Here is a 72,089-nt window from a genome sequence, read left to right as displayed (position 1 = left end):
AAGGGAATACCAAAATTGAGAGACACAGGGTAAAAAAAAGACAAACAACTACAATAGCAATACTTGCAAAACTGTTTGGTGTAAGTGAACTGAACACCTCAGGGGGGGAAAGGGGAAGGGGAAGGGGGGAGTGGAGTATGAGGGACAAGGCAACAAACAGTACAAGAAATGTATCCAATGCCTAACGTATGAAACTGTAACCTCTCTGTACATCATTGATAATAAAAATTTGAAAAAACAAAACTAAATAAATAAATAAATAAATGTGTGTGTGTGTGTGTGTGTGTGTGTGTGTGTGTGTGTGTGTACTTCCTACAAGGAAAATCTCAAACTAGCCAACACCTTGTTTTTGTTTTTTTTGCCTTATGAGGCCCAGAATAAGAATTAGTGGAGGTGGGCCACCTAGACTTCTTACCTAAAGAGAACAATGAGGCGATAAACTTGTATTCTTTTTTGCCAGTCCTGGGTCTTGAACTCACGTCCTGAGCACTGTCCCTGAGCTTCTTTTGCTCAAGGTTAGCACTCTACCACTTGAGCCACAGCGCCACTTCCAGCTTTTCCTGTTTATGTGTTACTGAGGACTCGAACCCAGGGCTTCATACATGCTAGACAAGCACTCTACCTCTAAGTCACATTCCCAGTTGTGTTTTTTTTTTTTCCCAGTCGTGTTTTTAACTTCTAAATTTGTGGTAGTTTTTTAGACAGCAATATAACAGTATCATTTAAAATAATGTTACTGCCAAGGTAGTTTTGTGCTCTTAGCCCCTCGGAAGAACAATTTGTGTAACATTGACTTTGATTATTGAATGCAAACCATAAGTTGAGGGACAAGTTTAGGTGGTTGATTTACTCTTAGAACACAGCCTGACTGTTGATTTGCCAGAGAGGAGCTAGGATAGCAGTGACTTAGATAATGTTCCTTTCCACATAATCTTCAAACAAAGCAAGACATGCTGGTAAATGTAAGAAATTACATCTGGCCATCCGTACGGTGAAAATATAATGCAGAATGATGACTATTGCAATCAAATAATTGAAATGAAATGCATGAATTGGGGGAAGAGACTTCTTTATCAGCAAGATGGTTCTCTCTTGTAAATAGACTTCCAAGAACAGCAGTGACTTTTAAACAATTTATCTTGCTCCTTGCCAATGAATGTTATGCTAAGCAGGTGAGCAAATCCCCAGCCTTTATGGCCCTCTCAATTGCTCAGCATCAAACTTCCAGCTCCAGCCAAGGGTCCCATTAGAAATCACCTGCATTCTAGAATCACAGCATGATCTTTTAAAGAGCTTCCTTCTAGGCACATTTTATTTACTCCAACTACAGAAACTAACTCTGCTTACGTTAAGCAGAAAATCAATTTATTGCAGTTTTTTGAGTAGCTCATAGAATTGACAAAGGTCGGAGAATTGGCTCTGAAAATGGCAGCAAGCAAAGGAAGCACAGCAATTGCATGTATTGCTAAAATTACATCATAGGAAGTCTATTAAAGAAGCCATATCTGAGCCATGAACCCACCTCTGGATGTTGGGTAACATAAATAACATTACCAAGAATTCTGTTCCCTATTACTGTCTCCAGATCCCAAATCCTAAGCAAAAGGATATAAGTTTTTCTGAGCTTAAATTATATACATACGCACAAAATTCATCACTAGATTATGGGGAAAATGGCATATTTTAATGTACTGTTTGAAAGCAGGATCCCTTTCCTCTGAGTTGTACACTGGGGACCATTCCCCAGACATACAAAGCAATGCAGGGTTTCCAAAATTCTGCACCCCTTTTTGCTACTTGACCTCCCTGAACTCACTTCTTCTTATGAAAACTACTCTATTTACAAAGGAAATATCGGTATATCACCAGTTATTTCTCCTAATCCCTTACCCAAAGTATCTGAACCAGCAGCACTCTATATATGCAATTGTAGGAAGCACAGAGAATGTGAAAGCAGGAAGTGGAGCTGTGGCTCAAAGTGGTAGAACGCTAGCCTTGAGCAAAAAGTGCTCAGGGACAGTACCCAGTCCCTGAGTTCAAGTCCCACAACTGACAAAAAAAAACAATGAAAGAAAGTGAAAGCACTTAAAATATGTAATTATGTACATGGTATTGCACGGAATAAACGCAGATCAGAGCCTTTAAAAGGCTTTTATCTCTGCTTCTAGCAGTGAGACATTTCTACTTTCCCTTTTTACCCAGTCCATGTTCCACTTACCTTCAAGTTCAACTATACTGATAAATGTTTATGAACCAGTTGCAATGGGTTGAAATATTTTATAGATGCAAAGAATTTTAGCATATAGTTTGTAACTACTATATACATTCAATGTTCTTTTCTATAAATTTCATAAGCCAATTGATTGTCAAAGATTACTTTGGTTGACTTAATTTCCCTAACCCATGGTGGCAATTCAACCATGATTTGATAAAATCAAACTATAAAGTCCTCCTTACTATACCAGTTGGGCCAAGAAGATAATCAAGAGCGGCTCTCATGTGAAAATTAAACTTCTTTGAATTAACGTGAGGTTAAAAAATTGAAGATACATGATAGAACACCATTTGTCCATCAGTGATATGACATACTGCTTCACAGAACCAAGCAACTTTTCAAATAGTAGAAGAATATTTTCTCAAGTTTCATGCCACCCACAATGTGATGACTATAGATCCAATCCAATTTTAAGCTTAATCTGCCCTGCTACCATTATCTCCACCATATTCTTAGGTCTACACAATCAACAAAACAGATAATTGCCTTGGTTTGTTTTAAAAATAAATAAACTAGGTCCTAGCTAACTTTAATAAATTTTATAGTTCGTTGAAGTTGGATTTCCATATCTCAGTCTATAGAATTTTATGATAATAGGGTACAAACGAATGTGTAAAAATAATATACCATATTTTTCAGTATATATATAAAATGATATCAAATAGAATTTTTTCTTATTTTTTACCAACTTTATTGAAATATTGGCATTTTAAACTGCATATATTTAAGGCATAAAATGCAAGGCTTTGATACCAATATATAATGTGGGATGATTGTCACAATCAAGCTTATTAATGTATAATTGACTCACAATTCTATCTATAGAATCTTACATTTCATCTCTGTGTTAAAAATATCCTTCTAAATTGAATTATACAGTTATTATTTATATCCAATTGACCAAAATAGTGTAAATACAAACTCTGATAAATAATCGTTAAACATTAAAAGCAAACCTAGTTTAAGAATGTGGTTTAGTGGTAGAGTGTTTGACTAGCATGCATGAAGCCCTGGGTTCAATTCCTCAGCACCGCATAAACAGAAAAAGCCAAAAATGGCACTGTGGCTCAAATGGGAGAGTGCTAGCCTTGAGCAAAAGAAGCTCAGGGACAGTGCCCAGGCCCTGAGTTCAAGCCCCAGGACTGCCAAAAAAAGAAAAAAGAAAATCTAATTGAAAGTGTTTTCTAAATACTATGGATGGTACTAATTTTATTAAATCAATGTATGTATATATGAGTGGATATGATTTATAAGTAGAATGGGAAAGAGTTCTGCAGCAATTCATTTATTCCTGTTTTTCTTTATTAAAGCTCTAAGCATCAGGAAACTTGTTCACATAAATAAGTATGCAGGAATGGAGCAATTTTGCTATACCAATGTCACTCAGTTTGTTGAATTTTCTCCAAGTAGATGCTGAACATTACATGGTGATATATTGACAAAGATTATTTAAATGATATATCAGTTTCCAGCTCATAGGATTTTTAGATTCTTGAAAGCAATGAATTACAACTATATGTCTTGGAAAATAAATTGTCCTCTGTTTTTTGCATCATTTATTTTCTTCATTTCCAACAGTACAACAAAAGCATTACTTTCCACACAACTATTTTACTATTTTTCTTTCTCCCAAGTATCTTATTTAGCCTAATATATTTAATTAGCAAATACTTGTCCATATTTGTCACTATAACATTATTTATACTTTTATTTCCGTGCATATTTATATTATGTTTTCATCCAACGTTTGGAACTTCTGAAGCTTTAGCCTGTTCAAGTTATGGGAAACATCTGCCATTCAGAGTATATGGAAAAGCCAGTCCTCGGTTTCAAACCACTGTAGTCCATTTAGACTTGTCCCCCCGTTCCTGTGTCCTCTGTAGAGCTTCTCCATGTGACTTAGACTTCTCAGTATTGTGGTCTCAGGTAGTTACTCTTCTTAGGATGGCTGCTTTTCAAGATTCAAGAAAGGATTACACATAGAACTTGCTTGATGTCTCTTCTGTCCTGGCTTATTGATCAGAGTAATCACAGACCCCACCTAGATTGAAATGAGTGAAGAAATCGATGCAAAGTCACTTGCACTGCATTTTAGGATGTTCCAGTAATAGTGAGGAACTAAGGAAACATCCCCTAAAGATGTATGTTGTTTCCTTTTTTCCAGTGGACATTTCCTATGATAAACCCTAGCTCTTCACAGTGGACCATCAAGGATGATGTGTAGAAAGAGAATCCAAGAAGCACTAGGGAACCCTTTGCAGGGTTGTTTCTTCAAGCACGCATCCTCTCCTCCATCTACTTACATTGAAGAATAACTCTTGTAGTCATTGTAATCAGGTTCACCTGCAACCAAAAGCCCAATGTTCCAAGAAAGCCATTTTGGTTATCTCTCTTAGAAATGTAGGCATTTCAGCCTAGTGTTGGGGCTCTATGAGCCTAGAATCCTATTAACACAAAGCTTCCATCTTGCTATGCCAGATGCCCACTCCTGATCTAGCCATGAGGTTTGCATTGCATTCAGAGGAAAAGGAAAAAAAAGAAGATCTCTCCCTTGCAGAATGCTTACCAGGAACTATCAATGCCGCTCTTGCCTAATAAATTTCACCAGAATTTAGCCAGGCCAACAGAAAGCAGCAAGAAGAGTAGCCATGCAGCCAGATAGACTTCAAATTGGTTTAGTTAATTAATTACTTGGTATTTATGTTTAAGTAGATGAACAAAAGTATTTCAATTCAGCATGTCAGTGTGTGAGCACAATGCTTCTTCATCAGTGTCACCCCTTTCATTCATTCTCCCCCATCTCTCCCAAACCCACCCATTACTGGGGATTGAACTCAGGCTCTCCCACTAAAGCCATGTCCCTAGCCCTTTTCTTTTAGTTTTGTCTGTCGATATATAGTTTTGCTCTTTTATGGGGAGAAAGGACCTTTCTCCGACTGCAATACTTCTATCTCTACCTCCCAAGTAGCTGGGATTCCCTGTTCCATGTTCCCATCTCCCCCCCATATCACTGAGGCATTTTATATACTCAAAAAGAATTGATTGCCACCTTTGACCTCAGAGCTTCCCAGAACATCAGCGAATGTTCTACTCAACCACATTTCCATTACTGATGGTTTCCTTTCCCAAATCCTTTTTGATGCTATTACCTCATTTGCCATTTTCACTGCAGAGATTAGCAGGCTACCCAATCATTACTATTGATCATACATTATGTTCAAGTCCCTCTCCCCGCCCCTCTCTCTCCACTCACCCCTTTCTCTTTCCATCAATTTATTCAAGGATGCTTTCATATTGAACTGATATTTAAACCTCAACTCGTGGACAGCTTTGCAAATGACTTAGACAAAGGAGAAGAAAGGACAGCCTGGGATGCGTTGGTGCCATGAGATTTAACCATGTGGATATTTTATTGAAGCATTAAAAAATACCTAATAGATGAAACATACTGTTTCTACAGGCAAGAGGCATTTGGACCTGATGAACTGTGTTGCTAGCGATATAGCTATTTAAAAACTAAAACAAACATTTATAGTGATTATAATTTTGTATATTGATTGTTATGGAGAGCCAGTAACCACATAATGTTCTTAGCAAAAATCAAACATGTATGTCTCCCTAGATTTATCTCTAAAATGATGATATTAAATTTAATTTTGGAGCTGTTTATGATGGTACATGCCTTTAATCCCAGCAAGTCCAGAGGGGGAGATCAGGAGGATCATAGTTCAAGGCCAGCCTGGGCAAAAAGTAATGAGACCTCATCTTAAGCCAGTTGTGGTTATATGCATCTGTAGTCCCAGTACACAGGAGACATAAATAGGAAGAAGATGGCCCAAGACTAGCCCTCGGCAAAACCTGAGATCTTACATGAAAAATAAAGCAGAAAAGATCTGGCCATATATCTCAAATGGTAGAATGTCTGTCTAGAAAACACAAGATCCAGTGTTCAAATGCCAAAACAGTAAACAAGAAAATGTAATTGGGAAAATATGCAGGAGGAAAATTCATAATATAACATTAGGTGACATAGGATACACTATACAATTTCTGGTTTTGAAATTGTCCACATCCTCGGAACTATTTCAGAGTGGACACTTGTAGGAAGAAAAGAAACCAAATATGCTACTTCCCTATCCAGCAGCTGTGATGCATCTCAGTAAGCTATTTTAGAAGGAAAAATAGGAGGAATGATTCACTTTGACTCCTTTCCTGAATTCAAGTATATAAAATGTTCCTGATGTATATTTAGCTAGTTTCATCTTGAATACAATTATGTATTCTATAACATGTGTGTCTCACTGTGTCTGTCTTGCATTCTTTACCTGAAATACTTCCTGGCCTGCAAGGTGCATTTTGCCTGCCCCATGCAACAACAGGTAGCCCTCAATCAAAGGAATGGAGTTAGTGCAAAAACAGCTCAGCTCCCTGGCTCTTGCTTACCTGGAATCTGAGATGGTGTTCTCTTCAGACTCCCAGAGCTTCCCACTCTGCCACATGTAGCTTCAGTGTCCTCTTAAGTGGCTCAGTAGCGTCTTTCTCTGCCTCGTTTCACCTTCCCTGTCCCATGCTGATATTTCTTCCCAGTTCAAAGAAGCTACCGTGACCTGAATCCTAATCTCAATGTCTGCAGCTGTGAAAAGCAAACTAAGGAGCTACAGCATAGAACTGCTCTGGACTTTGGCCTAAATCTTCTGATTTAGATAAGGGAAATTGAACTATGGGAGCTATTTAAGTGTAAAGGATTTGAACTATGACTTTGATGACTAGATATATCAGCTAATTTTCCATTATTGTTTGCTTGTTTTTTCTTCAAAACTGGTCTTCATGTAGTTATTGGATATAGCCCTCATGGTAGCCTTTGGACATACTCAAATTTGGGACAAAAATGTCTAGTGGAGCGTTAGGAAAGCTCAGTAATCTGTTATCTAATGACTGGCCCTGAGGTTGGGCCAGGGCTCATGGCCTACTGAGGTGGCTAGAGGTCACATGGTGTTAACACGCAGAGCCATTCTTAGGGTTCTCTGCTCTCCATGGTGTAGCTAAGGCTGATAAATACTAGCTTAAAGCAGGTGGAGGGCCAGCCACACAGGGCTGCTCCATGTTAACCTCACTTCAGTAGAGTGAGTAAATAAAAGATTAAGGACAGGCTGGTGCCTGAGTCACCCCGGGGCAGTTCCAGGTCACATGCACACCCAGACTATGTGACATTTAGATGTCCCGGGTCACCCCAAGCCAGATGATCCTCTAGTCCTCTCTTGGCTTCTCCACCTGTATTCGGAAGCTCTTGGACATCCTCTTTACCCTTCAGAATAAAATAGATGATGAGTGTTCAATTGTGCATAAGGCAGATAGGTTTTCATTGCTCAGCTGGACCAAAGAGAAGCCACCAAACCTTTAGTCACCAGCCAAAGGGCTGGCCCTATGGCCAAATCACCCTCCCTTCCTCTCTTCTCTCCTCTTCCTTTTTCCCTCTTACACACACTTTTTCCTTTACAATCTCATGCAGTATGAAAACACTACAGTTTAATAAGCAGATCCTGCTAGGCAGCAATGGCTCACATCTGTAATCAGTATCTGACGATCTGGATCTGAGGATCGTGGTTTGAAGTCAGCCTGGGTAAGAAAGTCCGTGAGACTCTTATCTTCAACTAGTCACAGGAAAAGCCAGAAGTGGAGCTGTGGCTAAGTCCTAGAATGCTAGCCTTGTGCAAAAAGAGCTCAAGGACAGTGCCCAGGCCAAGTTCAAGCCCTAAGATGGGCAAAAAAGCAGATGCTTTGCCTTATCTTTCTTGAGGTAAAGTCATATGACACCAAGCTGTTTCCTGTCCCCCCAATCCCACCCTCACTCCAGTCACTGTTGTTTCCACTGCCCCAAGACCCTCCCACCTTATGTTTGGCTACTGTAGAGTCCTAGTCCACTAATAATCAGACATAAGCCTCAGGCCTCATGATGAAGTGTTTGTTGTCCTTAAAATCAGATTCCCAGCACCATGTCAAGTGAATTAAACTTATTTTGTGAGATCAAAACTTGGCAAATAACCATAATACTCAAAAACCCAAAGACTGTTATATAATCATCCTTTGGCGGAGACAATGAGGTCACATGTTTTTTCTGGCTAAGCGTTGATCAGGGATGTGTTTGATTGTAGATAATGTGTTCACTGGCCCACAACTTCCTTACAGAGTGTCTGAATCAACAAAGCTTTCAGATGTAGGTCTTGCCTAATGGTGCATCTGTTAGAGATTATTGCTTCTCTTCGGCCTCTAAAGGAAAGGTCTGGGGGATTCAATGTGCCATTGGCAGCACTGTTCTCAATGACAGCATTGAAAAATATATCAGTTCCCACGGTTTGTTTTCTAGGCAGCAAAAGGCTTTATTCTTTGGTATCTGGGGCCAAATGGAACCCGTGAGTCTAGAATGGCAGATATTGGTAAAGCCTCTGATGGAAGCTTGCTCTCAGAGAAAACTAGTGCTACTCACCAGAGGACGCAATCCCTTTCCAAAGCTGTGTACAGTCTCTTGGTTAGGATCCTTGCTGTAGACCAAAGGATAACTACAGAGTTTGAAGTCCAGAGGGTTCCAGAGGGTTCTCTCAGAAAGAGCCATTTCTCCTGATTAGTTCCTCCTCCAAAGTTTCCTACTCTGTGTGTGTGTGTGTGTGTGTGTGTGTGTGTGTGTGTGTGTGTCCCCTAATGGAGTTCCTACTTCCTCCCTCCTGGGTCACCATTAAGTATCATAGATATGATGCCTGGCAATGAAATCAAGATTTGAAAAAAGAAATAAGTTTGGAGGGTAGTGAGGTGTGTGTGTGTGTGTGTGTGTGTGTGTGTGTGTGTGTGTGTGTATGTGTGTGTGTCCACATTTTGTTTGTAATTTATCACTGAGATAGCTATATTGTTTCATGCTTTTTAAATTGAAAATAAGAATGAACGTAACATGCAACTGAGATCTGAGGAGCAAAGCTGGAAGCTAGCCTTGGCAGAAGAGATTCCATCTCCAAATAAGGAGCAAAATGCTGGACTAGAGGTATAGCTCAAGTGGTAGAGCACCAGACATAAGCAAAAAAAAAACTGAGCAAGAATGTAAAACCCTTAGGTAAAGCCCCAGTACAAGCACAAAAATTACAATAAGGTGGCTCTGATCAAGATACATTGTATACATAAATGGGCATAAAATGAAGCCTCCTTGTACAACTAATTGATGCTTTTTTATTAATTTTTTTCTTTATTGTCAAAGTGTGGTACAGAGTGGTTACAGATTCATATGTAAGGCAGTGAGTACATTTCTTGTTCAACTTGTTACCTCTTCCCTCATTTCCCCCCCCCTTGTTCTCTCCCCCCAAGAGTTGTTCAGTTGATTTACACCAAATGGTTTTGTAAGTATTGCTTTTGGAATGATTTGTCTTCTTGTCCTTTGTCTCTCAATTTTGTTATTCCCTTTCCCTTCCCCAGTTCTAATACCCCTATAAACAGTATCCAGGGTATTTGGATGAGATATAGTGGTAGCAGGGGTACAACCACAGGAAGGGAATACAAGAGAAACAAAACTAAAAAAAAAAAAAACAGACAAGAAAAAAAATACAAAAGGGGGCTGGGAATATGGCCTAGTGGCAAGAGCGCTTGCCTCTTACACATGAAGCTCTTGGTTCGATTCCCCAGCACCACATATATGGAAAACGGCCAGCAGGGGCGCTGTGGCTCAGGTGGCAGAGTGCTTGCTAGCCTTGAGCAAAAAGAAGCCAGGGACAGTGCTCAGGCCCTGAGTCCAAGGCCCAGGACTGGCAAAAAAAAAAAAAAATACAAAAGGTACAGTTTCACATGGCATGTTGATAATAATTTCAACAATGGTATAACTCTTGTTTCCATAAGAAGGAATGACACTGCCCCATTCGTAAGGAAAACAAGAGCTTTTTTTTTGCCAGTCCTGGTGCCTGAGACTCAGGGCCTGAGCACTGTCCCTGGGTTCTTTTTGCTCAAGGCTAGCACTCTGCCACTTGAGCCACAGCGCCACGTCTGGCTTTTTCTATATATGTGGTGCTGAGGAATCGAACCCAGGGCTTCATGTATGGGAGGCAAGCACTCTACCACTAAGCCACATTCCCAGCCTTGATGCTTATTTTTAAAAGACAGAAAAAAAAAGAAAATAAAGTGAAATGTGCATAAATGAGTTTAGAACAAACACTAAGCAAACACCTGTTTTCTGAGCACAGATTCCCAGGCTTTGATGAATGTTTAGTCTCCTACAAGCTGAAATGTCTCTTGATTTTTGATGCTCACTGATCGCACTAAATTTGGGGAAACTCACCCCAACGGGTGAAGACAGACTGAGCCTAAGCATCTTTGTGTGTGGCCACAGCCTAAAGACATGATATCAAATAAAGCAAAACAAAGTCATAAATCAAGAACAAAGCCTTCTCTGTTTGGTTTTTTTGTTTGTTTGTTTGTTTTGCCTAAAGCTTGCCATTAGCGAGAAAGCAGCCATGCTTGTGCTGGTGGTTCAATTGCACTTTGGTGGGTTCCAAAATGCTTGTGAAATGAAATTTCTCCAGGACCCTGTCTTGTCTAATCCACCATAGCTAGCTCCCTTTTTTTTTATTCCAAGAGCTGGTTGGCCACCCACACATTGAGGCAAAACCTGTTTGTAACTCCTGTGTTCATCTTACCTCACAACTGGCAATCAGATTTGCAAATTCAATTTCAGAGTGCAGAGCTGTGTTCGCTGTGCAGCTCCTCATCTGCCGGCACTTAAAGCCCAAGGGAAAATCTCCTTCCCTCTGGAATCTGCATATTAATGTATCTTTCCTGAACTAGGAAAGAGCTGCTCAGATAAAAATAAAATAAAATTTTAAGCCTTGTTATCTGATAGTATGATTACTCCTAGTCAGTGCTCTCAATGATTTGGCTCTGGAAAAGTCAAATGTTAAAGGATTGATTTTTCTCCTTTAATAAACAAGCATAGAGGTGAAGGATGGGAGGCCAAGAGCATCTCAGAATCTGAAAATGATTGTTTAATTGAGGCTGTTTTTCTTTCTCTGAAGAACACCTTTAGGTGGTGATGTTGTTAAGGCTGAAATCTTATTTTATGGTTGAATCCCCTCTTTTATAATCAGCATATATATGTTTTTGACAATGTGATTTGCCTTCTGTGCAAGATCTACACCAGTTTTGTCATTTGCTTAGAAAGAAAATGAACTCAATACACGAGCTCTAAGGGTTTGCTTAGCCTGGCAGCAAGCTTGATGGATTGCTGTCTCCCTCAGTGAATATACTATGTGTTGCTTGTTGAACGAATATGTCATCAAGTTATAATATACCCTCTCCCTTTGAAGTAGTACAGAAATTTCATTAATGGTATGTGAAACAAAAAAAACTAGCAATGGGCCACATTGCTACATACATTCAGCATCAGGTTAAAGTCCCAAGCGAACATCAATTACCACATTAAATGCAGTTTCTACTTCAAGCTAGATTGCAAAGCAATAAGATAATGCCACAAGCCTTCAAAGGGAATGCATTTTAATTGATCAACCTGTAGTCCTTGAATCCAAATGAGCCCTTTTTTCATCCCCAATGGGGAAACCCTAATTTTAGGTCAGCCCAAGAATGTAGGAGAGGGGATTTCACAGGATGACACAAATTAGTAGTGTTCCTTACTGGGCCTAATCATAATGGAAGGCTTTTTGTAAATCTCTTAACTGCTCCAGTTAAAAATGAGGTGTTCACTGGGTAATTATCATTCCCCATGCCCTGGGCCCAACTTCTAGAGATACTACTGTGCCATTCAGCTACTCAGTAAGTAATCTTGGAAACAAAGATAATTACCTTCCAATTTGTGCTCTCAAAATGTAAAGATCATGCCAAAAAAAGTGGCTAGGATGCCTCATTTCTGGTGGCTTCTACTCTAAAGAAAGAAGCTTTCCAAGTGTCCCACACAATCCTAGAGCCAGAGGCGCCTTTTCCTTTCACTGTCTTAAGCATAGCATCCGAAGATCCCATGGGGTGAGGTAAGCCCAATGGGGAGTTGGTTTCGGCCAGATGAATTTGCTGTGTTTCTCCCAGCCCTTGCCATACTTCCTGGGGTGTAGTAGAAATCCAGGGATTTTGAACAGAGTAAATATTGTACTCAGATAACTTAAAGTATAGTAGTACTGGTACTCCTTATAGCATTCACACAAAAAATCTCAGTTGGTTACCTTTCACTTATTCAAGACACTATTGTGTCTAGTTTTATTTTCCTCTCCCAGTGAATGTTCAACTACTTGACCCTTATTTCTCCTCCAGGGAGAGCTTTCCTGGTTGACTAGTTGTTTACAAACCCATATGACAAATAAACCTACTTCAACATGATGTATATGTTGGTTTTATTGTTGTTTTTGAGATAAGTGTTTCATTGTATTCCGAAGACTGTTTTCCAATCCTGGATTCTAATGATCCTCTTACCTCAGCCTCGTGAGTAGAGGGACTACAGGTGCAAGACACCATGCCAGGGTTCTGTATGGGGTAATTAGGGTTTTGTTTGTTTGTTTGTTCAGTGTGTTGGGTCCAACACAAGGCCTTATGTACAATGGGCAAGCACTCTACCACTGAGCTATATCTTTAGCCCACAATGAATGGATTTTTAAGTGTGAAATGTGTGAATTTGGGGGATTATAACTTCATCAAAATTTAAGACACTTCATATATTACATTATATGTACTGTCCAGTGAATGATAAGAATGTGGAACTTCTTAAATCTTATACATAGTGAATTTGAGCTTTAATACAATAAAATTCATATTGCATTTAAAGCTCTCAAAAATCCATTGAATTTGTACCCTGACTTTGGTCTGTATTACACTTCAAATGTACCTTGAGAGACTTATTAAAATATGAAGACAATTCTTATAACATTAAACCAGATCTTAATTTTGAAACTGAACACTGATAATTTAAACAAAGTGAACACTGAGGTAGATATTTTTTGTCAGTCACAGGATTTAAACTCGGGCCCTGCGCTCTTTTGCTTGAGGCTAGTGCTCTACCACTTTAAGCCACAGCACCACTTCCAGTTTTCTGGTGGTTAATTGGAGATAAGAGTCTCATGGACTTTCCTTCAAGGGCTGGCTTTGAACCATGAGCCTCATATCTCAGCTTCCTGAGTAGCTAGGATTACAGATGTGAGCCACCAGCACTCAGCTGAAGTAGATCTTATAACACTATACAAGTTAGGAAGGAATGAGACAGCTAGAGGAAATCTGGTGCTAAGTTATTTAGAGACCCCCATTTGTTTTGAGAGTATATGTTAGTATGGTTTGGCCCAATTGGTGGTTTCTTTCCCATAAGTATGTATTAGACATAGATGACCAGGATCGACCATGGACTGGAACCTACAAGCAGATGGGCCTCCCTTTAGGAAGTCATTGATTCACTAGGCATCACCAAGTCTGTGTGCAGTCACATGTGAGAGTAACTGTCTTCATTCTAGAAACCAACCTCTATAAAATAGAAAAATGAGAGCATTATCTACACTTGAGATATTCAAAAAATACAGTGGATTTGTTTTATTTAGTCCCAGAAACAGTAGAGAGGTCTCTTCATACTAAACAGGGAAAATGCTAGCTTTTCAAACAGGGTGGTCTTTGGTAATCTGGTCCCTCATGCCTTCATGATGCATACATGATGATTCTTCTGGGTTCATGATAGCATTGGACATTGATTGGGTTGACCTAGAGAATCTCCATCTTAAGAGGAGGCAGACTTCATTTTCCATTGCCCAGATAACATATGCTCAACCTATTTTCTTCTAATCTCTCAGCTTTACTTTATTGTGTCTTATAAAGAACTCTATTCCATCTGGGTAAAGAGAATTTCTGAGCCTTCTGTGGAAGTAAAGTGCACTAACCATAAAGGTCATCCTTGGAGAGAGAATACCAGCAATACCCAACTCCCAGACAATATTTAAGTTCATAAGCAATGATCAGTCAGCCATAGTGTTCATCATGGTGCCCCATAATTCAGAATGAAAAGCTCTCTCTTAGGACAATATAAAATTTGCCTCTTACATCTTATTTCTCTCTATCTTCGAGAATATGTAGCTCTCTAAAGATATGAAAATCAATTTAGTCTAGATTCATATTTTACATTTCCTCAAATATTTATTTGAACTCATAAAAAGTTTATTGACACAATTTGAAAGGTGAAGAACTAAAATATATTCCAAATATTGACCAAGAAAACCATGGGAAGTCGCTCAGACAACTTTTCAGAAAAATCGCTGTTTTGTACATTTGTCATATCCTCCTGTAAACAAAAAAAATCAGATCCCTCCTCAAAACCACACTCTTCGGGTGGTGAACTTGTGGACTCGTTTTCTCTACTAGGTGCCAAATATGAAGATAAATTGATAAATGCAGCCAACTAGAAGAAAGAGATATAAATGCACAAACAGGTCATTTCCACTAGAGTCTCGGGGAATTCAAGAGCTTCATACAAATATATAAAAATTTTAGTGAGCTGTATTCATCTGAATCCATTCTCTTCTGCCTTAATTCTTCACATAAAGCCTGCAAAAGAGAAAGCAAAGAAACCATCAATTTTTCTCCCTAGTTTTATTAAGGTATGACTAACAAAAATGGTATATATTTATCATGTACAGTGTGATGTTTTGATATATGCATGCATCGTGAAATGATTCAATCAAGTAAATTAGCATATCTATCAACTCACATACTTTTTGTAGCTAGAACATTTCAGATGTTCTCTCTTAGCAATTTTCTTGTTTACAATACATTATTATTAACTACAGACACTGTGCTTTACAGTAGAGCCCCAGAATGTATTCCTCATATCTCACGGAAATTCTGTTCCCAATGACCATTCTTTCCCCATTCCCACAGCTGCTAGCAACCACCATTTACTCTCTGCTTCTGTAAATTCAATGCCATTACATTTCACAAACAAGTGAGATCATACTGCAGTAGTCTTTCCGCACTTAATCCAATGTCCTCTAAGTTCCTCACTAGCTTAGGCTCCTCTTTTTCTATAGTACTCAAGTTTGAACTCAAGACCTTGTGATTGCTAGATAGGTGCTATACCATTTGATCTAGGCCTCCAGCCCATAGTTTTCCTAAGATAGTTTTAGGGACAATTTACATATGTCAATATGATTTATACGGGCAAATGGGAGTATGAGACCCCATTTTTATTCACAAAGTTACTTGATTTCATGAATGTAAAGTGAACTATGAGTACAGGTGTAGCCATCAACTTTGGGTCTAGTGATTTAAGTAACTGCAAACTAAGTCAGGAAGGGCTTAACAGTGAAGGACTAAAGGATAATGTCAAACTTTCTCTGAGATAAATGTGCATCCAGGGCTCCAATCAACCCTTCTCTATGTCCATTCCCACTGCCACATAACTGTAATTTCTTACTAGTGTCAGGATGAGGTATAATTTCCTGACTTCGGCCACGTGACTTGCTTCAGCCAACCGAAAGAGGCCAGAGTGATAGTGTGCCTGTCCTGAGCCCATACCTTAAGAAGTATTACCTGCTTTTGCTTGCCTGCCTGTACCTCTGTCGTTGCTATAACAAGATCATGCCGAGGCTACCCGTCTAATCCCAGAAGAACCTTGAGAAACATGGAATAGAACATCTCATCAAGTTGCTTCTACCAGGGCCACTCTAGTGCAAAGCTTCCAGTTGAGCTGAAAACTCATAAGTGAGCCTAGCCGAGATAAGCTAAGCACAAAAAAATACAACATAACCTGACCTGGGACTGTGGCTTAGTGGTAGAGTGTTTGCCTAGCATGCATAAAGCCCTGGGTTCAGTTCCTCAGCACCACATACACAGAAAGAGCCAGAAGTAGCGCTGTGGCTCAAGTGGTAGAGTGCTAGCTTTGAGCAAAAAAGAAGCTCAGCGACAGTGCCCTGAGGCCCTGAGCTCCAGCCCCTGAACTTCCAAAAAACCCCTATAATTTAAAAAGAAGTGTGTGTGTGTGTGTGTGTGTGTGTGTGTGTGTGTGTGTGTGTGTGTGTGAAGTATTTGATTTGGGGGGTAGTTTGTCATGCAGCAATAACTAACCGACATAGTGCCATTTATTTTCAAAACTCTTGTAATGGAGGGATTTTTTAAAAAACATTATTGACACATTTTGTGTTCCTCTTTTTGTGTTTTTCCTTAGGTGGTTTGGTTGAATCTTTTCTAAGAAATAGTGCACTTATATTGTTTCATTACCAATGGCTGGGGGAGGGGACACACAGACAAGCGTCCTCCCCCTACTGGGATAGAAACTGTGGATAAGTACCCTCTGCAACACTTGGTTTTCGCTACTTCAAAGGCTAGTGAATCAAATATTCTATTTCTCAGTCTCTCTTATAGCTAGCATGAGCCACGGGACCCAGGTCTGGCCAGTGAGCCCTGAGGAAAAGCCTACAGCAGAGATGTTTTAGAAAGCTTTGCTTTCCTGAAATTTTCTGTAGAGATTTCTGGAAAGATCACAAAACTCCATGTATCATTGAACATTTATAGCATTACTGTGCTGCCAGCAGTGTTGTGAGATGAAATCCACAGAGGTTGCAAAAGCAACTTATACAAAGCTGCTAAGTGGAAACGTTGGGATTTTTAACCCAAGTTTCTGACTCAGGTTCTTTGCAATCTACCAACAAGGACAGTCTGTGTGGTTCTTGAACCAAAAGGAAACATAGAAAAGTATTAATGATTACAAAACAGAATGTTGTCAGTGATAGTCAACATAGCCTCTTGAGCTACTCTAGCATTTCATTTCATTTTGTCTTGTTTTCTTGTAGTAAGGGCATATGAGATCTACTCAGTTAACATATTTTTAAGTATACTATATATCATTGTTGATCTTAGGTGTTTCACTTTACAAGATGTGCTGCAGGTTCTTCCCTCTTGTCACATGGTACAGAATGTCTATCCTTTCCAAGGCTGAATAGTATTGTGCTGTCCATTTGTATCACAGGTTCTTTATCCATTCAAGTGTTGGTGGATATTAAAGAGTTTCTCCATAGTTTAAAGAAATTATTTTTTTTTTGGGGGGGGGGGGTCAATACCAATTCCCAACAAGTACGATACCACCTCATCCCCAGCCCAGGGATTCTAGGTGAGATGAGTACCATTGACTAGCAATGTAATCGCCTTGTCCTGATTCACAATGCCAGTACCATCTCTTACCATTCTCTCTCATGGATCTGCTCTCTCAGTTTATTGGACCAGATATTTAACTGCTTTTGTAACATGACAAGAATGTCACACCCCACCTCCTTTTGCTTATAACTTTTGATTGAAATCCCACCTTTCCATGACACTCCATATAATGCACTGAATCATTATTATTTGTAGTGTGCATCATCTCTCTCCTCTCGTGTTTCTCCTCATGTTTCCTGCTGTATCTCTCGACCAGTAGTCTGTAACCTTATGTAGGATAGGAACATGTCCCATTCATTTTTACATCCCATCGCCTATCACAGCACAAGACACATAGCCAGGAACTAGAGAATGATGAGTTAAACCCCTGTAGATAGGTGAACTGGAGTTGAAAATATATACAAACTCACATTCTTTCATGTGAAGCAGGAGGAATGAGTGAGAGCTGCAGTAAACCCAGAATGTTGGTTTTGTTTTCTGTCTTCTCTGTGCTGTCACCTGTATCCTAGGCCCTAGCTGCAGCCCCATAATGGCCAGGTTATGCTCTATTCATCTTACTGCTGTGATCACTGTGCTGGGTGACAAATATGGCCTGTCTCTCTGGCTAAGTAAGAGGACCATGACAAGTTGCCCTTGAAGCTGAGACATTCCTTGGGCTTCTCTGAGTGGCATGAAAGGGGTGATGATCCATAGCAAATTGTCACTGAAGCATATTCTGTGAAGTGTGATTTCTGCCTGAGAAATATCCAGACTATGAAGCACCATCTGCAACCCAGAAATGGGCACCATTTATATGACAGGCTTGATGTGGACTTTGATCACCATACATCTGTCCAACATAGGTGAAATTGTGGCTCTAGTAGGAATTATTATGTAGACAACACTGACCATAGAGGAACTGTGCTCTGCCCCTTCACCAGCTGTACCTAAGAGCCAAAGAAGCCTGGAGAACTCTAGCCAAAAGGAGGCTGGAGTAATAACATCAGTGTGCAGTGGGGGCAGGGAAAAAACTGATAGTTATTGCACCAGTGTTTTTGTTTTGTTTTGAGGTTTTTGTTGTTAGTCTTTTGTATTTTTGCTTCCAGTATTGGGGATTGAATTTAGTACTTGGGTGCTGTTGCTTAGCTTTTTTACTTAAGTCTAAAGCATTCTACCAGCTTCACAGCTACACAGCTTCACATGTAGCTTTTTGGTGGTTAATTGGAAATGAGTCTCATGGAATTTCCTGCCCACATTGGCTTCAAGCTGAGATCCCCAGATCTCAGCCTCCTGAGTAGCTAGGATTACAGACATGAGCCACTGGTTCCCAGCTTAGTTTTGTGCCAGGCAAAACACTGTGGATTCTGTACAGTTAGCCCAATCTACAAAGTGAGCCTGGTTCTTTCTTCTTTGTACGAGTTGGGCAGGAAGCATCACCAAGGAATGGAGGAAACATGGTAGCTGTCCTGTAGATCACCCTGTCTCCCCAGTTGCTTCTCTCCCTCCCAGGTTCCAATAGCCTAGAAAGCCTGGACATGGAACTTTGCTCATGAATATGGTCAGATTCGAGCCTCTGTGGTGTACAAAACCCTAGAGGTTCAAAGTCTCTGTCTCTGATCTCACAGGATTCACTGTGTACTGAAAATACCTAAATGATACCATAAATTAAAAAATCATGCCCCCAGAGTCTTGGGCTCCCTGCTGTGTGTCAGACATCAAATTTAGAAATAGGAATCAATGGGAAGAAATCCAGAGCTAAAATTGCCTGTGTTGTAAAGCACACTTGTTTGTCAGGGTGTTGGAATGCAAGTGTGTTGGGCAGTCTCCAGGGCCACACCGCATTACCACCTAGAGAACAACTCTCAGCTATTCTCCTGTGTCCTACACTCCTATAGGGGGCATTTGTAAGAATAAAGAGAAAGGTGAGGCACCTGACTGAAGTCACTTGCCAGCTACCCCATACATTTTGTACTGAAACTTTTAAAAATTGAAAGGCCAACTTCTAGTTTACTTTGGGCAATACACACTTTGGCTGGTGCAGGGATGAGAACACCACATATCTCTCTTGTGTCACCCTAAGTCCAGGCTGCAGAGCATGTGATGTTTACGCCTTGCCACGACCCATTTATAGCTGTGTTACTCATAGTCACCATGGCCCCACATACATCATGTGGGAAATAAAGTCCACTCAACACTTGTCTGCCTTGGGTCCTTTAACCAGACACTCAGGAGGTGGTGCAACAATTACTTCCTCCTGTGTGGTGCTAAGTCATAGCACCATAAACGCAGTGACATTCCAAATTAGTGGAAAGAAAGGCAGCATATTATGCTATAGTTTCATTTGCAATGACCAACCACATACTCAGAGCAAGATGGTTCAAATTTGGAAGCATCAGAGATAAGATAAAAGCTTATTTTGGGCTCTTGCTGGAGCTACGAAGCACACCCCTACACATTGTCCCATGTAACCATGACCACACCATGAGGACAAGCTATCATTAAAGCATATAAGAAATATCACACACCCATGGTCATAAAGATAGGACATGCACGGATTAGTTGTACTTGGGCAGCACCAAACCCAGAATTTTCTTTGTCCCAAACATCCACTCACAAAATCAATGCAACAAAAAGTAAAACACATAGACCAGTTTTTCTCCTAAAGTATGAAACACCTGCTAAAATTGGCTGGACTATATCATGAAACCTTTGGTGGCTAAAACAATTATTGGACTGTTTCTACCATTAACTATTAAGAAGCAGGGCAGATACAGGAGATACAAAAACCAACATGTTTATTTTGGTATATACTGGTATTAGAACTAGGGAAGGGAAAGAGAATATCAAAATCGAGAGATAAAGGATAAAAAGACAAACGACTCCAAAAGCAATACTTGCAAAACCATTTGGTGTAAACCAACTGAACAATTCATGAGGGGAAAGAGAAGGAGAGAGAGGGGGAAATAATGGAGGTAACAAATTGTACAAGAAATGTACCCACTGCCTTATGTATGAAACTGTAACCCCTCTGTACATCACTTTGACAATAAATAAGTAATTATTTTTAAAAAATAAAAATAAAAGATTTCACATCTGAAATACAGACTAAAGTAGCAGTACATGCAGGACATGTAAAATCTGAGTGATGCTCAGGAAAAAGAAAATTGCCTATATGGGTCAAATGCTATTAAAATAAATTCAGACAATAATAAGTGGGGGAAACACACATCTGTACTCCCAGTATTTGGGAGGCTAAGGCAGGAGGATTGTGAGTTTGAGTCCAACCTGAGCTACTAGCAATACTCTTGTCTCAAAAGTCAATCAAGTAAATTTAAAGGGAGCTTTTTAAATGTAACCTATTGAGAATGTGTTGCATTGCATAGCAAGTCAGAATTCAAGGCTGTAGGCTTGGGCACAAATTGTGATTGACTGGGGGAGAATGATAAAAAAAAAAAAAAGATGATATCGCTGGGTGCTGGTAACTCCCACCTATAATCCTAGCCACTCAAGAGGCTGAGATCTGAGCATCCAGGTTCAAAGCCAGCCCAAGGAAGTCCACTAAACTACTCAAATAAAGCCAGAAGTGATGCTGTGGCTCAGGTAGTAGAACACTAGCCTTAAGAAAAAGAAACTCAGGGATAGAGCACAGGTCCTGAGTTCAAGCCCAGGACTGGCACCAAAAAAAAGGGGAGGGGAGAAGGACGATACTGATCAAGATGCATTGTATTTATAAACTGACATATGGAACAGTAACCCTTTTGTACAACTACTTAAAAATAATCAAAATATGATTTTGAAATGTGATTGGCTCAGTCATATATTGGTGGAGAAGGGAATCATCCATGGAAAATTTCTCTCAATCCATCAGAACATCATGGTCCTACTTATCGTCAAAAGGACCAGACAATACAGGCAATACTGACTCAAGATTTTCCTACCAAAGAAAGCTCCGTAACATCTAGAGGTGAAAAAGTGGTAAGTTGAGGAGACTGCTATCTCAACACTTTCCAAAAAATGGGAAAAATCCTTCTTTATGATATATAAGTGAACAGCTTGAGGACTTTTTTTTTCTAACAATTTGTGTGTTTGGGTTTTGTGAAGTGCTGGGAAAGGAACTCAGGGCTTCACACATGCTAATTACTGCTAATACATGCTACCAACTAACCTATACGAACAGTCCCTTTATGACTTCGATTTACTACTTATGTATAGTTTCCAGCTTACAGTGGTTCAATTTAATGTTTTCCAACATTATAATATACGATCAGAATCATTTGTCAAAAGCAACCGTCAGGCCTCTAAAAATTTAAGAATTTAAATGTCCAATAACAGGAGTTTAATTAGTCAAAATGCTGCAGCCACATTAGCAATTATTATAGACACTGTGATACAATGAATGATAAATGAGATAAATAATAAAACAGGAGTAATTGTGAGTTCATTTCTTTTATTAAAATGCTAGTGTTTTGCTTTCCAATTTGCATGAACTCTTTTTATAATTATACATTTCATTCAAAGCACTTTTATTCATTAGCCTCACTATTTAATGCTTATATTTTTAAGTACAAACTTTTTAAAAATCAGGATTAGAGCTGATTTTGATAGCTGCTCTTAAAAAGGTATTAAGAAAGCTTAAGTCAATACCTTCCATTTTTTCCACCCAAACCATTCAACCAATAATTTTTAAGCTAGTTGTTGCCAAATCCTACCATTTGAAAACATCATGAAAGGACTTTAACTATATAACCTTAAGAATTTAGAGGCCGAGGGGCTGGGAATATGGCCTAGTGGCAAGAGTGCTTGCCTCGTATGCATGAAGCCCTGGGTTCAATTCCCCAGCACCACATATATAAAAAAAATGGCCAGAAGTGGCGCTGTGGCTCAAGTGGCAGAGTGCTGGCCTTGAGCAAAAAGAAGCCAGGGACAGTGCTCAGGCCCTGAGTCCAAGGCCAGAACTGGCAAAAAAAAAAAAAAAGAATTTAGAGGCCGAAAAAGAAAGCTATGTTGGGCATGGTAGTACATGCCTATCGTCACTGCTACTAGGGAGATGGAAGTAGGAGGATTCAGATTCAAAGCCACACAGGCAAAGTCTTAAGAGTCTATATGAAAAAAAAAAAAACAACTAAACCCAAAATGACTAGGGAGAGGGTGGCTCATATGTTAGAGTTCTAATCTAGCAAGCACAAGGCCCTGAGTTCAATCCCCAGGACCACAAAGAAGAAAAAACAACCACTGGCTATTTGAAATCAACTCAGAATAGTAGGTTTTCAACTCAGGATAGTAGATCACAGTTGGCTATGCATCAGAATCATCTAGAGGTTTTCTTTTTATAATTCTAAAGCCCAAACTATCCCATACCAATTGCCTTGAAGTCTCCGAGTACAACCAGTTTTTCTACTTTCCCAGATACACTGATGTGCAACCACAGTTGAAAAGCAGGAGAAAATGAGGGAAGGGGTGACTCTGTTTGAAAAGAAATATCCTCATTACTTTATGTATGTAATTGTAACCCCTCTGCACATCACCTTTACAATAAAATGAAATTAAAAAATAAGAAAACCACAGGTCTAGAAATACTTCTCAGATTTCGACTTCCTGGTGATCTGAAGATTTCAATTTAGCAAGTCAGGGCTGGGGCCTAAGACTGTGTACCACCCAGAAAGTTTCCATGGGAGAGAGGGGTGCTGTTGATCATGGACCACACTTGGAGAAGAAAAGGTTGTCCTAACCATAGACATTTGGCAAGGTGGGAAACATAATTTGTTATTAAGGCCAGGAAGAGGGACTACCATTTACCTCAGCCAGGATACTGATCACCATCTTATACTGCCCAGCCCCATGACAGAGTTCTCCAGCACAAATGGCCAAAGTACTGAGATAGAGAAACCCTCATCTGATGACAACTATTTCTAGTGAAGGAAATACTCCCAAACCCAAGCCAAGTCAGAGCTCTCTGCTTTGCTATAATAAGTGGTTCCTTCTAGGAAGCACTGCTGATAAAATTAAAAAAAAAAAACATGAGTGATTTTTCCGATCAACTTTAATAAGATTAAGAGCCTCTTCTGGAAGATTAAATTTACTCGCCTCACTAAATTCGACTTGTAACAGAGTTTAATGATCTCTTGTACCTGGACTCACTAGGTTATCTATCCATGTTTTTTTTTTCTATTCCAAGTTTAGGAACTGCATTTTGTTTTGTTTTGTTTTGTTTTTGCCAGTCCTGGGCCTTGAACTCAGGGCCTGAGCACTGTCCCTGGCTTCTTTTTGCTCAAGGCTAGCACTCTGCCACTTGAGCCACAGCGCCACTTCTGGCCATTTTCTATATATGTGGTGTTGGGGAATCGAACCCAGGGCTTTATGTATACGAGGTGAGTACTCTACCACTAGGCCATATTCCCAGCACAGGAACTGCATTTTTGAAGCTTCTTTATAATCAACTCTGATTTAAAGCTTCAACATGGGTTTACAATCCATGTATGAGAAAAACTGCTTTAACATCTTTTACCTTACCTCTGAGCTGACTCTCGAGTTGGATCCTGATTTTATATCCCCCTTTCACAGCAGCTCAGCTTTTACTTCCCAGCTCTACTGTTTTCTACCTAGATCATCTTGGGTAAATAATGTGAGAACCAATAGTTTGCTAATTGACAAGAAAATACTAGTGTTGCTGGGCGCCAGTGGCTCACACCCGTAATTCTAGCTACTCGCTACTCAGGAGGCTAAGATCTGAGGATAGTAGTTCAAAGCTAGCACAGGCAGGAAAGTTCATGAGACTCTTATCTTCAATAAACTACTTCGAAAAGGCTGGCAGTGGCAGTGTGGCTCAAGCAGTACACTGCTAGCCTTAGGCAAAAGATGCTCAGAGACAGCACCTAAGCCTTGAGTTCAAGACCCACAACCAGCCAAAAAAAAAAGAGAGAAAATACAAGTGTCAAGCTCATATGATAGTTATTGGGATAAACACACTAAGCATTTAGCATAGTGCCTACCACATAGTCATCATGTGCTGTTGCTATTATTCTGAGACAAAGACCCACACAAAGCTAATAAATCAACACATCCCTTCTTCCTCCTCTGTCTTGCTAGCAAGATTTCCAGTATTTATCATCTTAACTTCAAGCTTTTTGTGGTGCTGACAGTTGAGTGGAGAGGAGAATTACAAGAAGCAAATTGAGTCTAAGATACAAAGGAAAGAGAAGGGCAAGAGCTTGGGCACTCGAGGGACTGATACTGTTCAAAAAGAAATGTACTTATTACCTGACTTATGTAAGTGTAACTCCTCTGTACATCATTTTTACAATAAAAATAATTTTTTTGCCCGTCCTGGGCCTTGGACTCAAGGCCTGAGCACTGTCCCTGGCTTCTTTTTGCTCAAGGCTAGCACTCTACCACTTGAGCCACAGCACCACTTCTGGCTGTTTTCTATACATGTGGTGCTAGGGAAAAGAACCCAGGGCTTCATGTATACGAGGCAAGCACTCTTGCCACTAGGCCATATTCCCAGCCCCTAGAAATAATTTTTTTAAACCAGCTAATAATACTATATATATTTTGTATATCATTAAATCTTTAAAAGAAATTAAATAAATTTATTCTTGTTTAAAAAAAAACAGCTAAGATATGAAACCAACCTAAATGCCCTTCAGTAGATGAATGGATCAAGAAGATGTGGTATATATACACAATCAAACAGAACGGCATGCCCCATTCATAAGGAAATAGAAAGACTTGGAAAAAATTATATTAAGTGAAGTAAGCCAGACCCACAGAGAAGTAGGTTTCATTATTTCCTTCATTTGTAAGAACTAGAATATGTCTGTGATATTCTTGACAGGGGATCTCAATAACCCAATTGCTTTGTGCATAGGACCATATATAATGAAGCTTAACATGAACTCCAACATGTGAAAACAAGGGTTTTTATTATGTCCTGTATGTAGGGGTTTTTTGTTTTTCTTAGTTTTCTGTACCTTTTGTCATATATATATATATAAGATTATTCAATATGTGGAAGGGAAAAGGAATCACAGAAACAGCAAGACAAAGGATGAACCAATGCAACATCAATACTCAACTATGTGGGATATGAACCTTACAATGTGGGGGGAGGGGCATATGGAGGGGTAAGTGGGAAATAATGCGGGATGGGGTAACAATGATTAAAAACAAATGTACTCATTACATTACTTGTGTAACTGTAGCCCTCCCTGCTTATCACTTTTTCAATAAAAATATAATTTTTAAAAAATCAGGAGAAAAGAAAGAGAGAAAGAAGGAAAGGAAGGAAGGGAGGGAGGGAGGGAAAAAGGAGGGAAGAAAGGAAAGAAATGAGGAAGGAAGCAAGGAGAGAAAGAGGAGATTGGTCTGTAGGTGTCTAGGATAGAGGAACTTTGAGCTGATAAGGAGAGGAGTCTTAAGTAGTTTTACCGCGTCTTTTGCCATGTACTGCAAATCATTCTCAGATAAAGATTTGTATCCTTTATGATGACATCTTTTGAAATTGACTTCCTTGGGGATGGAGCTCTGTCTTTAAATGTTCTTCAAAGTCCCTAAAGGTGGAAACCAGAATTCCTGTCTATTTGGGATCAATGATATGCCAGGAAATGTATTGGGCTCTATGGTGGACACATCAAGCATAGCATTTAATAAGTAGAAGGAAAGTCACACAAGAAAGTGGCAAACCCACTCCACTGTGATCAGTGCTGCTCTGTTGGTTCAAACACAGGGACTATGCGAAGGTTTTTTGTAAATAGTATTTAAGCTGAGACAAGATTGATGAGAAAGAGTTCTCCAGCTGATGAGAAGGGAATGGAAGATTCAAAGATTGAAAAGGAATACTCAAAGGCCTAGAGTTGTTATGACCCTTCTACGAATTGGGATACATATGCTAGGATAGGAGCGAGGAGTGTTGTGGGTAGACAGAAAGGCAATATGAGAAAAGCCTAGCGAGTCAGAGCCAGGTTTACAGGCTCAAAGGTTTATGGAGATCACTGAAAGGATGGGCAGCAGGACAGTGACATTATCACTTTTGTGAGTTTGGGGAAAGGGGCTTTTTTTTTTTCAAAAATCAGATTTCTGGGTTCTAGCAAATAAAAAGTTTGGAATGATTTTGAAGATCAAAGTACAGAGATCAATTTTGTAGCTATGGTCACTTGTGTTCCAATTGCTCAGTGAGGTCACATGACCTCGCAAAAACAGTTACTGGATAATGTTCACGGAAGTTCTCTCAAAATCCAGAGAGAAGCCAAGCTTATGGGAAAGCCAGCACTTGTTCAAAGGCTATGGCTTGAGGGTTGAGAAACAAGGCTCTTCGCCATTGGCACAAGCAGGAAAGTTTCTCCCTGAAGTATTTCACATTTCAAACTTCCATGAAAGGCTGAGGAATCTTCCCATGGGTCCCCAAAGTATTACTTGGAACAGTAAAACACAAGACATTTGGCCTGTGACCAGACTTAAGCATGGGAGTTGAGCAGTTCATACATTGGGAAGTATTTTGTGAGCTAGGAGGAATTTGACCTTAAATCAAGTAGAAACAGGCAGTTCTTCCAATCTTATAGCTTGATTTATTGAACAGGGGAAATAAGCCTGGTGAAAGAGACAGATCTATTCCTAATGATTTAACCATTAATAAAGCCCTACTATAAATGGAACACAAGAGAGAAGGTAGCTTATCAGAGAGCAAAGGAACCTCCCCATTTGCCAAAATAGGTCAGTTGGGGACAAAGTTTTGTTGCCAGGCTGGTTGAGTTAATCAGAGATGACAGACCTTGGCAGAATAGAGAATAGATAAGAGGATTTCTTTCTCGATTCTTTTCTCAGAAGATGGCTATTTCCAATAGCATCCTGGAAGGAAAAGAACTGATAATATTTACCAAACCCTTTGGGTTTTCTGTTTTAAAATGTGTGTGTGTGTGTGTGTGTGTGTGTGTGTGTGTGTGTGTGTGCACTCTAGTAAAAGAAAAAAAAATCCCATGCTTCTCCTGGGGAGCTCCTCAGGCTGGATTATTCTTTTTCATCTCAAATTAATGAAACTTCAACCCCTGAGGAGAACGTTTTCCTTCCATTGGTTTGATTTTAATGATATGTTCTGCTTTTTTACTTGTTCTCAGAAATCAAGAGATACCAGGAAATCTACTGCATATGGGAAAAAGCTAAAAGGAGAAACACACTTTCAAATATATCCCTTAAATGCCACAATGTGGGTTCCCTTCTAGATTTGCTCTTTTTGGAGACTTGCTCCCTAATGACTCTAAGAAGGGAAGAAAACATTTTCCCCATGCTCAGCCTACCCCCTTGCTTGGATGTGCTGTGCTTTACAAGGTCTCTCTCTGTCTCTCTATTTAAAGCATAAGTAAAAGTGGCTTCATGTTTGGAAATGATCTTTCTAATCTTTCTAATCTCCCCAAAGATAAATAACACTTGGTGTCTCAAATACACGTAAGAAGGTGTGAGTGATGAGGATCCATGGAGATGAAAGAAAAGCAGGCATGAGTTACTGGTGTCCAGCCTTCTTCTGCCTCCTTTTAAGCCCAGATGGCTATTGTTTGGATTCCCATGGCAACTGGTAACTCAATATCTCTTGCCACAAGTCCTATCCTAAATACCGTATGGCTTTCCAAGAAGGCTTGGCTGGTTTCCATGTTTGGAGACTTTCAACAACCTTAATATTCAGCCAAGGAAACATTTTCCAAAGCAAGAAAGATTTCAGTCTGTTTATCAAGGGAGGATGTGAGAAACAGTTCAAGCAGCGTATCAGAACCACCCAGTGAGCTGAGGAAACCTACAAATCCCTAGGCCTCTCCCTCCCTGGGAGTTAACTGGTCAGAACTGATACTCAGGCGAGTCCAAGTAACTCTAATGTGGAGTCAGTTCTGAGAGTAATACACGTAAGTGCTCCACTATACCAGTGAGGAAAGTGAAGCACAGAGCAATCATGCGACTTCCTCCAATATGGGATAACTAGACAGTATGGCAGCCATGAGTCAATTCAGTCTATGTGATTCTTAACCATTATCTCATCTTGCTCTGGGACTAAGGCAACTACAATAAAAAAATAAATGATTCTCACTCAGAATCCAAGTCTGGACATCTTAATTATTCAAAATTGATTTCTGTTCTTCAGTCATAATATTTGAGTAAAGCCATAAAGCTGCCTATCATTCAGCCACATCTCTGTGAGCCATTGGTCCTAACTGTTTTGGACATGGAAAGTGTTCAAATTTAGAACTTCTTTTGTGATTTACTTCCACTACTTGGATATATATAAAAAGCATGCATGAATGAAGATGATCAAACCCAGGTTTTTGTCTCAAGGTGTTTTTAGAACTTGGTAGGGCCATTCTTAAAAGTATTTTCATAGAAGATAGAAAAAGTTATTTCCCTTCTCTCTTTCCAATCATTGCATCCAGAGATCTCTCTGCAGTCTTACAACTGCATGTAAGCCTAAAACAATCTCAGAAAGCTTAAAATGAAAGCTCAGTGGTAGGCTGTATTTGACCTTTGGGCCCTGATTTGCCAAGCTTCAGACTGTAACAGTGTGACCATTTAATAAACATTTATAGAAATTAATGTTGTATATCCACAGCGTTAAGCAACTAGTAGATAAGTCAATGCCATTGAGAGAATTTCTCATCCTTTGCATGAGATTGTCCCTGTGATTTGCAAAGCACATTTCACTTGCTTGGGAGCCATCCTATCTGTCTGGGATAATAATTATGAGTCATACAGCCTGAACTGATTCATAACTGTTACACTGTCCAGTTATGCCATGTTGGAGAAAGACTGGTCTGTGCCTCAGTTTTTTCACCTGTATAATAGAGCTCTTATATGTATTGCTCATTTGTGTCTCACAAGGTATGGTGCTCTGAATAGTGCCTGACCATTAGAAGCACAACAAGAATTCACAATTATTGAATCACGGATTCTTAGTATATCTGAATTGCAGAAAAAAGTCTGACCAGGCTTTTTCCTCTATATTTGAATACTATCTGTAAAACTATGAGGTGGGTGACAGGATACTCACAGGATTTTTAAATATCCTGACCTAAACAAACTAGGTTGATGACTGGATCAAGGTCAGTGGTTCTCAAAGTGAGATCACCCAACCACCACCCACAGAAATAGCAATAGCCCAGGAAACGGGACACAAATGCAAACTTTGAGACTCATCAGAGATCTGCTGAATCACTTGGAGATTAAAGGCCAGAAATCTGAGCTTTGGCAATCCCTCCAGATGATTGTAATGTACATAAAAGTTTGAGGACCACCATTTTATACGTATCTAAAAGGAGTTTCCAGCTGGGAATATGGCCTAGTGACAAGAGTGCTTACCTCATATACATGAAGCCCTAGGTTCGATTCCTCAGCACCACATATACTAAAAAAAAGCCAGAAGTGGCGCTGCGGCTCAAGTGGTAGAGTGCTAGCCTTGAGCAAAAGGAAGCCAGGGACAGTGCACAGGCCCTGAGTTCAAGGCCCAGGACTGGCAAAAAAAAAAAAAAAAAAAAAAAAAAAAAAAAGGATTTTTCTTCACAACCTCCCACAGGATGCTGTCCTTGGTGCTGCCCTATCCCCATTCTCCTCAAAGAGTCTCATTTAAACATAGGAAAAAGTTTGCCTCTCAAATTGGCAGGTTATGTATCCAAAGCCAGCCTGAAGAAACAGTGACACTATTCAATGCTACAATGTAAGCCTGCAATGAGTTCGGTAGGTTGGAAGGAAGCACCTGCCAAAATTCACAGAATTGTTTTGATTTTTAGTAGAGATAGATTTTTTTAACCTAACTCTAGTTTCTTGGTGTTTTAACTCCTACGCATTCTATGAAGTTGTCAGCAGTGATGAAGGTAACTTGGTCTGGTGGTCCCAGTGTGCACCATGGTAAAGGCTGCAGAATTATAGCAGGTAATGGAAGGCTGACTACAAAGCACAAGAACACGCCTTAGCTATCAATCTTTAGATTTCAGAACTTGACCCCTTAATGAGAAAGAATCCTACCCAGAAGATAACACTGAATCTGGAAGGCTCCAGAATCATCATGATGTCTTTGCATTTGTTATCTGGGCTTGTCTAGAGCATTATCAACTGTTCTGTCTTATCTGGACCATGAGCTCCTATCACAAGGAAGCCATGCTAGCCAGGGGATCGGAGACCAGCTGGGTTGGTAGGGTAGTAGCTGGTGGTTTGCCTGCTCCTGGCAACAGAACATATAATTGGGCCATAATTGGATTGGATTGGATTTGGCTCAGAATGGTGCCCAAGCTGTCTCCTGACAGATAAGAAGCAGTGAACTTTGTATGTGATTCTACAGGGAGTCCACAACACCATTTCTTGGCTGTTGGTGATGATGGAGAGCTTTCCAGAAGAGTTGACCTTTAGCATGGGGGTATGGGGAGCAGGATGAACAGCAGTTTTCCCCAGATCCATTTATTCTAAAATTAAAGACATTTCAGCATCATTTTCATAACCATGGAACAAATATGTCTTAAATAGTATGCATGTAATGTCTTCGCATGTTTGTATGTGTAGAAAGACTACATTTCAGTATAACTTTTTTAAATTAAGCAGCAGAACTTGGGTGTATCTCAGTGGCAGAGCACTTTCTAACATGTGCAAGACCCTGGGATTGATTCTCAGGACATTTAAAAAATTATAATTAGGCAGTAAGAAAACAATGGAGGTAGAAATTAAGATAATACATTTTCTGTTAAGTATATCTATAAATAGAAATAGGTAGATATTTTTCCAGGTTGGTGAATAAAATCCTTGTGGGTATAAGCAGAATCATTATCAAGCCAGTTCTGACCCTCCTTGGCACTAGTTGCAAACTAGGCAGTGGTCCTACCTTATTGCTTAAAAGGGATTTCACCTACTTTTTACAGATAGACTTCAATAGACTTCAAATCCATTTCCTCTAGAGAATGATGACAAGACTTGCCCCCAGTCTTTCACTGTATGTGAAGTTGAATGTCACACACAAACCAACTGCAAATTCTATCCCTGCCCTACCTAGCTCACAGAACTGTTGAGCAGCCTGAAAGAGAATGAACCCGGAAGTCATTTCGAATATTAATGGTATTTCTATCTTTAACCTCTGGCTACAAGATGTGGTTTTGTTTTCTTCCACAAAATCCCTAAGGAATCTCCGTTGCTTTTTTATCTAGCTCACAATGCCCCTTTAAGCAGCCATTTCATACAGTCTCCCAGCTGCCAGGTTAGTTTGTATTTATTAACAACAACCTGCCTGTTTCACTCTTATTACAAAGGACATGTCTCTCAATTGTGAGGCATATCAAAAAGAGGGATAAAATGCTCCTGTGGTATTTGAATAATTGGAAACTGGATGTGAATGAGCATACCTAGGACAAGACGTCATATTGAAGACACCCAGGGCACTTCTGCATGTTCAGACTGGCACGGCTCTTGGGTTCCCATCCCCCCCAGGCCAGACTCCAATAACATCTGTGTGAAAGATTAATAAATGGGTAGGATGACTCCTTCTGGTTGTCAAGCCCATCTGAAATGCTCAAATAAAAGATGTACAAATTTGCTTTTTCCTTGAGATTGGGGAAGCTCAGCTCTACAAGTGTTTCTTAAACGGATTCTCTTCGGAGAACAATCCAAGATTATAAGCTATTTCCTAGTTTAAAAAAATGGGGAAAGAAGAAAATCCTGTAAAGTCTCCAAAGCAAAATGAAAGTGCTCAGGTAAAAATGCTTGTAATGTGGCTGTCTTGAAATAACGGGGGCTCTGGAAAGCAGCACTGCTGCAGGTTTTGAAAACTGGAGCTGCAGTGCCTCCTCCAGGAGAAACAGGACATGTGCAGGTTAGAACTAATCTCACCATCCACACAAGCTTTGGCCCTTTAAGGGAGGTGCTGCCAGATAATGCTTGCAAGCCACGGGTTTTCATTTTCAGTGCACTTTCTTCCTATTGCCTAGGGAAAAATACTGAGGTACTCCTTAGAGAGTATTTCATTTCAAAACCAACCAATTCCTGATCTTTGAAGCAAGTGGCAAAGGGTAGAAGAATTGCAGGTACTGCAAAGGGGAAAAAATACCTTCTAGTTCATACCTGGTATACCATCTGAGTCACCTAAATGGTCTCTCTCTCAAGACTAATATTTTTGCTACTAATAATAGATTTGGTTCAGAGTGGTTAAGAGGCCGAACGTTGCTGAGTTCCCATTATGTCACAGAGTTAGAAGTGGAGTGCAGCTAAGTCCCACTCTTTCCAGCACATCCTATGCCCAGTGGTAGTTGACAGGTGGGTAAATCTTGAAGCAGAAGGCCTATCAATGCCAGCTTACACAGTCCAAGCTGACTCTGCTGTTATCACCCCACTCCCTCCTGCAGCCACTCAGGAGGCTGAGATCGGAGGATCTTGACTGAATGCCAGCCAGGGAAGAAAGTCTGTGAGACTTATCTCCAATTAACCACCTGAAAGCTGGAAGTGGAGCTGTGGCTCAAGTGGTAGAGCACTAGCCTTCTTGCACTGAAGAGCTCAGGGACAGGGCCCAGGCCCAGAGTTCAAGCCCCACAACCAAAAACAAATCAAAACAAAACAAAAACAGGGGCATGGATACTAATCTTAATTCACTTGCTCCTGGGACTCAAATTATACTGCTAATAGGTAACTCTCCTTAAATTAAATTCTTTCCAGTATGAACATTCAATCATTATTAAGCACTGGTATTATTAACTATTAATGGTATCAGTAGCTACGACTATATGGAGAACTCTCTACACACTATGTAGCTCAATGAGTCTCAACCTTGTCACCATTGGACTTTACTGTGGGGATGACCTGTGCATTTCAGGGTGGTTATGGCATTCCTAGCCTGGACTTTCCACATGCCAATAGTACTCAACCTAAGTTGTGACAGCCATAGCTGTCATAAAACATTACTAAGCGTCCTTTTAGGATAAGGATCAGAATATTCCTCCTGTGAAGCAGGTTTTATCTTTTTTCTTTTCTTTCTTTATTTTTGTTGGTTGTGGAGCTTAAACTCTGGGCTTGGGAGCTATCCCTACACACTTTTTGCTCAAGGCTACACTCTACTACTTGGAGACACAGTGCCACTTCTGGTTTTCTGGTGGTTAATTAAAGATAATATTCTTACAGGGAATTTCAGCCCAGGCTAGCATTGAACCCTGATCCTCAGATCTCAACCTTCTGAGTAGCTAGGACTACAGGTGTGAGCTACCGGCACCCAGCTGTTTTCCCATCTTAAGAAACTGAAATCAAGGGATTCTGTAAGTCATATAGCAGAGAATACCAAAGCAGGGCTTCAGTCCCCTCTCTGCAACATTTCTTTCAGTGGAATACCTATCTACCAACACCCTATCAACTCTTCCTTTGTCACCTCCATCCTCTTCACTTCTGCTCCAGCCTATATGTGCTAATGTCCCCCTCACCTCCTCACCAACTTAATGGATGCTGTCTTATCATCTACTTTGAATGTAATTGTGCTTGGCAAAGTGAGTACACTTAATAAATGAGCAGATCCATTCTAGAACTTTAATTTTGTTTGTGTGCACTGTGAAGTAAAAGAATTCAGCCAAACTAAACTGAATTGGAACACGTGGTTGTTCAAACATTCAGGAGTTAAGAAACCTGTTTGATAAGTTTTCAGGAACTGATTGTTGTCTCTGGAACTAAAGGGCAGCTATGGTTCCTATCATTTGGATCCACAACTTAGGGTGAGACAAGAGTTAGGCAATAAAATTGTTAAAGATTCAGTTGTGAAATGCTGGAGGGGGTGCGGGGAAAGAGGAACCCTTCTCCATTGTTGGTGGGAGTGCAAATTAGTACAACCACTTTGGAGAACAGTATGGGGGTTCCTCAAAAAGCTCAACATAGACCTACCCTATGACCCAGCCATACCACTCCTAGGCATCTATCCTGAACAACAGGTCCCAAGATATCATAAAGACATTTGCACATCCATGTTTATCGCTGCACAATTCACAATAGCCAAAATATGGAAACAACCCAGATGCCCCACTACAAATGAATGGATCCAAAAAATGTGGTACGTGTACACAATGGAATACTACATAGCAATTAGAAATGATAAAGTATTGGTATTCGCAGGGAAATGGTCAGAACTTGAACAAATAATGTTGAGTGAGACAAGCTGAGAACACAGAGAACAAAGGGGCATGATCTCCTTGATATATGACTGTTAGGGTGGGGGGAGGGACAGTAGAGACCAGGTCTGCAAAACAAAAAACTCCTTTTCAAATGGTATTTCCACATTTGGGTCATCAACTTTACATTATATATCTAAAACCAAACAACTACTAAACATAAAAAGGTCTAGAATAACCTATCAGTGAATCACAATAGCTCAACAGCTATGTACACATGATCATATAAGACAAGGATAAGCAAAAACAACTCCAAGAGAAGGACACAGGAGGATTCTACTGTTGACATTATCTTTAAAGTTCTAGGTTAATTTCCTGTGGCATACCCTACGTGGTTACTGTATATGATTTTGGTACACTGGATATTGTATGTATGCCTACCTGATCTAGGGAATGGAAAGAAAAATGAGGGTGTAAGATATCACAAGAAATGTACTCACTGCCCTATTATGTAACTGTACCCCCTTTGCACAACACCTTGTCAATAAAATTCAATTAAAAATGAAGATTCAGTTGTGCCTACTCTGTCAGGGCAGGCTTGTGGGGCAGAAGGAAGTACTGATGTCCTTCCTAGAGTCTCTGGCAATAGAGATGCTTGCTTTTGGCTGTTTTTCTAGCTATCCAGAGGAATTGGTGTGAGCAGCATTTGTGCCACCTGCCTGGACAAAAGAGATTCCAATCTGTTAGCTTCTTCATCAAAATTTCTCCCAGTGAGAAGCCAATTGACTCTCTCACCTGGGATTAAACCAGCCACCACCCCACCATCTGCATAAAGTCCTAAGCCAGAGGGTGTGGAATAATCAGTTCATGGGCAAGGAAGAGAAGCAAGGAAGCCCAAGTTGAATTTGCATGTCTTGATTTGCTCCTCGTGATCCCTTCTTCTCAAATGTCACAGCATGTGCAGGAAGATGAAACGAGCAGCCTTGTCACGATGCAGCCCAGCCTGATTAGGCAGCCTGGAATTCACTTCCCCAGTTTTCTGCGTGGGCTGCTTACAGCGTGAGGGGGAAAGAGAGAAAAGACTTCATGACACAGAGATTGCTGCACCATAAATGACACAGACATGCTTGACAAAGCCCTTGCTCATCCTGCAGTTGTGTTAGTACAGGACATGCACAACCTACGGTGTCCTTCCAGGGCTATCAATGGGAGCTGCTCTCCTGTCCTCTCCGTTCTTCTCGCCTCTCTTCTTTCCATCTCTTTACCTGTCCTTCCATCTCGCTCTTCCTTTCATGCATTCTCTGATATTAATGAGCATTATTAACCTTTCCTCTTTTTTTCCAAGACTTTTAAGGAGAGAAAATTCTTTGTACTTCCATGTGGTGTTTTAACCCATTGAACTTTGAAGTGGGTGCTCTGGCTCCTATTTGAACCCTCAATGGCTGACATACTCACGTAGTATTTCTGTGAATCCTTTATGCTTAATACAAAGCTGGCTGACCAATCGAATGGATGAGTGAAACAATCAAACAAAGAAGTAAATAAGCCAGCATGGGAAAATTGTATTTTGGTGTTCCTTTTGTGGACCCTAGCCTCTGGAGTTTCTTCAGCCTGTGCCTATTTTATTTACTCATTTTATTTACAACATGGTGAAATATTTGTAAGGACTCACACTAAAAGGGCATTTTTAAAGAATATAGTGTGTAGTAGTGATTAAGAAGATTGGCTGTGGAGCATGATAGATATTTGTATGTCATTTCACCCTGTCACTTAGAAATTGGGTGACTTGGGTCAAGCTGCATAAGCTGTCTTTGCCTTCATTCTTCTCATGGTAACAATAAAAATGACATCAATATTGATGATGATAATTATTCTCAACTCGTGTGTGTATGTGTGTGCGCGTGCATGTGTGCACACGTATGTACTGGGGCTTGAGCTCAGGGTCTCATGCTGTCTCTTAGTGTCTTCACTCAGGCTGGTGCTCTGTCACTGGAGCCATCCCTCCACTTCTGGTTAATTGGAGGTAAGGCTCTCATGAATTTGTCTGCCTGGGCTGGCTTCAAACCTTGATCCTCAGATCTCAGCATCCTGAATAGCTAGGGTTAAGACATGAGTCACCAGCACCCAGCTCTAAACATTACTCTTTTTTTTTTTTTTTTTTTTTTTTGGCCAGTCCTGGGCCTTGGACTCAGGGCCTGAGCACTGTCCCTGGCTTCTTTTTTGCTCAAGGCTAGCACTCTGCCACTTGAGCCACAGCGCCGCTTCTGGCCGTTTTCTGTATATGTGGTGCTAGGGAATCGAACCTAGGGCCTCGTGTATCCGAGGCAGGCACTCTTGCCACTAGGCTATATCCCCAGCCCTAAACATTACTCTTTTAAAATATTTGGTGAGCCACTGGTCTAGCCTACTGCTTTCTGATATAATTGAGAAAAAAACATATCCTAAAGCAAGTACTTGGGTTTGAGGCTTAATACTATAATTCAGGGATAGTCGTTATATCCTATAGATATGTTCATTTACTAACTGATTGGGGTGTTTGTTTTCATTTCTTTATTGCCAAAGTGATGTACAGAGGGGTTACAGTTTACTCACTGCCTAACTGATTGTTTTACAAACAAAATTGTAGTTGAGTCCTTTATTCTTTTCATTTATTTATCTATCTATTTATTTATTTATTTATTTGTCCAGTCCTGGGGCTTGAACTCAGGGCCTGAGCACTGTCCCTTGCTTCTTTTTGCTCAAGGCTAGCACTCTGCCACTTGAGCCACAGCGCCACTTCTGGCCTTTTCTTTCTATGTATGTGATGCTGAGGAATCGAACCCAGGGCTTCATGTATACGAGGCAAGCACTCTACCACTAGGCTATACTCCCAGCCCCGAGTCCTTTATTCGTAAGTCTCTAGTTACTGTATAAATATATATAAAGCAAATAGGTAACAGGGTATTAATTATTGTATTTTTTCTTTATTATCATCTTAATTTTTGTAAAAATGAACTTCATAGATTTCTTGGAGAGTAAAGGTTCCAGCAAGCTGAACCAGACATTAAACTTTCAAGCAGACATATCAATATCAGTATTACTCATTCTCAGCACCATTGATATCTGGGGCTAGCTCATTCTCTGTTGTAGGAGAATGTCCTAGGCATTGTAGGCTGTTTAACAACATCCTTGCCTTCTCCACCAGATGACAGTAGCAATTTACCCTTACCACACTTGTGACAACCTAAACTTTCTCCAGACATTGTCAAATGTCCCTTATGGGGCAAAAATCCAAATAAACTCCCGTATGTTGAGTGAAAAGCCACTGAGTGGAAAAAAAATCATTCCATTATTTGGGGATCAGGGCACATGGTGGTTATAACTCTCCCTTGGCCCATAGAAATTGACATGCTAGTGTACATGTATCTGTAGAATTGTGTCCTGACTCACCTCTGCCTTCCATCAAGCTGGCCAGAGCTGATGTATTCTCTAGTCTCATCTGCTCCCTAAATGATCTCTCACCAAATCTAACTACATCCTGAGAATCCACAGCCCAGATCCTCTACAGGTATGTTTTGACAAGTGATACAGGTAACTTCTGTGACGTTGCTGTGAAGAGACCTTCAAGCAATAGTGACAGCTCAAAGCCTCCTTGTGATCACTCTGAAGAGCTCTTTACACCCACATAGGCTGGTACCAAGGCCTAGATCAAGTTGCCAGGGAAGAAAGCAAATGAGAAAAATCTTAATGTAGTTCAGAAGCAAATGCAGAACTTGTATGTCTCCTAACCAAGTGAAGAACAGGAAAAAGAGCATTACGATTGAAAAGAAATACAGCTTCATTAGAGAGTGAAAATTTTCAGCCTCCAACCATTTCCTTCTGAGAAAGTAAATAGAGCTTGTGTAATTGGGTCAAAGCAGAGAACATGTCAAAATTGAGGACAAAAAAAATTCCAGTAAACCACAGGGAAGACATTGAGAGAACCTTTTGGGTTTTGGTTTTCTTTTTAGGTCTAGTTGTATACAAATCAGTAAGTCAGTCCTAGGTCATTTGGCAGAGAAAAAAGGTTATGAAATCATGATAATTCAGAGATTATGGGAAATAAATCATCTTAGTACTGACGGCTGCAAAGCAACATGAAAAGCATTCTCTTTTTTGCCAGTCCTGGGCCTTGGACTCAGGGCCTGAGCACTGTCCCTGGCTTCTTCCCGCTCAAGGCTAGCACTCTGCCACTTGAGCCACAGCGCCGCTTCTGGCCGTTTTCTGTATATGTGGTGCTGGGGAATCGAACCTAGGGCCTCGTGTATCCGAGGCAGGCACTCTTGCCACTAGGCTATATCCCCAGCCCATGAAAAGCATTCTTGATCACATGTACAGTGGACAAGGCAAGATACAAAACTGTACAAGCCAGGCACTAGTGGCTCACACCTGTAATCCTAGTTACTCAGGAGAATGAGATCTGAGGATCACGGTTCAAAGCTAGCCCGAGCAGGAAAGTCCATGAGACTCCTATCTCCAAAAAGCTGGAAATTGAACTTTGGCTCACTGTCGTAGAGTGCTAGTGTTGAGCACCAAAGCTCAGGGACAGTGCCCAGGCCTTGAGTTCAAGCCCCAGGGATGGCACCAAAAATAAAAAAATAAAAATTATATAAATATTGTAAATGGTGCTGTCAGGGGGAAAAAGTAGTTTAAAGAGATCTGATCTCATGAACTGAGTCATGGGTAATGACTGTTGTGCTTAGATATACTTCTCTCGAAACATCTTAATCCTTCAAAACTACCCTATACATTTCTGCTTCTTATGAAATGAGAAAACATACAGCTCAAAGTTGTAAATATAGAGAGAAATGAGATTAAATTTCCATACTTAGCATCCTGTTTCTATTGTATCCCATGTGTAAATGCAGAGGAAAAGACTTGAAAAGGGTATATCAGAATGAGTATTACACTAAGATAATGTTCTTCTGGATAACTATTTTTATTATTTTCCAGTTTCTGTTACATTGTTATAATTTCCTCTTATACAAATAAATTATTATTATGCCTTACCATTTGACAGGGATGATATTTCCATTCACAAATTTAATCTAAAGTTTACAGTGAGATGATAAAATGGCATGTTCCCCAAATATAGAGTTGCTAATATTGATTGACTGGTCAGTTGGTTCATAATTTGCAATCTTACTTTTTAATATTTTACATATAGCATTCTAAGCACTACTTTCCATAAGTTTTGCTATATTTTTTCTCACTAATCTCCAAGTATTTTCTAATTTCCCTTGTGATTTTCTTGTTGACTCATTAGTTATTGAGGAATGTGTTGTTGGAGTTCATCTCATTCAATCCTTGTAAATGTATCGAACCTTTTTCTCTGTCCCAAAATGTGGTGTGTCCTGGGTGATAACTATTCCTTGTGCACTTGAGAAGGACATGTGTTTTGTTACTGGACAGTTTCTATAAGTATTTATTAGGTATAGTTGGTTTATCATGTTGGCCAAATCTTCCATTTCTTTGTTGATCTTCTGTCTAGTTATTCCAGACAATACCAAAGATGTGATATGGAAATCCTCAATGATGATTGTTGGATTGTCTATTTCTCCCTTCAATTCTGACAGGTTTTTCTTCTTGTACTTTGGGGATCTGTTATTGAGTACAAATGCACTTCTTATCAAGTATCTGGGTATATCAATTGGTCCTCTTGCCAACACTCTCAAAATTAGTCCTTGAATCAGCAAGAAGTTGCATAATGTTTAACATTTAATAGCAATGAGTACCTTCTGTTCTCCTCTGTCAGAGATGACATCCCTGGATGGCTGCTTGGCAAATATATCTTATCTTAAATATTCTTTGAAAAATAAAGCCAAGTGCTTCAAAATTAAATTTCCTTCTGTTCTTCCACATTTTTCTCCTCTTTTGAGCAAAAGAGCCAAACTTGATATTTTCCCTAATTGTTCAGATTCTCAGAAGACTATAAAGTCAAAAAACTAATGAACTAAAAGACAAATTTCTGAAGCCCCTATCAGTTATTGTCAACAATGCTTGTTAACGAAGATAACCTTGATTTTAAGTGATAACCTCCCTAAGAATACAAAGATTTAGAAGATTTACATTTCTAGGGGACAACAGACTTGCTATAGTCAGGCTACCAGTAGCATCCTATATACATGCCTCGTGTGCTTAGTGTGTACCAGTGTATGCCAGAAGATAGGAAGAAAATATGTCAAAAAGACATAAGCACGAAAACCAGCATATTGCAAATTAGTAAATATTGTGACATCATAAGTAGAGGATACTATAAGAGAGGGAGAGTACTATTGGACACTGTATGTTTGAGTGTTCCTCAATTCATATGTTCAAGTCCTAGACCCCAATGTGATGGTGTTAGGAATAATTGGGTTTAGACAACATCATGAGGATGGGGCCCCATGGTGCAGTAGAGGAAAGTTCATCAAAGAATCCTCCTTCTACTCTCTACCAAGAGAAGAGAGCTGTCTGTATGCAGAAACAGGGCCCTCCAGATCATGCCCATGCTGCCATCCTCATCTTGAACTTTCAGCCTCAAGAACTGTGAGAAACAAATGTCTGTTGTTTATCTCCCCCCGCCCAGGCCAGTCTATGGTATACTCTTCAATTCTTTCTTTCTTTTTATCTCAGTCCTGGGGCTTGAACTCAGGGCCTGGACACTGTTCCTGAGCTTGTGCACTCAAGGCTAGTGTTCTACCACTTGAGCCACAACTCTACTTCCAGATGTTTTGATGGTTAATTGGAGGACTTTGTGTCCAGGTTTGCTACAAACTACAATCCTTAGATCTCAGTCTTCTGAGTGGCTAAGATTACAGGTGTGAGTCATTGGTGTCCAGCTCATCAGTTCTTAATAGCAAATGAAATTAATTCTACTAGTTGTCACTCTTACCCATGACCAGAAGCTACTGAATTACTAAAATTCACTATACTTTGTCCTTTTTTGCCAGTCCTGGGCCTTGAAGTCAGGGCCTGGATGATGTCCTTAAGATTTTATGTTCTAGGCTAGTGCTCTACCACTTGAGCCACAGATCCATTTCTGGCTTTCTTTTTTTTTTGGGTGCTTAATTAGAGATAAGCATCTCATAGACTTTCTTGCCTAGGCTGGCTTCAAACCACAATCCTCATATCTCAGCCTCCTGAGCAGCTAGGATTATAGGTGTGAGCCACTGGCACTTGGCAAAGTTTGTATTTTTTTACTTCAATGAAATATCTGCTGATGGATAAATGGATGAAAAAAACATGACATAAATGAAAAATGGAATAGCACTCAAACATGAAAAGAAGAAAATTGTGACACATACAACAAAATGATGAAAATAAAGGACTTTATGTTAAGTGAAATCGCCCAGGCACAGAAGGACAAATAACATACGTTCTTACTCATATGAGGAAGCTAAAAAGTAATTTCAGCCACACATTGTGGTGCGCCTATAATAATCCATTGTGGTGCACAATGTGTGGCGCACGTGTAATCCAAGGAGGCTGAGGCAGCTGGATTGTAAACTGTAGGTTAGCCTGGGCTGTATAGCAAATCATGCTTCAAAAACAAAAACCTTAAAAAGTTGATTTCATGGAAATAGAGAGTAGAATTGTGGTCATTAGAGATTAAGGAGGAGAGGAGAAAGGGAGAATGGATGTAAATTGGATAACAGATAGCAAAGGGAAGTTACAGGAATAATGAGTTTTGGTATTGTACAGCACAGTAGATTGACTATAGTTCACAACAATTTATTATGTATGTCATAAAGAGTTGAAAGTTTCAAATGCAAAGAAAATAAGCATGTAAGAAGAGGGAAATGCTAATTATCCTGATTTCATCACTACATATTGTATATATGTATCAAATGATCACACTGTACCCCATAAAGTATATCTTATGAGACAATTTAAGCAATGACAAACCATAGAAATGTTTTACATTTCTCAGAGACCCTAGTTTAGTTGTGAAGAAGGTTTGTCCACCCCACGACTCATGATAAGGCTGCAAGGTCCAACACCAAGGAAATGAATTCCTGTAACTTCAGAATAAAGATTTCTTTCTAGAACTTCATCAGTCTCAGGGCATTCAATGGCTTCTATCTTGATGTCCTTTTGCATAGCTGTAGAATTATTTCTAGGTTTTTCACCTTTGTGAATCATTTCTTTTTCTTGGAATTGTTGCATTGTTACCATTTTAATACTGATTTTGTTCCTCTCCAATGCTTTGTTATCACTGAGCTCTTTCACCACTGGAAAAAGAAAAGAGACAGTGTGGGCAAGTTGTGGGCTCTTATTTTCTTCCACCCAGAAAGTTTCAAGTGTATTACCTTCACCTAGAAGAATGGTTAGGTCTCAACAGGCTGCTCTATTATCCGCACATGTCACTGAGCCTCGCTTTAAAGCATTCCCTTCCCCACTGCCCCTAAACAGCACAGGTCCCTCCTCTCCTAAGTCACAACGACATTCACTTGTTAGTGAGTCAGGAAGAGCTGTCAGGAATGAGCTGCCATCTCATCACTGAATTAATTATCTGCCCTTTGAAGTATTTTATCTTTACAACTAGACTTAGGGAATTCTGAGGGCCAGGACTAAGTTTTAAACCTATATTTCTTAGTACAAAAAAAAAAGAAAGCACCCAAGGAACATAAAGTGGTTATAAGGGTCCTTTACTCAGGACCTGTAGCCCGTTGATAGGGGGAAGACATGGATACATCTCTTTGGACACCAGCCTTTTTAGAAGTTCTCCGTGTTCCCAGACTAGGTCCATAATGCGTGTGCTGGCATCCCCTGTAAATCTAATGAAATACACTCGTGGTGGCTTAAGGCATGAACCTGAGATCCTTGGTGTTGCAGCAAACGATCAGGTCTGAGAAGATTAGAGGACATCTGCTTTTTGGACTTTTGCTGTTGATTCTTTAGTTACCCATGGGACCACCTTTCAAGCTCATCCAGCAGAACCATGAATTAGATGGCTGAACAATCTACTTTCCCTACCCATGCCCGTGTTAGCCTAGTTTGGAGCTCCATCTGAGATATTCCCATGTCTCTTGGATGTAGTGTATATTATCTCATTGTTGTCTGGACTCATTCTTGATTGGGTCCAAGTCCTAAGTATTTTTCCACCAACTGTGATTTCTGATCCCTAATAGGCTAGTCATTGACGTCTCTGACCCCAGTGCTATAATATTTTCATAGATTTCCATGAACGATGCTAGTCATGACACAGAGCATGAAAAGATTCTGAAATATCACTTAAAAGGAGGGACTGATATTGGCTGGAAGGAGAGGCTGCTCTGTCTTCACATGTCTAAAAATAGTATAATAGGTATAATGTTTGCTCTAAGCCTTGAGTCACGTGGATTTCAGTATTTGAAACTCTGGATGTCATACATTCAATCTTTAACCAATGATCTGTTTGACCAAGTAGTTGGATACTACTGGGTAAGGATGAATGACCACAAAAATGGTGGCTCCAGGAGGAAGTTGGTAGCCCAAGTAAGGGGTTAATGACAGCTGGTCTAACATGTGTGTTGTTTGAGTTCAACTAAATCAATCAATGATAAGAACTAGTCTCATCTATGACTGCAGACCATAACCAGGAAACTTTCAAAATCTCCTATTTGCAGACCAGATGATTGCAAAGCAAACAAGCACACCACCTGTTCTCCAGAGATATAGAACATCCATTGGCTTAAAGGTAAAGATTATACTCATTTGAAATTCAGATCGATTGTCCTAACAACTTAGATGTTCACATTCTAGTAAAAATAAGGATAAAGAAGCCTCTCTGGGTGGTTTTGCATTTGAATTTTTTCCAGAAGAAAACATTCATTAAAAGGTGTCTCTGAGAGAATGAAGTAACAGAAATGTGTTCTGAGTATTCCTTTTCAATATTTTATCAAGTTGGAGTTACTCCTTGTTCAATGTAACTAAAAAATCAAGGCTCCTGAATCAACTACACAGCTCAATAACATTTCAAGATCCTTTCCAAGCTCATTTTAAAATAGCATTCCTTTGAATCTTCAAAATCAAATTCTTTTGAAAGTGGAATGGGGGTTAAATTTAGGTCAGCATGGATTTCATAAAAGCAAAATCCTTTCAAGTCTGCATTAAAAATTCATGTGTCTAACTGAATGGCTTTGCTTGGGTGGTGATAATAACTATTACCAAAAGTTAATTTCCCATTTCTATTCTTTCCATAAGAAAGTTCTCCTGCATCATCCCAGATGTATGGGAAGGTTTCAGCTCAGTTTGGAAACACAAACAGAACTGAGGATGACACTCAGTCATCGGTTTATTCCGTTCAGTCATAAATGATGACAAATATGTACAGTCGTATGTTAGGTCAGTTCCCATTCACATACTTTGTCCTCATCCTGGTTCCTAGAGTTCATTCTGTGGGCACGGAATCTACTGTGTTTTATTCTTATTCCTTTATTCCCTTATGTAATTGTGCTAAAACACTGGATCCTTTTCATTTACTTTAACTCAAAACGGTTCCTCTCTTCCCCTAGGCAATAAAGGAATCTTTTATGCCAAACTAATTTGCAAATATCCTAGTAGGTCTGCACAAGCCTGACACAAATAGCGTGGTGACAACATTGAATTGTCACTTTGTCTAAGGGAAAAAGCAGAGCAGGCCCCCGTGTGACCCACGGCTTGCCATCTAGTGTCAGAAGCTTCTTTCCAACAATATCGGTATGTGTAACCCATCCACACGGTGTAGAAAAGAAAGGAGGGCTGGGGATATAGCCTAGTGGCAAGAGTGCCTGCCTCGGATACACGAGGCCCTAGGTTCGATTCCCCAGCACCACATATACAGAAAACGGCCAGAAGTGGCGCTGTGGCTCAAGTGGCAGAGTGCTAGCCTTGAGCGGGAAGAAGCCAGGGACAGTGCTCAGGCCCTGAGTCCAAGGCCCAGGACTGGCCAAAAAAAAAAAAAGAAAAGAAAGGAGCTGGCTGAAGCAGTGTGACCTGTAGTTATGCTGCTTTGAAGTCAGATCCTCTTTTTAAGAGGCTTGTGGAATGAGGGCAATAAGTGGGCATCATGAGGCTTAGAATTGATCATTGCCACAGTGCTATTCACATAGTATCTGGCACATAGATTGTAGTTCATAAATATTTCTAGTGTTCAGCCATATGCAGATAGGCAACAAATACTGGCTAAATAAATGCTTAATGGCCAAGTGGACGAATGAATGAATGCACAAGCAACCAGAATAAATCCTGTTTCAAGATTCCTCTCCTCTAGACTTTTCCCATGAAGAAATAGAGTAGATTGTGTATGATGGAGTTTAGTAACGTTAGATAAAGGGTAGATTTGCTCCTGAACAGGAGGAAAAAGGAGCAATAATTTGGGTCAACTCCACAGTCTTCCCTTTGGCAGAATTTATTAGTTAGTAGGATAAGAGGGTGGCCTGAGGCCTCACTAGGAGACATTATAGGACATAGCAATTAAAACAGAAACAAAATGTCATGTCAGGGCAGTGTAGGGGCTGGAAATGTGGCCTAGTGGTAGATTGCTCACCTAGCATGCAGGAAGCCCTGGGTTCGATTCCTCAGCACCACATATATAAGGAAAAAAGCCGGAAGTGGCGCTGTGGCTCAAGTGGTAGAGTGCCAATCTTGGACAAAAGAAAAAGCCAGGGACAGTGCTCAGGCCCTGAGTTCAAGGCCCAGGACTGGCAAAAAAAAAAAGCCATGTAGACAGTTGTGAATTTACCTGTGACCCATCCACACCCATATAGGGCAGAGATCCTCTCCATCTGCCTTACACTTACATGAATTACCTTTTTCAAGGCCTGACTCCTGGGTTTCTGTACTTTCCCCCTTTCAAACCTGCTTAGCTCCTTGCTTCTCTGATTCTCTAACTAGCAGGTGTATGGAACCTATTTGTTCCTGCCCCTGTCAATCTGTTTAAGGCCTGAAAAATCATTTGGCAAATGATGAGACAGACATGTGAGCTTCTTATCGATGTCATGGGCTTATCTGTCTATTCTGCTCATTTTGTATGGCCCATGAATGATTTCATAAGTAATCAAATGGCCCTTGACAGAAGAAAGGCTTTCTACCCCCAGATTAAAGGAACTGTTTTTCCTTTGGTCTTTGTGGAACCTGGATGAGGACACTGAAATATGCAATGCTCCCTGGACCCCAAGATCAGAGACCTCTCATGCCCTTTCTTAAGTATCTTCTTTCTCCTAATGTCATTCTTCTCCAGCTCAGAAGGATGAACAGAAAGGGAACAGCAGGCAAGTAGCCTCAATAGATATCTGACTAAACCAGGCACCTGTAGCTCACACCTGTAATCCTAGCTATTCAAGAGGTTGAGATCTAAGGATCACAGTTCTGGGCTGGGATGTAGCTCAGTGGCAAAGCGCTTGCCTAGCAAGTGCAGCGTCCTGAGTTCAATCCCCAGTACCAAAAAAAAAAAAAAAAAAAAGAAGACAAACTGAGGATCACAGTTCAAAGCCAACCCAGGCAGGAAAGTCACCATGAGACACTTATCTCCAATTTACCACCAGAAAACCAAAAGTGGTGCTGTGGCTCAAGTGGTAGAGTGCTAGCCTTGAGCAAAAAAAGCTCAGGAGTAGTACCAGTACCCAGGCCCTGAGTTCAAGCCCCACAACTAAGAAAAAAATAGATATCTGACTAATTATGGAATGAGTCCCAAAGCTTAGCTGTTCCAGAAGACTAGAAATGCTGGTCAAAACTGCATACTTAATAAGAAATTCTGGAATTCCAGGTTCCTCTTACGAAAGGCGTCTTCAAACCATTATGTAGTGGCCTTGTTCAGACAAAGAGACTAGATTTTTACTCACCGTTTTTCTTCCAACTACTGTTCGGCTTTGGGAACATATTTCAGTTCACTTTTAATATTCTGGATCTCTGATAGGTTGACTGCAGGTCCTGGAAGTTTCTTTGCTCCCGGAATTGGCTTCTTCTCCTCATCTGAGGTGGAAGGCGCTCCCTGAGGAGAAAGGAGAAGGAAGTCAATTCACCAAAAAGATATTTGATCTCTCTGGCTCATGGTTTGAACCAGAAAAAAAATTAAAGCAAGAATAATAGGATAGGCTGGAACTAGTGGTAGAGTGCTCGCCTCATATACATGAAACCCTGGGTTGGATTTCTCAGCAGCACATATAGAGAAAAAGCCAGAAGTGGCTCCGTGGCTCAAGTGACAGTGTGCTAGCCTTGAGCAAAAAGAAGCCAGAGACAGTGCTCAGGCCCTGAGTTCAAGCCCCAGGACTGGAAAATATATATATACATACATACATACATATGTGTGTATATATATGCATATATATATATCCCCAGTGATGCACTTTTACTAAATAAACTGTACCTCGCAAGTCTCTAATACTTCACAGAAAAAATAATAATAGGAGCATGTGATTCTAGAAGTGACTTTTCCTTGTTTTGTTGGGACCACCTTAGAGTTTCAATAAATTTTCCTGAAGTTTGTACAGGAATGTAAAATAAAGTTGGAAGAAGAAAACAAATAATTTCCACATGACAGAAAACACTAGAATACTGTTCAACATCTGGTAACTAATAAATATTACCAACAATTAAAAGGATTTGTGTTTCCAAGAAAAGCATCTTACAAGACTAAATTTAATTTGGTATCATACAGTCATAATATGCCTGACAGCAGAAAGCTGTGGAACACTGGTGAACAGTTGGCTCTAACAATTAGTGTGGCCAGAATTTGTCCCATGACATCTTTTTGAAGTATAAACAGGCTGAAAGTACAAAAGGAAAACATCCTTGAACATGAGCAGTACAGGAGGAAGTAACAAAGTTGATCCAGCCTTCTTCTCCTGCTTTGGGAAGTATTTTATATTTCCTATCATTAAATGTTGTTACATTTTCATCACAATTTCAGTGTAGGACTCACATTCTGCTCTTTTTTGTGACTCCCCCAATGCCTGATTATAGATGTATACAAACAGATATTTGATGTTTATTGTTTAACTAATCCTGAGAATGTACCCTAATGACAAATCCACACCACTATATATATACACCAAGCACACATAGAAAAATGATCATAAAACATTAAGGGAAGTTGCTGTATGCAGCTCCAACTCATTAGTACAGAAGAAAGTTGCTTGTTTGGTTGGCCCATTCCTCTTATTTGCTCTAGGTAGGTGTGGGGCAAGCTCTTGGAGGAAGGCATTGGATGACATTTAATCTCTTTGGCAGTCTGAGAACACACCTCCAGATCAGTTTACAACCAGAAAGATATTGAATGAGGGCCCCAGCTGCTTCTCCCCGAGGTCACACCTCCCAAGCCTGCTTGATCACCAATGACTGAAGGTGACCAAAGTCAAGGGGTGGGCCCATTCTTGGGAAACTAGGGACTTCTCTGATAAGCCACTTGGCCAGAGAACTGGCCTTAGTCTGAGCCACTCCCACCATCTCACCCCTGCTTCATGTTTTATGTTTTGATGGTTCCCAGCCTTCTGTAACTCCTCATTTTCCTTACAACTATTTTCAGCAATAAATATTTTACAAGATGAATCTCATTCTGGGTCTGCTTCTTGAGAGACTCAGACTAACACATTCCTCCATGCCAGCACAACAGAGCTCCAGCTGTCTGGCCAGCCACTGGGTGAACCAATGCAATTCCAGAGGAATTAAGAATAAGAAACCCACATGTCTGTCTCCTAGGAAGCCCTGCACTTCCCAGTCTAACTTGGCAACCCTGCCGTGGGGTGTGAAGGGGATTACAGTCCATGCTTTGTGTTAACCCTTATCTGGCTCCTATGTCTCATTCTTAAACTGGTGAGATCCTAAAGGAAGAACATGTTCAAGCCTCTCCAAACTCTGCCAAATCATTTCATATTTATGTCCTTCACAGACATGTTTTGAAATTGTTTATTGGTAAAGATGAGTGGACTTAGGAAATATTGAGGTATTTTTCTTCTACTAAGGGCTAATGGTTTTTCTCTGTAATTTTTCTCTCTAGATCTGCTACAGTGCTAAGAGCTAATTTGTTGCTCATATCAAATGATAAAGGAATTCATTGTGGACTGTAATCAGTGTAAGTACATAGAAGAACAGATTGTTTCCCCAGGTCAGTGCACCAATGACCATAGGGTCAAAGAGCCATAGGATTGGCTACTTTTCCTCATACCACGTTCATCACATGTAAGTGCAGATGTCAAAGCAGTAATTAAAACTGCAAAACACCCACACAGAAGATGACGTATTCTAAAATGTTCTTTGCTAGTCTTCTGGGAAGGAATTTTGAACAAGTCTATAAAGTGTTGCTTTTTTTAATACATGTAGCAGTGAAATGAAAAATGTTTCCTCACTTATAAATGTTCCCACGGTTGTTAGGTGGGTAGATCTTAATAAAGAAGCATGAAGGAGAAAAATGTTTCCAATTCCTTCTGTCAAATTCCTGGGTAAGTCACATTCACTGCCATTGTAACATCAAAATATGCGACACTGGTACATTAAGTGCTTGAAGCCACTAGCAGTACTCATGTGCAAGGATGTATGGTGTGAAAATATGCAGATTAATAATGATACTATCTAATATTGAGCATCTTTCTGTCAAATTATTAAAACCCCAATGCCCTGTATAGTTTATTTATCAAGATAAGGAAGGCTTTCAGCATTTGATTTGGTAAGGTGGAATGTGGTGGAAAATTCTAAGTGACATATTTAATAATATGTAGTACTTTGACATTATAATATTGACCCAGGAAAGGTGGTTAGTAGTGGTGTATTTTTTATTAAATTGTGACTTCTTTTTGAAAACACAGTGGAAATTAGACCCCATTACTTTTGTGAATTTCTTATTATAAGAATTACAATAAATTAAGGCCTGCTTGAAGAAGAACAGTTCCAGATGGTTTTATTTGGCTAATTCAGTACATTCTTCTTTTTTTCATAGATATTAGAATTGAAAAGGGACATGGAAGACGTTCTTTGCCTTATATGAAGAATGTGAAAGAAAACTTATGGATAATAGCAGCATTCCCAATTTCAGGAACAGCTACTGTGCTGGGAAATGCTTGCTTCAAGAATCACAAAGAACTTGTACAATATCACATAATAGGGGAGCATTTTCCAGCTACCTTGTTTTTCTCTTCCCCTTTACTATCAGATACCATCCTGAGACTCTCCTGTGTGAGAACTAGTCTGACCTGCTCATTCATGCTCAGACACTGAAGACTCAATCATACCAGCAAATGCTTCCATTGCTAGCTCCTCAAGCAACTCATTTTGTCCTCATATGAACCTATAGATCTGCCACTACACTGCTGGTATCCTTGTCTTACAGTTCAGAGGATTGGGAGGAAGGGGGGCAGGGAGGGATTGGTACAACAGGAGACTTACTTTAAAAAAAAGAAAAAAAAAAACTTGTCCAAGGCCACACTTCTTACAATGGCTGGATCAGACTTAAATGATGTGTTAGCATCTTCTAAAGAGACCAGTTTGAAATTGAAAGGGTAGTATTTAACAGAAAGTCCCAATGTGCTATTTGGTGGCTTAATAGTGATGCTATTTTAGTTAAAAGATGACATTTCTGTGGCTTAAAGTGGTTTAGTAATACCCTTCAGATCACTTCAAGCAAGCAGCTGCTTGTCTTAGGCAAAACAGCCCTTTTTATGAGGATTTGGCTCTAAGGCATGACTCAAGTGGGAGAGCTCCGGTCACCAGCAAGTGTAAGGTCCTAAATTCAGACCCCAGTACCAAATTTTTTAAGATAAATTGTAATTTGCTGTACCTTGTCATTTAATTCTGTTTTTCTCATTTTGTGGTAATGAAATGCTTCTATTTTTTTTCCTCAGAAACACAGTGAGATTTCAGCAGAAAAGTCACTTGTGGGTAAAACATAAACATCTGCAGAGGGAACTCTTTCCTCTTTTGGCATTTGTTGATTTTAGCCTCCATTTTAACACATCAGGTAATTGAGTTTGGTGTGAAGTGAAGGATGAAAGGGAGGGGAAAATGCAGAAATGGAAACTCGATAGGCTGCCTTGCAAATGCTTCCAAGGAAGATGAAGGCATCTAATGTGTTTGTTTGAATCTACAAGTGAATGAATGAAGTTCTGATGGCTTTATCACCCCCCAGAATCTGTACTAAATAGATGTTGATTGGTTGAGTAAATGCTCTTAAGTAAAAACTTATAAATTCATAACTACCATTAGACAAAAAGCATCTGAGATGCTCTATCCTTCCCACTACACCCAAAGTCACTCACCAACTAGAAATTAAATTTAGATCTTCAAGTAATCATGCTTACCTTTGGCTGGCAGGGAGAATGGGATTGAGTTTCCCACTAGAATGAACAAAGACTACTGTAGAAACCCACAAACTCTATGATGATTCCTTGACACATAGCTATTTGGCCCTCCTTGTCCTGGAGAGCCATTCTGCCTTGCTTAATGAGGACTCTGAAGGAGACAGGCCTTACTAAGCTCTGCTAGCTAAGTTTTTCTCACCTCCTCCATTTCAGGAGTGCATTCTTTTCTTCTGGGAGGTTGCCCAGCTCCAGGCCTAAAGGCTCCCATTGGAATATTGATGTTTGCCTAGAAGCAAAAAAAAAAAAAAGTATAAATTTAGCTCAAGAAAAAGGTAAGAAATTGTAATGACATTCTGAGGCAGCAATCATTGTGAGGAAAAATGTGTCTGTGAAGTACATCTTCAGAGCTTTTTATCTCTAGAAAATTGCTGTAATGACAGTAGAAAAATATGCAAAGGCAAATTTGACTTCCATTTATTACAGATTTCTGGTATTCATCCTAAGGTCTGCACAGTGATTTCACAGTTCCTTACTGAGTGGAAGATTTTTTAAGGCAGTTTGTCTGGCTGTTGCCCTCCTGTAGTGCACACTATTTTTCTCTCTGAGATGAGGAACACATAATAACAGGAAAAGAGGCGTGGAGAAACATGGGCAGGAGCCATCTTCACACCATAGGCTTCCTTCAGGTTCCTTCAGTTTACCCTGGTATAGTATGGTATGGGCAGTGGGCAGCAGGATCCACACTTTCTAAGCTGCCTCCTCTTTTTGTAATATTTTTTAAATTATCTTTAAGTAGTTATCCACACAAGGTGCCAGATAACAAAGCAGTTTATGAATGCAATGTACCTTGATCAGTGTCACCCCTTCAACATTCTCACCCAGCCTTTCCCTTACTTGCCTTCATTTCATGATATATACAATGAATTGCTGACTGCGTTCTCCCCTACATAACCCCATCATTTGTCTTCCCCCTCTCCTTGGCCCTCAAATCGATAAATGAACATATTGGGCAGTATGCAAGTGATTACAAATGAATTAACTGGAGTGTAATAGACTCAATGAAGAGCTCAAATATTACAATCTTTTTAAAAAGACTAGCTCAAAACCCAGCAAAATTAATACCAGGAAAATGGTATATTCTGTAACATCTTGCTACTAGTCCAGCATCCACTCAGGCCTCTGGAGTTTGCATTCTTCTACCTTTCTTTTGTGGGGGACAGTAAGGAGTAAGGAAAGTGCTTGAGAGTCAACCTCCCTTTGTATAGCAAACCTCAGCTATTTTTGTCCTTCATTAAATGGTAAATATAAAATACCTTCTAGTAAACATGTGATATTCTGAACACTAAATTGTGTAATATGCGGGCACATATTTGAATTTGGAAAGAGAATATGAAAGTTTGAATTTTGCCCATATTTTGTCTTCCATCAAATGTTGAAAATATTTAATGCAGACCAAAAGAGTCTTCAACTAGTAGTATCATTCAAATAAAATATGCACTAAAGCTGAGTGCTAGAGGCTCATGCCTATAAACCTAGCTATTCAGGAGGCTAAGATCTGTGGATGGTGGTTTATAGCCAGCCCAGTCAAGAAAGTCCGTGAGACGCTTATCTCCAATAAACTACCAAAAAAGCTGGAAGTAGAGCTGTGGCTCAAGTGGTAGAGCACTAGCTTTGAGCAAAAGAAGCTCATGGACAGCACCCAGGCCCTGAGTTCCTACCCTAGAACTGACAAAAAAATGTACAATACATTTCCCACTGAAAATAAACTCTTGCCTTATGAGTAATCAAGCATATGGGAGGTAGAAAACCACATAAGGATATGTGGGTTTGAAAAACTGAAATTTGTTTTGATGTTGTGATTGAAACTGTTGCCTGAGAAAAAGGAGCAAAATATTCTGTTATCTTATGAAGCAGATTGGGCTTTGGTACACTACCAAATAAAATTATTAGAAAGTATGGTAAGGTATGTGTGGAACCGTCTGGTATAAAGTCTGTTGCCAGAGGAATGATTAACCCATGACACAGGAATTAAGTAGTATCCATGTCTGTGCAGCATGTATTTTGCTCCTATGAAGGGAGTAACAAGTAACTTTTCTCAACTAGGGCCTTTAAAACTTCCTCTTCCTACTGGAATAATGCTGACCCCACAGAAAGGAAGTAGATTCAAACTGTGGCAAATAACAAGAGGCTCATCATTATGGTTCCATTCCTTTAGGGTCAACAAGCCGATCAGTATTTTTAATTATATTTTTTTATCTTTAAGTAGTCATATAAAAGAATTACCATTCAACAAATCAGTTTATGAATACAATGCATCTTGATCAATGTTACTTCTTCCAAGAAGTACTTTTTGGGGGTATGTACTGTAAGACAGTAGAGCATAAGACATGGGGAAAACCAGCCTTATTATCATGGCAAATATGAAGCCATCCCTCATGAATTCCAAAATATGCCTTTCTTAATATCTTTCATATTAGAATATGTCTTATATACTCCATGATATCTTCAAAAATATTTTTGAGACAGGGTCTTACTATATTGTCCAGGTTGGCCTTTAAACTCTGGGGCCCAAGTGATCCTCCTACTTCAGCCTCCGAACTAGCTGGGACTATAGGCAAATATCTCCATGCCAGGCTCTAACAATTTTAATGGGCACAATTTCTTTATTGCTCATCAGGTAATAGTGATGTAACTCAATCGTAGAGGCCTACTTAACATGCATGCGGCTCTGGGTTTGATCCAGCAATACACACACACACACACACTTCACAGTTCCTATGGGCCTGAAATCAAGATGTTCCAAATGATGTAAGCAGATTCAAAGAAGATAACCTATACTGAACTATTACATTATTTCTATCACTTCACTTTGGATGAATGAGAGAGAAATTCAATATACGGACTTTTGGGAGAAGGTTAACAAAAGTTTAGTTAGAATCAGGCATGATGGTACACACTATAATCCCTACACTGATTAAGAAACTGAATGTCAAAGATGTTAGATGATGTGCTGAAGTTCACACAAGTAAACATACAAGCAAATGTCAGGATTCCCAATCAACACTGCCTAAGTTGATAAAGTCAGACCTTTCCAATCCTCCAAACTGGTCTCCCCTGAGTTCTTTTCACCGGGACAGAGTTAATGCTAACCAGCTCTCACATTGCAGACTTACATTCTGAGAGTGGCCTTCGAAAAGGGATACACGAAATGGATAATTCCAGAAGTGCCAAAAGCCACCGAAAAACTGAGCCATTCAGTCACTAGCACTCACTTGATTATAGCCATAAGAAAAAGTCCTTTTATTGTTTATGTGAAACAAAAAAAGAAAGAAAAAGTTCTATCACTTGAATTTGATAGAGAAATGTAAATCTGTAGCTCTGTTTTTATTCTGTTCACCAGCGAATTGGATCCTTTTCTTTTCTACACTGCCATGCTCTGTGTTCTAATGCAAATGAAATGCCCTTGCAATCACTGTCTTTCTACCTGCAAGTTGGGCGTGCCATTTTCTCCTCCGAATGTGTTTGGAATATAATATTTTTATTTAAAAAAAGAATAGATAGATAGGCAGATGATAGATAGATAGATAGATAGATAGATAGATAGATAGATAGATGTTAATATAGAGTTCCTCCTCCCTACCCAGTAGAGACCAAGAAGATGATGGTCAAGACAATTTCAGACAAAAAGTTAGTGAGCCTTCCCCTCATCTCACTAAGTAAGCCACATGGGTCTAGAATTCCACCTATGGTAGGAGATGTAAGCAGGAAGGTTGTGGTCCAAGGCCAGTGATGGGGAGATGGAGACAAGACTCTATCTCAAAAATAATTTTAAAAAAACCAAAAGCCCCACCCCCCACCCCAAGGATGGCTGAGGTTGTGGTTCCAGTGGTAGAGCGTCCACTTAACAAGCTCTGGGCCAAAGGTTCTAACCCCAATAGTGTCAAAGGAAAGGAAACCAAAAAGAATGGAGTTCTTGCTTTGTTTTGAATGCTGGGCAAATGCAAGGGAAGCAGGCTCTTGGCTTTTTGCTTTTGTAATGCAATCTTTTGTATCTGTTGTCCCTCCTGGAGGTTTGGTCATCATAGACACCGAAGCATCACTTTCCCAAGCTATACATAATTTGTAGCATCCTTCAAGTTGGGAATGGAAAAAAATCTACTAGGTTATCTTTTGCCAAAACAGGATACCAGTGCCTGATAGAAGACCTATCTGATGTGAAATGAATACTGCCCTTGATCACACTGGGTGAAGAAAAGTAAAAAGAATTCCCTGTAAGCTAATTCCACCACTCCCTTAATTATTTCTATTGTTCTCCTTGTTGGGTACTAGGCTTTGAGCCAAGAAGATTCTGGAAACAATATTCCCACCACAGCCACTCCTATGGGCTTACAATGGGATGACATCTTTCCCTAGTGGGTTAGATTCTGATAGCTGCTGGCCCCTGAGGACTGACAACTCTTATTGCTCTTTGCTGTCTACATCCATTGTTCTCCTATCTCCCACTCCTTTTTTTGTCCCTAATCTGTCTCCTCTGAAGTCATTGAGAGTTTCCTGTATATTTGTTTCAGATCACCCCCTCTGGTTCTCTTTCCTTTTCAAAGGTCCTAGCAGCTCCTGCCATTCTCCCTAGGCACTATATAGAATTGCGCTTTAGTGGTCTCAGAGTCTTCAGTCCTCTGAATAGAGCAGGATATGGCATTTTCAGGTTCATATAAAGCATCTCTATATACTACTTTCAGAAAGGCATGCCTTCTGACTAAAAAATGAGATTCTGCTGGGAACAGGTGGCTCATGCTTGTAATCCTAGCTAATCTTGAGTCTGAGATCTGAGGGTCACAGTTCAAAGCCAGCCCAGGCAGAAATGTCCGTGAGACTTGTATCTCTAATTAACCATAAAAAGCTGGAAGTGGAACTGTGGGTCAAGTGGTTAAGCTCTAGCCTTGAGCACAAAAGCTCAGAGGCAGTCTGTGCCTAGGCTGGGAGTTCAAGCCCCATGACTGACAAAAATAAAAGATTCAGTTTTCACATGTTCATCCAAATAAGACAGATGGATATTCAGACACATCTACCAATTAAATATAGCTCACATGTCTTAAAATAAAATGCCTTTTCACTAGAATGCAAAACTGCTTAGAGATTCTTGTAATATAGATTCAAAACATAACAACCCCCACCCAAGACGAGACACTCAACCAAGGTTCCTCACCCTAATATGTCATACTAAGAGGTTTTTCTCTCTCCCTCTCTCTCTGTTCTCAACACTCTTTGTTCTCTTCAACAATTTCCTGAATGACTCAGCTGTAGTCTCATCATCCAAGGTAAAATATGTTTCAAGAATAAGCTGTACCACTACTAAAACAATGTGCGCCATTATGGGGGGTAGGGGCAGACTGCATCCCTTAAGTCCTTGTCATTGTCAGAATCAAAGATGACATCTGTGGGCTGGGACTATGGCCTAGTGGTAGAGTACTCTCCCTGTATACATGAAGCCCTGGGTTCGATTCCTCAGCACCACATACATAGAAAAAGCCAGAAGTGGCGCTGTGGCTCAAGTGGTAGAGTGCTAGCCTTGAGCAAAAAGAAACCAGAGACAGTGCTCAGGCCCTGAGTTCAAGCCCAGGACTGGCAAAATCAAAACAAAACAAAAATGACATCTGTGTAATTCAGATGGATTTAGTCAACATCCATTATATATGTGTTGTAAAAATCACAATAAAGCCCATTTATACAACTAATTTAGGCTATTAATTTTTTTTAATTTTACGCTACTAATTTTTAATGATATCTTTTTAGCCAGTATCTGTTTGTCCCAAGTCACAAGGCTGAAGCTTTAATCAACACCACACAGATTAGCTGAAGTCATGCCAAACCCACTTAAGAGTCAGATTATTATATTCAAGTTCTTCCTACACTTTAAAGAAGCCAGCATTGGATTTCATAAACAATGTATTTTGTAAGAAACTTTAGATCCATGATGAAAGGAAAATGTCTTGGTGCTACATTAGAACATAGGTCAAATGAAAGTTAATGTTTGTTTTTTGGTTTTGGAGTTTGTTTTGTTTTGATTTTGCCAATCTTGAGGCTTGAACTCAATGCCTGAGTGCTGTCCCTGATTTTTTGTCCTCGAGGCTAGTGCTCTACCACTTGAGCCACAGCTCCATTTCCAGCTTTTTTGGTAACTTATTGTAGGATTACAAGCATGAGCCACTGGTGCCCAGCAAAGGTTAATGTTTTGTAGGCCATTGTGGAGCACACCTGTATTCCTACTTATATGGGAGGTGGAGGTAGAAGGATCATAGTCTGATACTCACCTGGACAAAAGCAAGAGACCCTATCTAGAAAACAAACTAAAATCAAAAGGAACAGGAGTGTGACTCAAGAAGTAGGAGGCACTTAGTTCAAACCCTAGTACCACCAAAAAAAGATAATTTTTTCTTCTGAATTTTCACAGAATATTAAGGAAAGGAATATATCATTATTATGATTTTAGCTTACTTGGTGTATTTGGTTAACTGAACAAATATGAGGAGTAGCAAGGACTGTCATATAGTTTAAATCTTTTTAAAACTACAATTCCTACACAGAAAACACCCAAGAATCCCAAACCTGTTTTATGTTCTGTTCAATGGACAGCAGATGAGTACAGATAATGTGTGGAGAAGGGGATGAGGTACTTAAATATGAGGCATCCAACCGTTCTGTTCTCGGTGGGTATGGTAGAATGCACCTGTAAACCCAGCTACTTGGAAGTCAGATTATCAGGAAGATCATAATTTGAAGTCCAAGCAAAAGGTGGTGAAAACCTATTTTAAAACCAAGCTGGAACTAGTGGCTCACATCTGTAATCTCAGCTGCTCAGGTGCTACTCAGAAGGTATATGTAGGAGCATCTCAATCTAAGGCCAGGAAGGGAGAGATCAGAAGGATCATTGTTCAAGGCCAGCCCAGGCAAAAAGATCCCATCTCAATAAACAAGCTGGACATGGTGTCAAACCCTTTATCTTTAGAGGTCCTGGGAATTGGATTCAGAGCCTTGTACTTGCAAAGCAGGCACTCTACCACTTGAGCCATGCCTCCAGCCTCTTTTAGCATTGGTTACTATCAAGGTAGAATCTCACATAATGCCCGAGCTGCCTGTGCTGAGGTCTTCATACGTGTGCTTTTCTGTGTTGCTGAGGATTACAGGCATGCACCACTACAGCCAGCCTTAGTTGAGATAAGAGTCTATCTAACTTATTTCTTTACCTAGATTGGCCTCAAATCATGATCCCCAATCTCCATTCCCCAAGTACGTAGAATAAATGGCTTGAGCCACTGTGCCTAGCCATGGTGTGACACAAAATTCTGAAGTTCAAGCTACATGATAGGCATAAGTAGTAAGATTGTGGCTCAGGGCTAACCTGAGCAAAAAACATGAGAGCCTATCTAAAAAGTAACAAGGCAGAAAAGGAGTAGGGTCATGCCTTAAATGGTAGAGCATTTGCCTAGCAAGCATGAAGCCCTGAGTTCAAGCCTAAGCACTGCTAAAAAAAATACCTATTTTGTTCTACATGTGCACTGTATAGCATTGGAAAATACCTTGTAGTAAAAAGTCACACACTCCCTCACAACGCAGGACTTACATAATCTTCCTTTTTGAATATATGATTAAAGAGCTAGATTTAGTTTCACTTTGCAACTTGATTAAGTCAATTAACACAGAGGTAGCAATTCAGTACTCACAGTTGCATGTATTTCAAGAGCACAGTTGTTGCTGAATTACTTTACTTTGTACTTTTCACTCAAAGCCATCTTTTGTCGTGTGACAGTTCTGTGGCGTGAACTCAGGGCCTGAGCCCTGTCCCTGAGCTTTTTTGTTTGACCTTAATGCTCTATCACTTGAGCCACAGCTCTACTTCCAGTGTTTTTAGGACTTTAGTGAAGATAAGAGTCTCACAGGGCTGGGATGTAGTTCAGTGGCAAAGTGCTTGCCTAGCAAGTGCAATGCCTGAGTTTGATCCCCAGTACCAAAAAAGAAAAGACAAAAAATATATAGTTTTAAAAGACAGTCTCACAGACTTTCCTGCTCTAGCTGGCTTCAAACAGCGATCCTCAGATCTCAGCCGCCTGAGTAGCTAGGATTCCAGCCGTGAGCCACTGGTGCCCGGCCATCTTATTTTTAATGTGACTTGAATTGGTGTAAGTGATTATCTTCACCCAAATGCTGACACTATTTCTGAATTTCAGTTTAGTTCTTTACAGGGAGGCAGTCAACATCTGTAAAATGGTGACTGTCGTTCAAGTAACCTTGCCACTTATAATGACCCTTGAGATGGCCCCAACCACTCACCCAGCCTTGTGTTTTGTGCCAAGCATGGGGATAGAAAGGAAGAAGACTAGGTAGCACTGGCAGTGTGGTCCTCAGTTAATGAGCTTTGTGACCAGACTGAACAACTGAGTTCTGGGCCTCACTCTTCCTTCCCCAGTTGTATAATCCTAGTGTGTTATTTTACTTCTCTGACCCTAAGTTTCTGATCTATGGAAATCCATTGCCCCATAGCAGCTACATGGTAACTGAATAATGGTAGCTATCAGCATCCTGAAAATCAAGCCTAGAAGCTATTCTCAAGAGATTTACAGACGTCAATGGCAGTCAGAGGCCCATGGGCTCCCCTTGCAGAACATAGGGACCATGGAGGGGAAGGGGGTGTTCATATAGCAGAAGGCTAGGGGCATGGCTTAAGCACTTGCCTAGGAAGCACAAAGCCCTGGGTTCAATTCCCTAGTGCTGCAACAACAACAACAAAAAGAAACCTACCATAATAAAGAAGAGAGCACAGCACTCTTTTTCTAAATCAGCTAGGAAGTTCTCGGGTTTCTTGGGAGAGGACACATAATAGATACTGGCTTACTTTGATCAATGGTAAGAGAAAGGACCTGTGACAATCTAGAGAAAATTGGCTCTGTGTGAGCCCCAGCTCCAGGCAGGCCTGTGATCCTTCCCAAAGGGGCTATGTTCAGAAGAAAGAAAAAAGAACAGCAGATGCTGCCAGTTGCTGTATCGCTTTGTCTCATTAGAGAAAGTCACCAAGCAGATCAGTGATGAGATTAGATTTCAAGCAGCTCTAGCTTTCCCCAGCACCTGTCATGTCACTCTTTCATCTGAAGGGAGTGGATCTGTTGTGCAGTGTACTGGTGTTACCTTGGTTACGACTTCATCCCTATAAACAATGGGTGTAACAAGTCACCTGCAGAGTCTTGAACCAGGGTTGTCAAACAATAAGCCATGAGACAAAGTGTCACACTGCCATATTTTTCCCATAAACATTCATTGTAAAACAAACTCATTCATTCACATATGAAATACCTGTAGATGCTTCAGAGTTGAGCTGTCGGAGCAAATCAAACTACTCTGAAAACTAAAATATTCACTATCTGACCCTTTACAGGAGAAGTTTGCCAAACCCTGGTATGGAATGTAGCAACTGCTTAACAAATTCCTCTCCAGGCTATGGAAGAATCAGTTGATTGCTTCAGAGTGTTTTCAAACCTCTGGATAGAATTTAGTTAATACAATGACAAAGCAAGATAGACTTAGAACCTTCTTATAATTCGAAGGCCATCTCTTCTTCAGTATGCACAATAAAGACAAGCGTACTATCTACCTTCTCGATGGATGAGTCTAAGATGTACCCCTATTCTGCTACATAAAGGAAATGTCCTTGCTTAAAGAGAAAGGCCAAGGTCCTTAGTGTGTTACACAGATAGAAGAGTCATCTAAGCATGTGCGTAGTATAAACCAGGAGCTTGTTGTACATTATTTTGTTTACTCATTGTAATAACTCTATTAAGTAGAATAGTGTCCCCATGTTACAGAAAGGTAAACTAAGGGCGAACTAAGATCACAGAAATGCATACGTGTTTGACTCCACATACTCACAGGTGCAGTAGCACCTTCTGATATGCCTGTTAGCAATATGGTTGAACAGTTTCAGTTCACCCAAGCCAAACAAATTAAAGATCTATGCTTCTAGAATTTTTCCCTACAAAACACTGACCTATAAGACAACAAATGAAAAGATCCAATATGTATAGAGAACATTGCATATATTACACTCCTCAAGAAAAACATGCCATTAGCAAGTTAAAATTCTAAGACATTTTCTGCAAACAACTATGGAAACTTTTCATGTGATTAACAACATCTCATAAAACTGCTGTCCTAAGGGACACATTTTGAGAAGTGTTGAGTTGGATGATGTCAAGGATTGATAACAGCTACGTATTAAGCAACTACAAGTTTCCAGGCCCTAGCCAAAAGATTTGCATGTATTAAACTCACTTTACCTTCAAAGAATGCCTGTAAGATACTATTACGAATGCCTTTCCTGACAGATGAGGAAGTGGAAGCACAAACTCACCCAAAGTCACATAGCTAACAAGTACTGCAACTACAAGCTTCTCAAAGACAAGACTCATGCATCAACTCATCTTTGTGTACTTTGCATTTGGTACCATACCTGGCATGGAAAATGCACCCAGAAAAATGACCAGTGGATGGAGATGAAGTGGATGGAAAATACAGTTGTAAGAAATAAAAGTGACTGATTGCATGGAAGAGACCATTCAAGGTGACTTGCACCTGTAATCCTAGCTACTCAGGAGGTAGGGATCTCAGACTTGCCATTCAAAGCCAGCCTAAGCAGAAAAGTCTGTGACACTCTTAACTCCAATTAACTATCAAAAAGCCAGAAGTGGGGCTGTGGCTCAAGTGCTAGAGCACACCCCTGAGAGAAAAACTAAGGGACAGTGTCCAGGTCCAGATTTTAAGTCCCCAGAAAAGACCTTTCAGGAGCATTTATGCCATGAAGATACTCCTTCATCAGTCAGGGCTTCCATTTGTATCATAGAGGACAGTAACCAAGATAATGTTCCTACTATATCCATTTTCTATCATATTTTATTTATGTACCATACCTTAAGTAAGTGCAAAGATGAGAGGAAAATATTAGATTGTGCTGGTCCTATTTAGACACATAAGAAATAATATTTCATCTGAAGTTACATTCAATTGGGCCTTTTGTGAAGCATAGAACATATTGAAAGAGACAATACCACATAAGGAACCTGTTTTGCCCTTTTGTTGGTAAAGTGCATGGATTTTTTTTGTAATGCAGCAGAATAATAGCCGTTGAGAGTAGTCAATAGTGGCTTTTTAAATATTACAGGTCTAAAAATATGTCAAGGTCAAAATTAGTAAATAAAATGCTGGTGGCTTTTCAGTGATCTGGAGTGAGGCAAGAGAAGGAAGAAAAAAATCAATACACTTTCAGCTTTGAAAGGAAGAAAAGAAAAAAGTAATTCAAGAGACTGTCTTTTATACACTAGAAAATAAAAAGGGAAATTTATGGTTAATACTTCAAGAGCTTTGAGTGCAGCACTCATATCATTATTTCATATAACCCTCATATGAAGTATTCTTTTTACTTTAGTTTCTTATTTTGTTTTGTGCTAGCATTGAGGGTCTCATTCTTGCTCTACTGCTGCCCTGCCATTTGGACCATACCTCCAGGCCAGCTTTTCGCTGGTTAATTGCAGATGGAGTCTTGTAGACTTTTCTGCCTGAGCTGGCTTCACACCACAATCCTCAGGTCTCAGCCTCCTAAGTAACTAGGATTGCTGCCAGTGCCTGCCTAAAGCCTTCTTGACTGATGACAACTATAACAATGGATGATCTTCAATGAGTGCTCATGGTGCTATTTTCAGCATCTTATACACTTGTAGCCCTAAGTGGTGAGTGCTATTATTACCTCCACTTTACAGATGTGAAAATGAAGACCCAGAAAGGTAAAGCAGCACAAAATAATTTCCCACGATCCTATATCAGCACTTAGTGGATTAAGGACCCCAGCAGACTAATGGTAGAGACAATGCTACTAACTGCTTGCAATCTAGGTAAATGATTCAAATGCTCCATGATGGATCATAGGTCAAGGGGAAAAACAATACCCAGTACCACTGTGAGGAAATGTCAGAGACTTACTAGACAGACACCAGAGGACTAAATGTCACCATGCAGAATGGAATCCTTATCAAATGCTAGGCCCCCTCCTTGGTGGCTTGTTCAGTGACAGGCTTCCAGCAGTTGTTACACATCCTGCCACTTAAGAATTCCATCAATTGAAGGACATGCATTAGTCATGCCAAGTAAAGACCTGTCTCTCCAACCACCCCTATCACGGTGTATGCTAGGATTTGTACATCCTTCAATGGTATGTTGTTCACTGCCCAGCCATATGCACACCCTTCCAAAACATGCCCCTGCATTTCCGATTGTGCATAGCTGTGATGGTGAATCAGAGATAAAAATATTTGGGAACTGCCACCTTCCTACAATATTCTCAAAAACCTAGGAAGAAAGAAGTTTCTTTGAAGAAAGACCAAATGGACTCCGTGTTGATAGGATTGTACAAGAAAGCCTTGTGCCCAGAGTCTTAGAGTGGAAATCTTTAAGATTTGTCTTAGAAATTTGGTATTTCTTTCTTTTTATCCAGTCGTGGAGCTTGAACTCAGAGCCTGGACCCTGTCCCTGAGCTCTTTTGCTCAAGGCTAGTGTTCTACCACTTAGAGCCACAGTGCCACCTCTGGTTTTCTGGTGGCTAATTGGAGATAAGATTCTCACGGGCTTTCTTGCCCAGGCTGGCTTTGAACCACAATCTTCAGATCTCAGCCTGCTGAGTTGCTAGGAGTATAGACATGAGCCACTGGCTCCTGTAAAACTTGTTATTTCAAACAAATTTAAGTCTTGAGCAAAATCAAGTTCAGAAAGTTATTTTCATAGTGTATTTGTTTCAAAATGTCTACTTCACTGTCCTCTTTTTGTGGGTGACACTTAAGTCAGTTTAAACAACCAAGGAATTTGATTGCTGGGATAGAATGAGGAGAACTAAGACCATATAGAGTTTAAAAGATGAATATTTAATCTTGGTAGGAACACTTAACTACACAAAAAAATATTTAGCTGTGCACCCAGTGGCTTATGCCTACAATCCTATCTACTCAGGAGGCTGAGATCTGAGGATCGCAGTTTGAAGCCAGCCTAAGCAGGAAACGCCATGACGTTCTTAACAACAGTATACTCCAGAAACTCCTGAAGTAAAACTGTGGCTCAAGTGGTAGACCTCTAGCCTTGAGCAGAAAAAGCTCAGAGACAGTGTCGAGACCCTGAGTTCAAGCCCTGGGACTGGGGCAAATATATATTTATCTTTATTTTTTTTTTTCATGCTCAGGATTTAATCCAGGGCTCCCACGTGCACTTTAGCACCAAGCTACATCATCCAACCACCATCTCAAAAGATGTCTTTGAAACAGACAAGTCAAACAAACTGACATATATTCTAGTATATAGTCAAGTCCTAGTAACATATAAAAATAAAAATTGAATATTCTATTCTCTATCAATAAACATATAAAAACATGTATAGAAAAGTATACTATAGTGGCTGGGAATATAGCCTAGTGGCAAGAGTGCTTGCCTCGCATACATGAAGCCCTGGGTTCAATTCCCCGGCACTACATATATAGAAAATGGCCAGAAGTGGCGCTGTGGCTCAAGTGGTAGAGTGCTAGCCTTGAGCAAAAAGAAGCCAGGGACAATGCTCAGGCCCTGAGTCCAAGGCCCAGGACTAGCAAAAAAAAAAAGTATACTATATTTTAATTAACATGTAATAGTTATACCTCTCATAGGGTACAGTATGGTATTTTAACAATGTGATAGACAGTTTAATTCATGTATACAGTGTGCACTGGTATAATCAGGAAAATTAAATTTCCTGTTCTTGATGATGGCTTTAGTTTGGAGCCTTCAAGCTCTTCTTCCAGCTTTTCATAAAGTATATAATAGGCCGTGGTGGACACACTACATTTTGTAGAAGCTAATTTAAGTCTCATTCAGAAACTTTGATTATCTAACAATTCAGAATAATTGAACAAAAGAGCTCTTTTCTCGGTTGTACCTTATTTAGTCTTCTATCTTTTCTCAATTGTTCCCCAGGAGGCTTACAAAGAGGAGCTTTCTTTTCTGCTTAAGGAATAATCAGTTTAAGATGAATGATCACAATAAGTATGACTTATTAAGCAATCAGGCTAAAAGTCAGAGCTGATGATAAAACATAAATATACCTACTTACCTGGATGGCTCTGACGTTGGAAACTGGCTGTTTTGACATATTCACGAGGTCTTATCCCTAAAAAACAAGTAAGAAACTGTTAGAGGTGGCAGCATTCAGATTCAAGTTGGTGATAAGTTAGAATTTAACTCATGATTAGACTGGGCAGTCACCCCTTTCACTGGCCATATATTCTTTCAGTCTCAGTTTCTGAAGTTACTTGGAGACTCTCCCTCCCAATGCCTTAGGGAGAGGGAACACTAGAGCACCCCGATAAATCATTCAGGAGGAGAAATGCTGAGATGCCTCGCCCCTGATGCTAATGATAGGCGATCAGAAACTTGAAAGGCCCTATCATCTCCTTCCCTGCCCTCTTGACCCTCTGCCAAGAACAGCAAAACACAGAGATGGTGGGAATAAAACACCTTTGTTCAGAGCCTGAGAGGCTCTCTGCTTGAAACTGAACTTTTGATCTCCATTCAATGTTGCCAGGGCAGCAAGGCTACTGAGAGCACCTGCTTTTCCTGCAAGACTCGGAGACATGGCCTGCAGGACACCCTTGCTGCCATGATCGTCTCCTGTCCTGGTACACATATTGATTCTCACAGACCCCTGTAAAATGCTCTGAGGAGCTGGACAACATCTCTCCACTGTTTGTCCTCCCCTCCCCAGGCTGGGTGCCTCTGACAGAGTGCAGGCTCTGTAAACATAATCATCAATGTTTTCCATGTGTTCCTTTCTTTCAACAAAACACTATCCGAAGGAAAGGAGGGGACTGAGCATGGACTCCAGTGGTAGAGTTTCTGCCTACCAAGTGTGAGAGGACCTCGTGTCCTTTGTTTCTTACTAGTACCACAAAAAAGGGAAGAAGAAAGAAAGAAAGAAAGAAAGAAAGAAAGAAAGAAAGAAAGAAAGAAAGAAAGAAAGAAAGAAAGAAAGAAAGAAAGAAAGAAAGAAAGAAAGAAAGAAAGAAGAAGGAAGGAAGGAAGGAAGGAAGGAAGGAAGGAAGGAAGGAAGGAAGGAAGGAAGGAAGGAAGGAAGGAAGGACAAAAGAAGAGAAAAAGAACGATCAACTTGAAAGGAAGGCAGGCAGGCAGTAGGGCTTCCATGTTAGATTCCCCAAGATGTTAACTGTCTTTTAACACATGAGAGATGACTTAGCACATTTAGGGGCATAGGCCACAGATTGCTGGGTTGAAGGAATAAGAACCAAGCTCTGGTCTATTTTTACAGCTCCACTTGTTAAACATGAATGGGACCAAATGAAAAGTCAAACCTTCATTGAGTTAAAAAAATGCTATGTTCCAAACTGTAGCTGTAAAATAAGTTGATGGAGTTCTCTATTGACTGGCAAGAGTGTATGTGTTAACATGTAAGTCAATGAACACCAGCAGCAGTGTTGGTATTTGCCACATGTTCACCATAACTTTGGCAATGTCATTCATTCAACATTTCTTGGCTCATTTCCTTGATTTCCCCAATTGTGGTAAGACTCTAAAGGATATAATGCTGCTGGGGAGCCTTGCTGATCTAGAAAATATGATGTAACTATTATGTTATGCCATTGTGCACAACTAATGACTTCTGAGTGCTATACTGATCTGAAGCCTTAAGTAGAAGAACTGATGAGAGATAGTCCTTAACACTTATAGCAATAAAAGCTCTGGGAAGAACTCTGTGGAAAACTTGGGATATTTTTAGGTCTTCAGAGTCTTATACTCTACTGTATGATGACAAACAATTGTATTTTTAAAAAAACCCTATTGCAGCTGGGCATTGATGGCTCACTCCAATAATTGTAGCTACTCAGGAGGCTGAGATCTGAAGATTGCAGTTCAAAGCCAGCTCAGGCAGGAAAGTCTGTGGAACTCTTATCTCCAATTAACCATGAGAAAACTGGAAATGGAGCTGTGGCTCAAGTGGTAGAATGAAAGCCTTGAGTAAAAGGAGCTCAGGACTGTGTCCAAGCTCTGAGTTCAAGCCCCATAACTGACAAAAAAAATCTATGGCACAAATTTTAAAGGAACTATAATTAATGCATCCAGATAGAGCTTGAGGAACTTAGTACTTTTTATAAATGGAAAATTTTTAAGTTTCACCTTAATGTTTCAGTAATACATAAATATGGTTTCCATGTCTGCTTTTAACTTATATGCTATTTATATTTTCATTAAAAAGATTTTAATGTGGTTCAAAGCTAAATAACAAAATGAATAATCAAGGATGCATTTTTGCTGTCTGCTTTGTGTGCAATAGTTTTTGGCTCTCCTTCACTGTCAAAGAGACATGAAGGAATTTAAAAATTTGAATCTAGGGCACACAGCTCAATTTCAAAATGAAACAGTACTTTAATTTTTAATGTTTCCATTCCTCAAAAGCTAATAGAAATAATGCAAAGCAATAATTCTCACAGTACTTTAAATACCTCAGCATGTAGTTAGTGTTCTCTATGCGTGTATAACCAAAGTTTTGCCAAGATCATATGGGAACTCCTTTTTTAAAAAAACTTATTGTACATTGATGTAAACCAGGAACTAGGAAATTTCTTCATGATATTGCAGACACAGGTGGAAATACTAGAAAACAAGCAGTCTGTGGTTGTGTTGTTCATACTACATTGAATTTTCAATGTAAGCTGATTTTGTTTTTTCACCAACTTCTAGTAACTTCTGGATTGTTGTAGAGGTTTTGGAGGGGGCAGGTGCAAAGGGATAATGAGTCTGAGACAAATGGATAGATGAGCCTAGTCTCCTATATCATTTTGGTATGTTCTCATTTGCATATGAACCTATTCTTAACAACCATGTCAATCTTCTATAGATAGAGACATCTATAGAAATCTGGTTAGCTCCCAGATCTCATTCCTCATCAACAGGCTAGAGAAAATTTGTGTAAATCAGTTCAGCAGCAGTTCCCTCTGTCCTCATTATTTGCAGAGAAATCAGGGCAAAGCACACTGATGAATAAAAATAGACAGTGTTCCCTGGCTGTTTCTCTGGCCCTGCATTCACCTCCATCGGGGATGCAGCGTGTAGAATGCACCTTCCCTCTTCATCTGCAAGCTTCATCCCAGAACCAAAAAAAAAAGCAAGCGATGCCTTAGATACACATTTCACTCCCATTGGGGCCACTGTTTTTCATCCAAAGAGGTACTCGACTTTACAGCACTCAATTACTGTGTCTGTCTCCTGTCTCTGACTAAAATTTGGAAACACTGAAAGGTTGACAAGGCATATTGGCTTTTACAATGCTTGTAGTATCATGGAAATGCTTGCCAACCAAAGCCAGTTTGAGTTTCCTGGCAGTCCTGCAAATCAGTAGGGACTTGTAATGGTCTCTATGCTGAGTCACAGACAATATATCCCCATTTGGTTTTGATTGGGCAGCACCGAATATCTAACTTCTAAATAAAACATCGATGTACTAAAAATGTGTCAACATTTATATCACTAACTTAATGAGAAGGGATTCAGAAGGCAATCAATCAATATTTGGAAAGAAGAGCTTTGCTCTGTTTGTTCTTTGTAAAGGTCTAATAAATGGGTAAAGTGCTATCTCAAAGGGAATTGTCTTCTGTCCTGCAGCTAAAAATAATTCCTGAAGAGAGTACAGAAAGATGTCCAGCTGTCTGAACTAAGTCATATTCACTGTCTTAAACATACTGCGAGGGTGCCCCCATATTCCCAGAAAGAGACAACAAGTAACCTACCCTGCTGATACAAGAAAGAAGCCTGCGACCACATTGAAGCTCTCGAAAAGTTGTTTTTTTTCTACGTATAGAATACCCATAGAACTTATCACCAAGATCAAGACATAGTCTTAGAGAAACAAGCAAAGCACTCAAAACGTGTACTATGTAACAACACAGACAATAACTTGCACTTAGGTAAACCAAATGGTATTACATTGCTTTTGTCTTTCCCCAATTGTCCTTAGGAATTCTCATCTTAGAGCTGAACTCTGTGTACAGGTGACACCCTAGGCTGCCGGCCATCACAGCTTCAAGGTCATAATTATCATATCTGAACTGTGGATATTTTATTAATGTCACTATCAGTGAAAACCACCTTTAGCTCATTTTCGTTTTCATCACACACACACACACACACACACACACACACACACACACACACACACAACCTGTAAAACAGAAACAGCAATAACATCAGTGAGCAAAGAAGTGACAAAGAAGTACACTCACTGGCTACACACCTACAAAGTTATAAGTAGTCACTTCAAGTTAGATTCTCGAGGAAATGTCCTAAAGAAAGCACAGTTGCCAGAGCTCGGTCCTTCTGCTTACCTGCCTCTGTATTTGTTTACTGCCTGAGCAAAGTCTCAAGCAGCCAGGTACAAGAATACAAAGCTCCTTGGAGGATGGAAGGGACGCCGGGTGTCCTCTGAGCTGCGAACTCAATTCCGATGCTTTTCATGTAGCTGAAATAGCTCAAGTGCTCTGTGACTCTCCCGGTACTGAGAGCTGCTCCTGGCTCGGGGCTGAAGGGGAACTCAGTTTAAGGCTAAGTGTTAAAGAGAATTCCTGTCATAGCTCACAGTTGTTCTTCCTAAATATAGAGTTTGATACAAGCCATATACTGGCTGCCTCCAAAAGGCTTGACCGTGAGGAAAGCAGGGCTCAAATGTCAGCCGGGAGGTGGCTACAATATCTTACTGCCTTCCTAATCTTCCAGAAGAGACCGGCTATGTTTTGTCACCGTTTCAGAAGAGGTAGAGTGAATTTCAGGAAGTAGGAAAAGTCTTTCTTTAGCTTTATTACCTAGAGGCCAAAACATGAGGGATGTTGAGTAAAAATTGGGGGAAAGCAGCTAGGTTCCTGGTGTCAAACAGTGCTTGAAACTTAGTTTGGTGATTGGGGAGCCGTTGAAATGATTTAATGATGAGCACTCAATAAGCACTTTCCAGGTGATGACAATTATACCATCGCGTTGAGCTATATGGCATTGCCCTTTCTGTAGGTCAAACATGATGGTAGATGGACCAGCTGTGTGGTGCTCACTGGGCTCTACTGCCTCTACTGGTGGTATTAACTTTGATCCCAGAGCAAAAGAGACAACAGAATAGAATAAAACAAAGAGGAAATGTCTCCTTTAAATGACAAGAGCCAGTACTAGATACTAGGAGAGACCTTTTATTCTTTTCTTTTTTATAATTATATTTAAGTAGATGTACAAAGGAGTCTCAACTCAACATATCAATTTATAAGTACAATGCATCTTGATCAGATTCATTCCTTCCATTGTTTTCTTCCATCTCTCCCAATCCCATCCATTTCCCCACCAAGTTGTATCTTTTTAAACAGAATACTCCAAATCCTAAAGCATGTGATCATTATTTTGTTATGTGCCAGTACTGGGCTTGAATTCAGGGCCTGGGCATGCTCCCCTAAGTTTCTTTTGCTCAAGTCTAATGCTGTGCCTCTTATTTCTGGCTTATTGGTAGTTTGTTGGAGATAAGGGTCTTGGAGACTTTCCTACCAGGGCTACAAATCGCCATCCTCAGATCTTAGTCTCCTGAGAAGCTAGGATTACAGTTGTGAGCCACCATTGTCCAGCCATAATCGTTACATTTAACATGACTTTTAATTTTGTTTAACTTTTCCAGTGGTTAAAATTCACCTTTGTATAAAACTTCACTTCAGGAGAAGTGTTGAACAAAAAGGAGATGCTTAGCCAGATGCTGGTGGCTCACACCTATAATCCTAGCTACCTCAGTAGGCTGAGATCTGAACATCATAGTTCAAAGCTAGCCCAGGCCGTCAAGATTGTGAGACTCTTATCACCATGTAACCATCAAAAAAGCCAGAAATAGAGCTGTAGTTCAAGTGGTATGGAGCCAACCTTGAGCATAAACGCACAAGGACAGTGTCCAGACTCTGAGTTCAAGCCCCAGGAGAGACACCAAAGGAAAAAAACTGTACAGAAACAGTAATCCCTCTGTACAGCATGTTTATAATAACAATTTAAATTGGATAGACTTAAAATCCTCCTACTGGATGAAAATGAGCCGCCCTGTCAAAGGCCCTGACAGCACACTGAGCCACTGAACTATTGTTACCAGAAACCATTGCCCACCAGTCTTGTCCTATGAGGACAAGCTTCTATTACTGAGATGCTGAGATCAAGTTTCTCTTCCCTGAAGCTGAGTGCATTCTAAACAAAAGCAGTTAGCTTTTGTGGGGTGGG

At 40.1% G+C, this 72,089-nt stretch overlaps 1 protein-coding gene across 2 annotated transcripts; it reads right to left on the bottom strand.

Annotated features, from left to right (window-relative positions):
* Positions 1–14,387: 14,387 nt before the first annotated feature.
* Smpx (small muscle protein X-linked) lies at positions 14,388–70,528 on the bottom strand. 2 transcript variants are annotated; one of them, XM_048336104.1, is made up of 5 exons: positions 70,190–70,528; positions 65,908–65,964; positions 51,940–52,026; positions 47,295–47,443; positions 14,388–14,821 (listed from the first exon to the last, which is right to left on the bottom strand). In XM_048336104.1, the coding sequence occupies exons 2-4, from the start codon at positions 65,944–65,946 to the stop codon at positions 47,309–47,311; spliced, it is 261 nt and encodes an 86-aa protein (XP_048192061.1). In that variant the 5' UTR covers positions 65,947–65,964; positions 70,190–70,528; the 3' UTR covers positions 14,388–14,821; positions 47,295–47,308. The 2 variants fall into 2 exon arrangements, with proteins under 2 accessions (XP_048192061.1, XP_048192062.1); XM_048336105.1 differs by lacking the exon at positions 14,388–14,821 and adding an exon at positions 42,207–42,722 and having other exon boundaries at positions 70,190–70,394.
* Positions 70,529–72,089: the final 1,561 nt, after the last annotated feature.

The sequence above is a fragment of the Perognathus longimembris genome, chromosome 28 (assembly GCF_023159225.1).
Source record: "Perognathus longimembris pacificus isolate PPM17 chromosome 28, ASM2315922v1, whole genome shotgun sequence".
Lineage (NCBI taxonomy): Eukaryota > Metazoa > Chordata > Mammalia > Rodentia > Heteromyidae > Perognathus > Perognathus longimembris.
The sequence above is the reverse complement of the archived record's forward strand: the minus strand, read 5'-3'. Positions and strand labels throughout refer to the sequence as shown.

What these genes read in the sequence shown, in the direction of transcription:
- Smpx (XM_048336104.1), bottom strand. Translation starts at nt 65,946, where the DNA reads ATGTCAAAACAGCCAGTTTCCAACGTCAGAGCCATCCAG. An exon ending in CCAACGTCAGAGCCATCCAG is followed by an intron (nt 52,027 to 65,907) that starts GTAAGTAGGTAT and finishes TTTTGCTTCTAG; the next exon opens with GCAAACATCAATATTCCAAT. An exon ending in GCACTCCTGAAATGGAGGAG is followed by an intron (nt 47,444 to 51,939) that starts GTGAGAAAAACT and finishes CTTTCTCCTCAG; the next exon opens with GGAGCGCCTTCCACCTCAGA.